This window comes from Podarcis muralis, chromosome 8 (genome assembly GCF_964188315.1).
Source record: "Podarcis muralis chromosome 8, rPodMur119.hap1.1, whole genome shotgun sequence".
Classification (NCBI taxonomy): Eukaryota; Metazoa; Chordata; class Lepidosauria; order Squamata; family Lacertidae; genus Podarcis; species Podarcis muralis.
The window spans coordinates 66,772,375-66,843,854 of NC_135662.1; the positions used below are offsets into that span (position 1 = coordinate 66,772,375).

General features: G+C 44.5%; 3 protein-coding genes across 3 annotated transcripts in view; all 3 read right to left on the bottom strand.

Moving 5' to 3' along the window:
• Positions 1-4,923: 4,923 nt before the first annotated feature.
• On the bottom strand, positions 4,924-23,728 carry LOC114601385 (serpin B3-like). The gene is made up of 8 exons (XM_077932631.1): positions 23,596-23,728; positions 14,707-14,885; positions 13,177-13,341; positions 12,326-12,472; positions 9,820-9,937; positions 7,906-8,054; positions 5,428-5,595; positions 4,924-5,346 (listed from the first exon to the last, which is right to left on the bottom strand). Exons 1-8 carry the CDS (start codon positions 23,726-23,728, stop codon positions 4,924-4,926), a joined length of 1,482 nt encoding a protein of 493 aa, XP_077788757.1.
• Positions 23,729-35,609: 11,881 nt separating this feature from the next.
• On the bottom strand, positions 35,610-58,831 carry LOC114600976 (leukocyte elastase inhibitor-like). The gene is made up of 8 exons (XM_028737867.2): positions 58,764-58,831; positions 51,106-51,296; positions 49,595-49,705; positions 48,338-48,457; positions 45,159-45,276; positions 42,704-42,846; positions 39,345-39,500; positions 35,610-36,862 (listed from the first exon to the last, which is right to left on the bottom strand). The coding sequence occupies exons 2-8, from the start codon at positions 51,289-51,291 to the stop codon at positions 36,458-36,460; spliced, it is 1,239 nt and encodes a 412-aa protein (XP_028593700.2). The 5' UTR covers positions 51,292-51,296; positions 58,764-58,831; the 3' UTR covers positions 35,610-36,457.
• Positions 58,832-63,232: 4,401 nt separating this feature from the next.
• SERPINB5 (serpin family B member 5) overlaps positions 63,233-71,480 on the bottom strand; it is a 19,351-nt gene continuing 11,103 nt past the window's right edge. Inside the window, exons 5-7 of the mRNA XM_028737868.2 lie at positions 68,974-69,116; positions 66,223-66,390; positions 63,233-64,235 (exon numbers count right to left, since the gene is read on the bottom strand). Of these exons, the coding sequence (XP_028593701.1) occupies positions 63,843-64,235; positions 66,223-66,390; positions 68,974-69,116 (704 nt within the window). The 3' untranslated portion in view covers positions 63,233-63,842. The remainder of the gene's footprint in view (positions 64,236-66,222; positions 66,391-68,973; positions 69,117-71,480) is intronic.

Here is a 71,480-nt window from a genome sequence, read left to right on the forward strand (position 1 = left end):
CAAAACTTGTTTACACTGTTGAATTTACCTTAATGCTGCCAGTGTTTTCAGAACAATTATTTCCCATATATTCAATAAATGTTTTCCAGTCTTCTCTGAATGTATGTTCTTCTTGTTCTCTTTTTCTATACAGTCATACCTCATGTTACGTCCGCTTCAGGTTATGTTCTTTCAGGTTACATCCCGCAGCGACCCGGAAGTACCAGAAAGGCTCGCGTATGCGCAGAAGTGCAAAATGATATCACGCGCATGTGAAGAAGCGGCAAATCGCAACCCACACATACACAGACGCGCCGCTGCAGGTTGCGCTCTTTTCATGTTGCGAACGGGCCTCTGGAACGGATCCCGTTCACAACCAGAGATACCACTGTATGTTAAGTCTGCGAGTTGTGCATATTCTGTCAACTTAAGTTGCCATTCTTCTTTGGTTGGGACCTCGCTCGTTTTTCATTTTTGAGCTAGCAAAACATGAGCTGCAGTAGTAGCATACATAAAAAATGACACCTCGGAATTTCAGTCTGAATTATCCCCAACAGAAAGAACTTGGCTTTTTGGGGAAAGCACTTTTAAACTTGTGAAGCTGGAGGTACCTTGTACATTGCCCTGAGCTCTTTGGAGAAAAAGCAGGATATAAATATTCTAACAAGCTCAGCCCAAAATCACGGAACATATGCTGGCTGACATCCATGCTGTCAGGGGCTGGCTAGATGAGGAGGAGTGTGGGAAGTCTGTTGACCAAGAGCCCCCCAGTGAAAGTGCAGCGGTAGAGGGCTTGGATCCTGGTGGTGGGAAACCAGCCACATCCCAGAAGAGGGGAAGAGGTGGGAAATACTGGAGACTGGGAGCTTGAAGGATGGTGAAGAGGAGGAAACAGGCAGGTGCCCCAGCACAGGGCAGGGACAGGAGTTAGACTTGGCAGTCCTCCCACAGAGCCACTTTGACATCTTCTCTGCACTGGCGGAGGAACAGGGTGTGGTGGGTGCGGCCTGCCCTGGGTGTCATCCCTGAGGGGGGTGACATCACTGCACTGCCCCCCTGGGACGATCGCCACGGGCACCGCTGCCCCTGTGTTCACCAAGCTACCCCCATGGGATACTTGCCATGCACAGCACCCTCCAGGTGCCAGAGCAGCTAGCTCTGCCTCTGCTTCTCTGCTGACAGCCTGCAAGCCCCCTCCTCACTCCCAGAATGAGGCATTTATTGCATGTTGCTGAGCAGAGAGCCAGGCAGACACAGAGAGGGTCCCTTGGAGCTCACCGTAGACAGAGCGAAGAGGACCTGACACAGAAAGCTAGGCAGTGAAGGGGGAACTACAAGCCAATCCAGGCAATTGCTTCACTAAGATAGGAGCAACCATTACAGGTCTCTGTGTGTTCTTTGTCCTGCTTTCCTTAATAAAAAAAACCCCTAACTGTAAGTTAACCAAGTGTTTCACTCTTGTTCTCTGAGAATGACCTGCTCTCCTTGTTGGCTGCCTTACACGCACCAAAGGCCAGTATTTATTTCAGAGCAAGGTGGGGACAACCAGTTCTTCAGCAATGCATCCTCAAGTGATTATTACACTTCAGTTTTTGTGTCTCTTTGGTGCCACCATGTTATGTCAGGCAAAGGAAAATAGATTTGCCATCGGAAGTTGGCGAATATTTCCAGACAGCTTGGCAGACATGCTGAACTTTTTCTCTTCCTTCTTCTGATGATGATGACCAGTGTGGCAGTGTTCGTTACACACAGAAAGTGGAAGCACCTACGCACAAACATGGGAGGGCTTTGAGATTTGAGGTGGGAGATCGGTGGAGAAATTTATGCAGGTCAGAGTTGAATTCTCATCAGCCCCAACCAACATGGTAATTTGTGAGGGATGATGGAAGTTATTGGCCAACAACTCGGAGAGCCGCAGGCTCCCTGTCCCTGGTTTGAAGAGACAAATGGTAGTGATGTGTGACTTACCAAAACATATTGTCTGTCTCTGTGGGTTTACATTGGCCTCACCCTCCAAAATTATTGTTATTTTTTCCTTGCCCTTTGAGGCTTACCAAATCCATGTTGCTCCAGAGCCTGCATTTATAGTGGATCTTTGATGTGACCTGGTTCCATGTCCTTATTGTCAAAGGGTTAGAGGCCGAAGCAAGCATTTTATTATTTTATTATTATTAATATTTATGACAAATATATCCTGCCCTTCCTCCCAAAGGAGTGGGTGAGGTTGCAAAAAGGTAAACCCTAGCAAGAACATTTAGAAAGGGAGGCACACACTGAAAATAAAGGAACAAAGATGTAGGGGTGGCCAACTTGAATAAAATATGGGGGGGCAGGTAAGTGCCACCTCACATAATCAATCATGGAACACTGTGCACACACATCATTTGAATGGCCAGGGCAAAGACCTGGCCAGGGTGGTCATCTTATATACCTGCTGGGATTGACAAGGCATCTGAACCTCACCTGAATCTCATAACTCTCCTGGCAGGTGATTTGATCTGCAGCCACAGTGTGGAAATAAAGGATTGCCCACCAGATACCAGGCACTCTACTATTCAAATTAGGCCCCAGTGTTTTTGTTACAATCCCATTCTCAATGAAGTAATCAATTTTAATCTAGAATTTAAATTCTCAAAACTTTCTTATATGTTAATTTGAGCAAGTAAACTACTGCTCTCACTTCATTACAAACAGTATTTCTATCTGCAACACACTTGAGCAAACCTGCTCCTCTTCCTTTCACAGATATTTTGTTGCCATTTGCAACTGTAGCTGCCTCTAATTAGTTATCAGTTAACTCTTTGGGGAAATAATTAGCATCACATGTCATGTGCATGGAAGTTGCCGAACCAATTAACCAACTAGAAGGATTACTGTTAATAGCACCAGTTTTCCTATAACTTGATATTGCTGGATAGTTCTGATGAACTGCAAAAACATTTTTAGTTTGCTTTCTGTTGCCCCCATGGAACTTTTCTTTATTAGTGCCATTTTGTTTTGTATGATTCCTTGCAAATGAAGGAAAACAACTTTTCTGCTTCTATATGTTGATAACATAATTTTGGTTACTGAGAACAAACAAGATTGGGCACAGGCCTGGCCAGGACATAGGTGTCCTGACTGTGACAAAGGTGACCTGTGTTCTTGCATGCTTGATTAACAGCTGTTGGGAACTTCAAGGTCCCTGCTCTCCCTTCTTATGGTCTTTGTACTGGACCTGGATACTCCAATAGAGAGCATTCCATGTCAAGAAGGAGGGCAAGTAGGCACTCTATCAAATGACAGGAGCTACACGGAGCAGGGCCTTTTCGCTGGTGGTGCCCATTGTATGCCTCGTTCTTCCCAGACCTCTTCTCTTTTGGCCTGTATTTTGGAGCTTTATAATTTAGGAAGACTTTGGAAGAATTGGTTGACAAGTCTTATCAGTCGCTGACGTATGAGCAGATTTTTTTCTTTGCTGCTATTCTGAGCTTCTGGTGCACCAGGGTTTACACCAGCGCAATAGGGTTGGCCAGGATGCCAGAAGGGATACAATTTACGAGCTTTCTCTATTATCTGCACAGCAGGGGGTGTTCAGTCAACAGTGCAAAAGCTGAGCTGAAGCGTTTCCTGCTGGTTACCTGCTTTCAGCAATAGGGGTCGCTGTTGGGTAGTACCCAATTTGTTAGCTGTCAGATTCTAGAGCTCCCTGTTGGTGGCTCTTAGGTAATTCACAAAATACAGAGTACATTCATAAAACACAGTGTTCATTTATAAAGCAGTAACATAAATCTCAATTGCTACATACTGGGTGTATATTTCAGCAGTTGATCGTACAGGTTTATGGCCATACTCTAGTGTAGTGCTTATGAGACTGTGGATAAAAGGTGGCTAGGCCATTGTCTTGGGGTTGGGGTGGGGGAAGAAGTGACAAAACTGATTTCCAATAAGTGCCCCCTCCCTTTATTTCCATAACAAGTCCTTGAGTCTGTACTCTGAATGGTGATACCAGGGACCTAGAAGGTGCAGGGCTTATCAGTCCAACCCCTGCACAGTCTCATCAGGGCTGACCTTAAGGCAATTGGAGCAATTTGGCCAAATTGGGACCCACGGGCCGCTCCTAAGGGGGCCTCCGCACCAGGGCAATCTAGATGGATTTTATTTATATCTATAAGATTTTGCAGACTTTGGCTGTGAACTGGGGCCCTACCAAAAAAATAATAATCAAGTTGCACCCCACTGCTTCAAATTGGCCCCACTGGATAACCCTGATAGTCTCATAGTTGCTGGGCCTGAGTTGTCCTGCCTTTGCATGAAGTCTGGGGTTTGCAATTTTGGGAGAGGGGAGACTGCAGCACTGGGGAGCCGGCAGGCTGGTGAGGCTCCCTAGATTTAGAGGCCCGAGTTTCCCTGCCCTCGCATGAAGTCTTGGGTTTACAATTTTGGGAGAGGGGGTATTGCCTGCTGGGGAACGGGCAGGCTGGCAAGGCCCCCTAGATTTAGAGGCCCTAGGCTTCAGCCTATTTAGCCTATACATAAATCTGGTATTGGTTGTTATGCTTGAGGACTACTTTTGAAAAGCTGTAGCATGGCCTTTCAGCCTGTCTTATTTGTTTTAATTGCTATGTAAATGTGGTTGGTGTAGACGCTCCTTCAGGGGCCAATGGCTTGATCCAACATTACTGCCACATTACTGCCATCTAGAAGGGCATATAGAGCAACAAAAGCAGGGAGCTGGTGGGAACCCAGAATATTTGTGGCATGAAAAGTTACAGGAATACAAGACATACACTGATGGGCAATTGACCAGTATGCCCATTATTAAACATCTGCAGACACAAACAGGTTTGAAAACAGGACCATGGGCAGCTGCCCCAATACCACCCTGAGCACAAGTCAGGGTGAAAGTTCATTCCAAAGGACATATGGAGTGGCCCTTACTCTGTTTCTCTTATCCGTGGCTTGTTAATGGCAAGCTGTGTTTTCTTCCGGTTCAGAAAATCTACCGAAGAACAGGATGCTGTTGGTAAATTTGTGCAGTATAAAGAAAAGAAAAGGATGGTCAGCCACAAACTGCACATCTGCCCGGCTCGCTGGGTGCCTATCTCTGGGGCAATGTGGTGCTTCCCTTCCACCATCTTCATCCATCTCTAAGGCAACTCCATGCACAATCTCACTCACAGCGACCATTTCGGTTGTCGTAATTCCAGACAAATCAGCTTTTTCCGGATTGGACACATTATTCAGGCCCAGAGCTTCCAAGAATTTGAGGGCTGGGATGCTCTTCTCAAGTCTGGTCTTGGGGATGGCCACGTCTACCTCTTCCACCTTCAGGCAGGTTTCAGAGGTCCACTCTAATAACTTCTCATAGGTAAGTTCCTCTTCCAGCTACAGGGCAAAGGTTAAGTCAGTGAGATTACAAAAGGATATTACAGTTCATGAATGAGCTAGCAGACACCAAAGCGTTACCTGTTGAAGAGAACTGGGGTTGTAATCTTTGGGCAGCAGTATGAACACACTCAGTTCATGATCTTTATAGGGGATCTCAAGCACTTGGAACTGGACCTGAGAGCTTTCAATTGTTCCCGTTTTATAGTGGCCTCTTCTATGCATCAGCTCCACAGTTTTGGTGTCTCTCTGTAAGAAATGGCAAGCCTCAGTTAATAATATAGTGAGACTTTCCTGGTTAGCCAGAGGCCATAGCAGTGTTAAATTAGCAAGGAAACTGATGTTTACAAAGGCAAATATTTATTATGAGTTATTTCTTGCATACAAGGTTTCTTTCAATGTTAATTTTGTCAGCTGAGGTCTTGCTCAGAACTGTCTCCACTTGAAATGAGGGAAGAGCCAGAGGGGGAATGTGCTACAATCTCAGGGCAAATATTATTAATATTATTATTATTATTATAAATGTTCCTCCGCATCTTAAGCTCAATGAGATAATGACATATCCTAGTAAAAATATTAAGGGTCTTCGGGTGGGGAGGGACTTGCTAAATGTGGAACATGGGAAGAAAATTATTGCCGTGTGTCAGGGAACTGCCATCAGTGCCGGAAGGAGAGAGCAAAAGCCAGAGGGATTCCAGAGAGCGTCCAGGGATCGGGAGAAGCAGCCCATCTTCTGGGGAAGAGAATCAGCGTGCACCAGTGGAGAAGGGGGGCAGATGGGGGAAGTGGCGAGGCGGTCACATGACTCCTTGCCTGGGACCAGCGGGGAGAGTAGGGGTCCTCCGCTGCCCACACCCTCCTTGCGCAGAAGGCTTTCGCGCAGAGAGAGTAGGAGGAGACTAGGCGTCAAAGAGCTTCTTTGCTGGAAGAAGTTTAAGAAACGCCCACTGACGGATTCTGCCAGCGACTGAGTCAGCCACGGGTGAGTGGCTGTCCAGACAGAAAAGGTTCACTTAGGCAACCCAGCCAGGTGTTTACACCCAGCCGGGGAGATAAGCACCGGCTTACTCACGAGCAACCCCTAGAACCATTACACCGTGCACTAAACTGAGTATGCCAGCTTTCAACATATTTAAAGCAAAGTAATTTTACAGTTGTCAAAAGAGATATTCCTTGTTTGGGGGCCTGGAGCCTTGCAGTAAATCATACAATCTAAATAAATAAATAGTAACATCTTTGTACACGGTGCTTTGCAAGGAGCAGGTTTGGCAAGTTGCTACAACCTAGAAATAAGGGCTTACAGTCTAAAAATATACATAGAAACTATTGATGAAATGGGGAATAACAAAGAAAGAATATGCAATTATTTTAATGACAAATACTCTAGCTTAGTAACAGTAGGTCAGCTTTCCCCAAGCTGATGCCCTCTAGATGTTGATAGACTCTCCAGGATACCAGGTATGGTTTTCTCCCAGCCCTACCTAGAGATGCCAGGAATTGAACTTGGAACCATAAGCAGATGCTCTACCTATAGACTGCAGCAGTAAAGTCACCAGTGTGTTTAGTGCCTATTATTTCTCCAGGCTGATTCCATACCCTCCGGCTTTCCTCGGATAAAAAATAGAAACATTCTATTCTACATCAGTGTATCCCCCTGTCCTGCACCTATATTCTCACACTGCCAATGGAATAGGGGAAAGGGAGGGGCTGGCTGAGCTGCCCCAATGGCTGCTACCAAGAGGAGCATGTAACAATAAAAGGTAAAGGTAAAGGGACCCCTGACCATTAGGTCCAGTCGTGACCGACTCTGGGGTTACGGCGCTCATCTTGCTTTATTGGCCGAGGGAGCCGGTGTACAGCTTGACTAAGCCGCTTCTGGCGAACCAGAGCAGCGCACGGAAACGCCATTTACCTTCCCGCCGGAGCGGTATCTATTTATCTACTTGCATTTTGACGTGCTTTCGAACTGCTAGGTTGGCAGGAGCAGGGACCGAGCAACGGGAGTTCACCCCGTCGCAGGGATTCGAACCGCCAACCTTCTGATTGGCAAGGCCTAGGCTCTGTGGTTTAACTCACAGCGCCACCTGCGTCCCTATGTAACAATACCGTACCGGCAAATGTCTTGGTAATATGCCTTAGATGATAAAACTGCAAGGCTTCCATCAGCCCACCTTGGACGTCGGAGGAGGCACCCTCGATGGATATTTACAAGGCGGCAGCAATGCAGTCTCTATGGTTGGCAGCTATTACCTCCGAAGGGCCTCTGTGTGCCTGTTGGCGCCCCTCTCCTCCCCTCCCCATGGATCCCTCAGTGCCACCACGAAGGGCAGGGCCTCTTCCTTTTCCTCCCCGTGTCCTGCCCTTTCCTGTCCCCTTTCCTGCTTGCAAAATTCAGGACTCTGGCGTGACCTAGTAAGAAACCCAGCACCCTTGGGGCAGTTGGAGGCTATGTATTCAAACGTCAATGCTCCCTTCCTCAGAATCTGCCCCATTATGCCGATTGCCTTTATCAGATAGCAGGAGGATAACACATAGTTGAAATACATGCATTGGAACTACCTCGTTCAAGTAAAAGGAGCTTTCTTTGGTGAGCTCCTTGTCAAACTGGACTTCCCATTGTCCTTTGAAGTAGAGGGCATTCACCAGAAGCAGATCAATCAGGCATGTTATCTCGTCATTGAACTCCGGCAGCAGGTCCTGGATTTTGCCTTAATAAGGAACAGGCGGAAACGGTTTGCTTTGCTTTACCATATTAACTTTTGCCTGCAATCTATCCATTGAGCATACAATAAGCCAGGCAAAGGCAAACTCCAGCCCTCCAGATGTTTGGGACTACAGTTCCCATCATCCCTAGCTAACAGGACCAGTGGTCAGGGATGATGGGAATTGTAGTCCCAAACATCTGGATGGCCGGAGTTTGCCTATGCCTGCCATAAGCTTTGTGTCTCAGGGCTCCACCCTGCACTACAGTAGTAAGGCCTCATCTGCACTGTTTAATGCAGTACCATAGCACTTTAAACAGCCATGGTTCCCCACAGCGGAGGAGGAGGAGGAGTTTGGATTTGATATCCCGCTTTATCACTACCCGAACGAGTCTCAAAGCAGCTAACATTCTCCTTTCCCTTCCTCCCCCACAACAAAAACTCTGTGAGGCGAGTGGGGCCGAGAGACTTCAAAGAAGTGTGACTAGCCCAAGGTCACCCAGCAGCTGCATGTGGAGGAGCAGAGATGCGAGCCCAGTTCCCCAGATTACGAGTCTACCGCTCTTAACCACTACACCACACTGGCTCTCACAGCGAACCTGTGCTAGTTTGTTTAGAGGCCCTTGTTACACACTAACATTCTGCTGATTAAAATTGGGACGCACTTCCTTTGATGCCATGCTCCTGTGCAAGATTAATAATAATAATAGTAGTAGTAGTAGTAGTAGTAGTAGTTTATTATTCATTATTTATACAATGCCCATCTGGCTGAGTTTCCCCAGCTACTCTGGGCATCTCCCAACAGACTATCAAAAACACGATAAAACATCAAACATTAAAAACTTCCCTAAACGGGGCTGCCTTCAGATGTCTTCTAAAAGTCAGGTAGTTGTTTATTTCCTTGACATCTGATGGGAGGGCATTCCACAGGGCGGGCTTCCTCACTTCTCACAGTGAGGAAACCACCAGAAGGCCCTCGGAGCTGGACCTCAGTGTCTGGGCCGGACGATGGGGGTGGAGACGCTCCTTCAGGTATACTAGACAAAGGCCGTTTAGGGCTTTAAAGGTCAGCACCAAAACTTTGAATTGTGCTTTGAAATGTACTGGGAGCCAGTGTAGGTCTTTCAAGACCGGTGTTATATTGTCTCACAAGAGCGCGGTGCTAAAACAGGGCATTGTGGCATCCAATCAGAAGCCAGGGTGGCTTCTGTGATTCCGGGATGTCCTGGGAAAATTGGGACGGTTGAGGGGGTATGCTATTACCCTCACAGAGCTACAATTCCCAGAGTGGCTTAGCAGTCAACCCCTCTGCCCAAGGGACTCTGTTATGATACTGCACAGATAGGGCCTCACAAAGCAAATAAGTTACTCGGATTTTCTCTTTCCACACTTCCAATGTGGTGCAGTGCTAAGAGCAGCCTCCTCCAACCTGGTGGTCTCTAGATGTTGTCGGACTACAACTCCCATCATCCCTGATCACTGGCCATGTTGATTAAGGCTGATGGATGTTTTGGTCCAACAGCATCTGGAGGGAACCACAATTTGTGGGAGAAAGTTTCAATTCCTAGGACACTATGACTGCATGCACACCTCACATTCAAAGCATATTTCCTTCCAAAGTCTCCTGGAAACTTTGATTCCCAACACCCTTAACAAATTACAGTTTCCAGAGTTCTTTGGCAGGTGTTTTTCTTGTATGGTGTGCACACAAACAATTTAAAAATAAAATAAAATAAAAGGTTCAAGTGACAGACAGATGACTTGCTCATACCATGTGTCCGGACTTCAACCCATAGGTTTATCAGCTTTCTGGCCTCTTCTGGAGCCTTGTGAAAGTCAACACTGTCTACCTCCGTCAGATACTGCTTCAATGCACAGAACAGGAATTGCTGTACAGGAGGGAAGAGGCTTTTGAAGGAATATATCAAAGTCAAAAACAAATAGAAAAGCTGACTTGACATAGCCAGGAGGTTTGCTTATAGACTGAGTTTCAAGATGGAGATTGCAGATTCTTCCCCAATGGGTTAGAGTTAAGCTTAGGGTTAGAGTTAGGGATAAGCATAAAGACATAAAAACACCAACAACCAGGAAATTACATCATAACATATATGGTAAAAAGGCAGGTACATGTAGAACTCAAGCAGACCAAAGTCTCAAAGACAACGTCAACAGAGCAATTCTATATGCATGTTTACCAACAAGTAGGTCGGTGCTGTGGGTCAAACCACAGAGCCTAGGACTTGCCGATCAGAAGGTCAGCAGTTTGAATCCCCGCGACGGGGTGAGCTCCCGTTGCTCGGTCCCTCTCCTGCCAACCTAGCAGTTCGAAAGCACACCAGTGCAAGTAGATAAATAGGTACCGCTCTGGCGGGAAGGTAAACGGCGTTTCCGTGCGCTGCTCTGGTTCGTCAGAAGCGGCTTAGTCATGCTGGCCACATGACCTGGAAGCTGTATGCTGGCTCTCTTGGCCAATAAAGCGAGATGAGTGCCGCAACCCCAGAGTCAGCCACGACTGGACCTAATGGTCAGGGGTCCCTATACCTTTACCTAGGTCGGCCTAGACTAGAAAGGGTTTACAGGGTGATTAAGCTGAATAACTGCAGGGAATTGTGACATATATAAGTTAAATTTGTGACATTCCCTTTCCACTGAGATGCATCTGGCACCTTCCTTATATGTTTTTGTCCTATGCTGAAGACACACCTCCTTACCTTCAGAAACATATTTTAGGACTCACCTTTCTCTCTCGATTGTAATCTGTTTAAGCTGCTTTGTATTTTTGTATTTGTAACCTGCCATGGAATCTCAAGGTGAACGACAAGTAAGAAATAATAACAAGAATAAGAATAAGAATGTGAGGCTCCGACATTTCCCTCTCAGCAGAGGCCTATCATGATACCATTTGACAATGGGTATTAATCAAGATAGCTCTATTTAATTGGAATAGCTGAATTCTTCCACTAATGGTGCTTTTCATGCTGGTATGGGAACAGCTGTAGCCACATCTTTTGGGACTACAACTCCCATCATCCCTAGCCAACAGGACCAGTGGTCAGGTATGGTGGGAATTGTAGTCCCAAAACATCTGGAGAGCTGAGTTTGGGGGTGCCTGGCTTAGAAAGACGGTATTACCTCATGCAAACTGGCCCAGGCTTAGATCTTCAGGGGAGGACCTTCTCTCGGTTCTGCCACCTTCCAAGGCACGCTTGGTGAGGACATAGGAGAAGGCCTTCTCAGTGGCTGCTCCCAGACTCTGTAACTCCCTCCCTGGAGAAGCTAGACTAGCTCCCTCATTGCTATCCTTCTTCAGGCTGGTGACAACTTTCTTGTTCCAACAGGCTTTTGGGAAAGGGCTGGTGTTGTGCTGTTTTCATTGTAATTACAGTGGTACCTTGGGTTACATATGCTTCAGGTTACATACGCTTCAGGTTACACACTCCGCTAACCTAGAAATAGTGCTTCAGGTTAAGAACTTTGTTTCAGGATAAGAACAGAAATCGGGCTCCGGCGGCGCAGCAGCAGCAGCAGGAGGCCCCATTAGTGGTGCTTCAGGTTAAGAACAGTTTCAGGTTAAGTATGGACCTCCGGAACGAATTAAGTACTTAACCCGAGGTACCACTGTATTTGTATATTTTAAACAGATTCTTATATATGTATATAGTTTTAATTTTATCAACGCTCTATCAAAAAGACAGATAATCCTGAAAGTCTGTCTTGCACCTTAGCATTCCTAAAGAGTGACTTGGTCAACTGAAGTTTGGAAAATGTCATAAAATTTGGGGAATTGTGAAAAGGTATCTGGGTTGGGTAGGGCCATCGGAGCTTATCATGCCACCGCCTTGAATGGCTATAAAAAATAATTTGACAAATTCATGGAGGATAAGGCGATAGGATGGTCATGTCTTATCTCCACTGCTAGTGGCAGCAAGCCTTTGAATGCCAGTGACTGGGAACCACAAGTGAAGAAAATGCTGTTGCACTCGGGTCCTGCTTATGGACTTCCCATATGCATACATTTGGCCACTGTGAGAACAAGATGCTGGACTAGAGAGAGCCTGGGAGAGCTCAGTTGGTTAGAGTGGGTGCTGATAATGCCAAGGTTGCAGGTTCGATCCCTGTATGGGACAGCTGCATTGCAGGGAGTTGGACTAGATGAGTCTCTTCCAACTCTACAATTCTATGGTTCTAGATGGGCCTTTGGTCTGATCCAGCAGAGCTTTCTCTGTGCACCATATACCACCAAGCAAGAAACAACAAGGTCTCAAAGAGAAACCTACCTGGACAAAAGCAATAGACTTGTCTCCGTAGAGTTGATTGGCAAAGCTCAGCTCGTAGTTTCTGCTCGGTTTGTCAAGCTGAGCAAGGATTTTGTGGAACTCCTTATGGCTGCCTTCGGGCATCTCACATTCATAATCAGAAGCATCCTAAAAACACAGCAAGAAACGGTGAAACACGTCTTATTCTGGTGCTTTAAAAAAATGTCCAAAATATTATCCCCTAAGAGTATCTGAACCAGGGAGAAACAGGTTAAAATCCCCACTCCACCACAGAGCTCACTGGGTGGCCTTCGGCCTGTCGCTGTCTCTCCACCTAACCTGCCTCACAGTGTTGGGGTGAGGATAAAATGGAGGAAAGACCATTTTCCTCATATAAGCCATAACGAATAAATAATGATGCCCAGCTTAGAAGGACAGTTGTGCCAGGTAGCAAGATTTATGGCCCATTCCAGTGCCTTCATTTTCTGCTCAGTTTCATTTAATTCCACATTAGCAATGTGCTTCCGCAAAGTCTTCAACAATAAAACCCTGCCTGCTTTCTGGATGCACGCTCATCTGTTTAACACATCCGTCCCTCAGCCACAAAGCAGTCCTGTCCAGTCGGTGTGGTGTTGTTACAGCCAGTGCTATTTTTCTAGAAAAAGAGGTGCCAGAGCTCACCATGAACTTCTCCCTTGTTCTCCTAGAATGGCAATGGTACCCACCTGAGAGGTGCCAGAGTTGAGCTCCTCTGAGCTTTGGATGGAAAAAAAGCTCTGGTTATAGGTTAACTTAAGCAGAAACCCTCAAACAACAAAATGGATTCCCCCCTCATTTCTCAAGCGCCTTTTGTGTTCGGAACAGAAGCATACCCTATGAGCGTGAGGTGCAGATTCAAGTTCAGGAGAAGGTGCTGCCAAGCCACAAGGGTGTGGAGCTGGGCCCTGTGTTTTCTGCCTACTGTCCACTGTCCCACAGCTTTTGGCACTTTCAGGGCATCCTCTTCCACATTCTTCCTCTTTTTCCAAATGAAGTATCTAATGAGGAATTTTGGTTTGCAGTCATAAATAATATTGTGGTAGATGGTACATTTCATTGTGCAACAGTGCTCAGCAACCTATGCACATTAAGATGGCTTCCCCTTTTACATGGTTTAGATGTACCTCGGGTTACATATGCTTCAGGTTACATACGCTTCAGGTTACAGACTCTGCTAACCCAGAAATATTACCTCAGGTTAAGAACTTTGCTTCAGGATGAGAACAGAAATCGTGCTCCAGCGGCACGGCAGCAGCAGGAGGCCCCATTAGCTAAAGTGGTGCTTCAGGTTAAGAACAGTTTCAGGCTAAGAACAGACATCTGGAATGAATTAAGTACTTAACCCGAGGTATCACTGTATATAAATATAAATTTTGCTTTCTTTTTCTAAATTTGCAATCTACGCTTTCTAAATCTGCAATCTACTTTTGTCTTCTCTGCCCAATTGAACAAATCTAAGAACAGACTGAAGAGGAAACCAAGGACAGGAAACATACCTCTTCCTCTTAGGCATAACTCATGCAGATTTTGGAGTTGTGCTGAAACTGGTTCCCACATTTTCCAATTCAAATGAGAATGAGTTGAATAGGTGCCACATACTGGGAGCATGATGCACATCCCAAAGTGACCCTGCCTTGCCATAAACATGAAGTGCAGATATGCCTTAGGAAGCAAGATGGGCACTTAGGCTATGCCAACTCTTCCCACCTTGGTGTCCTCCAGATGTTGTTGGACTACAGCTCCCATTATTCCTGATCATTGGTCATGTTGGCTGGGGCTGCTGGAAGTTGGAGTCCAACAAGAGGCTCAAATATTATCTTTAAGATGAAATTTTATGTTCCTGTTAATTTTGTTACTTTGAATGTGTTCTTTATATTTGACCGTCTTCTGTTATGCCTTGTTCTATTATGCCTTATTCTGGTTTGTCTTATTTAATGTGTTGCCAACCTTTTTGAGATTATTTCTTAGAAATATAATGCAGTCTAGAAATAAAATGAATTACTGACAATAATATTGTCTAGCCTGGTTAGCAGCAGCTCTCCAGAATTCCAGACGGAAGTCACTCCCAGACCTACCTTGAGGTGTCAGAGATTGAACCTGCAACCTTCTGCATGCAAAGCAGATGTCCTACCACTGATCTATGGCCCTTCCCTAATGGATATGACATTCATGTGTTTAAAGTTTCTCTGGATCAGAGCTAGAAGCGGAAAGAACGGTGCTTTATTTCCACTAAAGGCTTCTATCTGCAGCAAATGCCCACCATTTCTCAGCTTTGCAAACATCAGTGCCTTTGAATTGAAATTAAAGTTTGCCCTTTGAATTTGGCTTCAAAAGACTGGGATGATGTATTATACCATACCTACCTTTTGCAGTTCAGCAGCTGTGTGGCCCCTGGCCCCAGAAAGGAGGACTTTCAAGGCGACTGCCAAATTTACAGGGGAGAACATGATGCTTTCACAGTGTTCATCCTTGCTCAACTTCAGGAAAAAGTCAAGGGCAGCTTTTGCATTTGCTTCTGTGTGAGGAGAGGCCATTACAAAATCTAAAAGCAAAGACAGAGCACTGCAATTTTCAGAAATTATCAGGCAACTGGTTGGCCACAGTGAGAACAGCATGCTGGACTAGATAGGCTACTAGCCCATGGGTAGGCAAACTAAGGCTCGGGGACCGGATCCGGCTCAATCGCCAGGCTCTGACCTTGTGGAATGCTCTGTCCCATGAGACTAGGGCCCTGCAGAACTTGATCTCCTTCCACAAGGCCTGTAAGACAGAGCTATTCCACCTGGCCTTCAATTAGCCTGATCCTCTATTCCCTTTTCCCTTTCCTCTTCTATGAAGAAACCCTTTCTGCAACCCCACATTTAAATTCTTCCCTGGTCTCCTTGCTGGCCCTTGTAGGACCAACTTGGCCAGTTAGCCCTGGTGATCATTCGATGTCTATTGACTGGGGTTTTTTTCCCAAAAATGACCCCTGAATTTTTGAATTTTATTGATATTGATTCTGCATTTTATGTTGTATTCTATGCTGTTTTATGCTGTTTTTTAAGTCACATTTTTATCAATGTTTTATATTTGCTGTTAGCCGCCCTGAGCCCGGTTTTTAAACCGGGAAGGGTGGGGTATAAATAACAATTTATTTATTTATCATTATTATTATTATTATTATTATTATTATTATTATTATTATTAAATCCAGCCCGCAGACGCTCCAGGAGTCAGCGTGTTTTTACATGAGTAGAATGTGTCCTTTTATTTAAAATGCATCTCTGGGTTATTTGTGGGGCATAGGAATTCGTTCATTTCCCCCAAAAAAATATAGTCCAGCCCACCACAAGGTCTGAAGGACAGTGGACCGGACCCCTGCTGAAAAACTTTGCTGACCCCTGCACTAGCCTTACCCAGAAAACTCTTCTCTTGTCTAAGGCGACTCGTAGCTGCTCTTTATATAAAAAAACATGGCAAGTTATAAGCTTTTAAACATATTTTAATGTAACATATAGCCAAGGTGTGGATTTGAATCTAGGTGTGAGCACAACTCTCTGCAGTGCATTAGCTTTCAAGGGAGGATTTCACATGAGACTGTTTAGCATCATAGCATCACCTATAGGCAGCAAGTGGAAGAACTCCCCCTTTCAGCCATACAGGGGAACTTGCTTATATTCTTCTGCTCAATCGCCACTTTTAGCAATGTCTGCCTCTCCCCACCCCTGTTTCATGCCACCTCTGTCTGCAAACCAAAGCCCTGGGCACCTCCACCTTTGGAAGATAAGTGATTAGAGAGAAGGTCTTTGGAGCCCTGATTGTTAAATTCCCTTCTTAGACATATTGGGTTACATCCAAACGGAGACTGCAATCCTAACCCCACTTACCAGGGAGTAAATCCCATTAAATTCAATACGACTGACTTTTGAGTATACATGGTTAGGGCTGCATTCTATGTCATATCTAACTTGTTCCGTTGATTTCAGTGGGTTCTAAAGTGTGATCAACTTAGGCTAGCTCCAACATGTTATGCCTGGTACCATCATTGTTACTGATTAGATGTTTAGATGCTAGATTAATTTAGGCACTAGATATGATAGCCATCTTCAAATATCTCAAGAGCTGTCACATGGAAGAGGGAACAAGCTTGTTTTCTCCTGCTCTGGAGGGTAGGACTCAAACTAATGGCTTCAAGTTACAAGAAAGGAGATTCTGAATAAACATACGGAAAAACTTTCTGACAATAAGAGCTGTTCAATAGTGGAACAGCCTCCCTCAGGGGGTTGTGGACTCCCCTTCCTTGGAGGTTTTTAAGCAGAGGTTGGATGGCCATCTGTCATGGATGCTTTAGCTGAGATTCCTGCATTGGAGAGGACTGGACTAAATTCTCCATGGGGTCCCTTCCAACTATGTGATTCTGTGATTAACTCAATTAGCTTCTCTCAAATTTTTAATGACAACTGGGGACTTTTGTAGGGACGTGGGTGGCGCTGTGGGTTAAACCACAGAGCCTAGGACTTGCTGATCAGAAGGTCAGCGGTTCAAATCCCTGAGACGGGGTGAGCTCCCGTTGCTCGGTCCCAGCTCCTGCCCATGTAGCAGTTCGAAAGCACATCAAAGTGTAAATAGATAAATAGGTACCACTCCGGCGGGAAGGTAAACGGCGTTTCCGTGCGCTGCTCTGGTTCGCCAGAAGTGGTTTAGTCATGCTGGCCACATGACCCGGAAGCTGTACGCCGGCTCCCTCAGCCAATAAAGCGAGATGAGCGCCGCAACCCCAGAGTCGGTCACGACTGGACCTAATGGTCAGGGGTCTCTTTACCTTTACCTCTAGGGACTTTTTGGCTGAGATCATCGCATCTGTATGTCTGTGCTCTGTGTGTGCGCGTTTAGTTTCTTGCCAATTCTTGATTTGTATTATTGTTAGTGTTAGTATCTGAGATCTTTTCAGTTGAATAAGTTGCTTTGAGGGGGTTTTGTTATGGAAAGGTGGGGTGCAAATGTATAAACAAAACTGTCCGGTAAGTAAAATCACTCTAACTCCACAAAGGTTGCTTAAATTGGCTAAACTGGCAGATCTACTAACAAGCCTACAACGGAAACTAAATTATACAAATTTCCATCAACAAAAGCAAGGGTGAGTTCAGCTTTGAAAAATAAGACATTTCTTTACCTGGTCTTCCAGGGTGCATTTAAGAGCTGCTTGACAGAGAGTTGGTTGTTGCTCACTGGAGAATATATCTATATATAGGCTTTTTCCACTCCTACTTTATTTTGATTTGCATTTGTTAGGAACTGATGACTAAATATAATTTGCCTAATGAAGCCAGAAGTGGTTGCCTCAAACTGAGCATTTTTCTGTAATCAAGGAAAACCTTCACTTGGAATATCCTACGAACAACAGAATGGTACACTCTAATCCTAAACAGCCTGAACCTAAAAACATTTACAAAGAAGTGCCCTGTTCCATTTTGCAAACCACCCTCTTCATTATAAGATCAGCCAGGGCAGAGGGAGGGAATCTAGTATGAACCGGGAAGAGGCAGCATGGGCTTTGGGTACCATAGAATGACAATATGGTGCTCCAATCCCTGTTTCCACTTCAGGGGATTATCAGGAAACATAAGTTTTGTTTTGTTTTGTTTTGTTTTGTTTTGTTTTGTTTTACTTGTTGTTGTGGTACCTCAGGTTACATACGCTTCAGGTGACAGACTCCGCTAACCCAGAAATAGTACCTTGGATTAAGAACTTTGCTTCAGGATGAGAACAGAAATCGTGCTCCGGCGGCGCGACGGCAGCGGGAGGCACCATTAGCTAAAGTGGTGCTTCAGGTTAAGAACAGTTTCAGGTTAAGAACGGACCTCTGGAACGAATTAAGTACTTAACCCGAGGCACCACTGTAATTTTTAGTTTCTGTTTTACAATTTAAAATACTCATTTTACATCCATAAGGTATCAATTACTTCCCTTCTTCTCTTTCCATGGTTCATTTTACATATCATAAATCCCTGCATATAAAACTATACCATTCAGTATTCCATTACTACTGTACATCCATCAAAATGTGTTTACACTTTTGAATTTATCTTAAGGCTGGCAGTGTTTTCAGCTGTATACAATTCTTTCTCATACTGTATACGTATTCAGTGGCATAACGTGGGGGGTGCAGGGGGGCCGGGCACACCGGGCGCAACATCTGGGGGTTAGGGTTAGGGTGCGCAAATCCACGGGTTAGGGGCGCAAATCCACGGGTTAGGGGGTGCAAATTACTTGCCTTGCCCCGGGTGCTGACAACCCACGCTATGCCACTGTACGTATTCAGTAAATGTTTTCCAATCTTCTTTAAATGTATGTTCTTCTTGTTCTCGTATTCTATACGTTAAGTCTGCGAGTTGTGCATATTCTGTCAACATAAGTTGCCATTCTTCTTTAGTTGGGACCTCGCTCGTTTTCCGTTTTTGGGCTAACAAAACACAAACCGCAGTGATGGACTATCCAAAAATGGCAGTCAGCAGTCAAGCAGTCATACATAAATAACCTTTTTTTGACACCTGGGAATTTCAGTCTGAATTATCCCCAACAGAAAGGACTTGGGGGGGTTGGGGGGGAGTACTTTTAAACACTTTTTTCAATTCATTATGGGTCATTTCCCAATACTCTTACCCTTTTACAAGTCCACCACATATGAAAGAGGAAACATAAGTTTTAATATTGTGTCCTTCAAGGCATAGGTTTCAATCCAAAAATGTGACAATAAATTGAGCAACCCTCCTATACCAACCGCATCCCCAAATTTGCTTCTTCCTTGCAAAAAAGGAGGGGGCCAAGGATGAGAGTAAATGTATATTCTAAAGACCCCTTTCAGGGTCAGCTAATTCCACCAGAGATCGAAATTACGCATCATCCCCCCCCCCCCGCTTGCCCACTTGCTAAAAGAATACAAGGACTAGGTGACTGACTCATTTGTAAGAGTCATGGTTCAAAGTGAAGCATCACAGCAATCAACCTTAGAAGCCCTCAGGCATGGGTGTTCTACCTGTGTAATTAATAGGCTATTATTAAGGTTAACCATTATATCACAAGGAAATGTTGCAAGGAAAACATGGGATTCGCAAACCCATCTTTCCTTTGTGGCATTAATTTGGGAGTTTTCCAGGGCACTTGCAGTCTCGTGGCAGGTCAGTTTTCTCCTGCAATTTTTCACCAGATGATATTTAAGAAGATCCCCTCCCCTAGCAATGTCCCCCAAACAGAAAGGAGCCTAGCAGAAGAGAACTGGTAGGTACAAGCAGAGATGGGCATATCTGTCCATTTTTTGTTTCTCTTTTTTTGTAATAATTTTTAATTTAATTTTCAAAAGTTTAACATATTTACTTCAATACATAATAAATTTATATTTTCTCAACTTCCAGCCCCATTATCCATGCCGTTTTAATTTTCCCCCATCTGCTGCACAATACCTTTTATTTCTTATACCAACACAGCAATTGTATTCTCTCATTCCTGATGTTGCTCATATTTCAAATCCTGCTCGCGAGTTCATCAAACGATAATATTTCCTTAGATAGTCTGAAAGGGGTTCCCATTCTTCCACAAAACAGCCATCATTAGATTTTCTTGAAATCTTGACTGCTGACTGCCATTTTTGGATAGTCCATCACCTTACCTATCCATTTGTCTTTGGTGGGAACTTCTACAGTGGTGCCTCGCAAGACGAAATTAATTCGTTCCACAAGTTTTTTCTTCTTGCGAGTTTTTCGTCTTGCGATGCACGGTTTCCCATAGGAATGCATTGAAAATCAATTAATGTGTTCCTATGGAAACCAACTTCAGACCAGGTCCGGGGACAATCTGTCCCCCGACCTCTTCTGAAGGCTGGGGGGGGGCGAAAGTCTTTGCTCCCCCCCCCCCCCATGGCAGCATTTTAAAATCGCCCCGGACAGCGGAGGACTTCTCCGCTGTCCGGGGCGATTTTAAAGCCCCTGGGAAGGCAGGCAGGGGGGACAAAGACTTTTGCCCCCCGCCAGCCTTCAGAAGAGGTCCTGGACCTCTTCTGAAGGCTGGCGGGGGGCGAAAATCTTTGTCCCCCCCCTGCCTGCCTGCCTGCCTGCCTTTAAAAGCCCTCTCCTGGGCTTTTTTCTCACTTAAAAGCCTTTAAAAGCCGCTCTCCCGGGAGGGCTTTTAAAGGCAGGCAGGCAGGGGGGACAAAGACTTTTGCCCCCCGCCCGCCTTCAGAAGAGGTCCAGGACCTCTTCTGAAGGCGGGCGGGGGGCGAAAGTCTTTGCTCCCCCCCCCCCGCCTGCCTTCAAAAGCCGTCGGGGAGAGCGGAGCGTTCTCCGCTCTCCCGGGAAGGCAGGCAGGCGGGAGCAAAGTCTTTCGCCCCCCGCCCGCCTTCAGAAGAGGTCCAGGACCTCTTCTGAAGGCGGGCGGGGGGCGAAAGTCTTTGCTCCCCCCCCCCGCCTGCCTTCAAAAGCCGTCGGGGAGAGCTGAGCGTTCTCCGCTCTCCCGGGAAGGCAGGCAGGCGGGAGCAAAGTCTTTCGCCCCCTGCCCGCCTTCAGAAGAGGTCCAGGACCTCTTCTGAAGGCGGGCGGGGGGCGAAAGTCTTTGCTCCCCCCCCCCCGCCTGCCTTCAAAAGCCGTCGGGGAGAGCGGAGCGTTCTCCGCTCTCCCGGGAAGGCAGGCAGGCGGGAGCAAAGTCTTTCGCCCCCCCGCCTGCCTTCAGAAGAGGTCCAGGACCTCTTCTGAAGGCGGGCGGGGGGCGAAAGTCTTTGCTCCCCCCCCCCCCCCGCCTGCCTTCAAAAGCCGTCGGAGAGAGCGGAGCGTTCTCCGCTCTCCCGGGAAGGCAGGCAGGCCGGAGCAAAGTCTTTCGCCCCCCGCCCGCCTTTAGAAGAGGTCCAGGACCTCTTCTGAAGGCGGGCGGGGGGCGAAAGTCTTTGCTCTCCCCCCCCCCCCGCCTGCCTTCAAAAGCCGTCGGGGAGAGCGGAGCGTTCTCCGCTCTCCCGGGAAGGCAGGCAGGCGGGAGCAAAGTCTTTCGCCCCCCGCCCGCCTTCAGAAGAGGTCCAGGACCTCTTCTGAAGGCGGGCGAGGGGCGAAAGACTTTGCTCCCCCGGGACGGCAGCGTTTTAAAATCGTCCCGGACAGCGGAGAAGTCCCCCGCTGTCCCGGGGTTTTTTAAAAACCTCTCCGCCCCCCTGCCAGGCTTCGGAGCAGCCTTCCGAAGCCTGGCGGCGGGAGGAGGTCCGAGGACAGTGGGGAAGACGCGCTTCCCCGCTGTCCCGGAGATTTCCCTATGGGCTGTCGTCTTGCGAAGCAAGCCCATAGGGAATGGGCTGTCGTCTTGCGAAGCAAGCCCATAGGGAAATTCGTTTTGCGAAGCGCCTCCAAAACGGAAAACCCTTTCGTCTAGCGGGTTTTCCGTCTTGCGAGGCGTTCGTCTTGCGGGGTACCACTGTACTTCCTTCCATTTTTGTGCGTAGAGAATCCTGGAATTTTTGGTTTCTCTCTGTGTCTCCTTTTTTCAGTTTCCCACATTTCCACATCACCTTGGAAAAACATTTAGTCCTCATGGAAATTTATTGGCATTTTGGTGCAAATTTCTCCTACTGCTGTATACACATATACATTTTGCCCAATATATACATTTTTGCAAAAACCATTCTCTCTAACATAATGCATTTTATGCACACTTGGCACTATAAAATTAGGAGAAGTGCAGTTTCAGAAGGATGACTCTGTTTTGGTGCACCTTATTGTTTCAGAAACTGCTGTTTAGGTTGCTCCACCTTTAAATGTGAACTGAATTTCACATTTGAACTGGATTTACCCCGCATCTCTAGGTACAAGGGAGATTAAGCACCTCCTCCTCCTAGATGTCTTCCCCACATGAATTCCTTGTAATCGAAGCAAATGTGAGGTTGGAGCTACTTGTCTGCCAAGATAACATCTCCCTATACATAGTTTGAACTTTATTCCTCTACTGTTTTTGTGTGTATTCAATGTATACCTGAAGGAGTGTCTCCACTCCCATCATTCAGCCCAGACACTGAGCTCCAGCTCCGAGGGCCTTCTGGCAGTTCCCTCACTACAAGAATTGAGGTTACAGGGAACCAGGCAGAGGCCTTTTCGGTTGTGGCACCCGCCCTGTGGAAAGCCCTCCCATCAGATGTCAAAGAGATAGTAGGATTCCTTAAAGCTGGGAAGTCTTCGCTGTTGTGTGAAATTTCCAATGCAAAACCAGCAGAGGCTTCTTACCCATTCAGAACTTTAAAGTCACATGTAGTCACATGTAGGCAATGTCCACTTTGAAAGCTATAAGCTTGTAAGTTGCAGGTATGGTTTTCTAAGACTTCAGTTCCAGTGCTGAATATTTTTATTGAACTTCATGGTATTTCCTCCCGAAAGAGCAACAGCAAAATTGTACAACATGGAAACTTGGTCTGTATTTTTGTGTTTTTATATTGTAAGCCACCCTGTGATCTTCAGATGAAAGGTGGTCTAGAAATTTAATAAACCACAATAATAATACAGTTTAAAATAAGTACAACGGTGCCTCTAGTTGTGGACACAATCTATTCTGGGGTGCTGTTCGCAACCTGAAAAGTCTGCAACTAGAGCGGTGCTTCTGTGCAAGCGCAGAGTGCGATAGAGCACTTCTGCACATGTGCGAAGCTTGCAGAACACTTCTGCACGCACACACACACACACAGCGAAACCCGGAAGTATACACTTCCGGGTTTGCCGCGTTCGCAAGCTGAAAAGACACAAAAGGAACCTAATGCAACACAAGGTATGACTGTAGGTAGATGGCCATTTAGGATGGGCATCAGCAACTTGAGCCGTAGCAGATATGAAATAGGAATAATCATAGGTGAGATAAAGCTATAGCATGGCACAACACTGGATGGAGAGAGGCAGGATGTTACAAAGGGAAGGTCTGGGTTATCATATTTAAGGCATCTCAAAGACAACTGTATATGTACACAACTTAAGAAGAGCAGGCTAGATCAGGCCAAAGGCCCATCTAAGTCCAGCAACCTGTCACTGCAGTGGCCAACCAGAGGCCTATGGGATGTCCACAAACAGGGCATGAGCAGTGGCATCGCAACAGGGGGCGTGGGGGCAGTATGCCCCAGGTTCCATGCCTGCTGGGGTGACAGGCCCACGGCATCGCAAGCAGCCATCGCGCCGCCTTATCCGCCTTTGGAGGATCCTCCGTTCATGGCTGCAGCCGTAAGCAGAGGATCCCAGCACCGTAAGCAAACCGCTAAGTACAGTGCATGTGTGGCGTCGCACACATGCGCTCTATGTAGCGACGCCGCACATGCACCGTATAGCGGTTTGCTGCCAGTACTGCTCCAGTGCCATATGGACGGTGCCGGGATCCCTCCATCGCTGCTACAGCCATGTTCGCGCTACATGCACCCTATGCCGTGATGCCCGCCCCGGGTGTCACAACACCTTCCTTCGCCCCTGTGCATGAGTGCAACAGTGCTCTCTCCTCCTCCAGTTTCCAGCAGCTGGTATCCAGATGCATACTGCCACCAACCGAGGAGCTGGAACATAGCAATTGCGGCAAGTAGCAGCATTTTATAACAGAATTACAACTCACCAGTAGCTCAACCAGATGAACCTGTCCCACCTTGTTCAGTCAGAGTTGGCACAAGTTGCCTGAGGCAGAACATCCAAATGGCAACACCGGCTCATAAAAACATAATAATAAACTAAATCGTTGCCAATTTGCTATTCCTTGACGGTCCCCCGAAACCATAAATCACCTGAGGCATGCTGCCTCATTCTAACAAACAGCTGGCCTGGTGTCAAGTTTGGGAAACAAGCCTCTGTAGTTGCATTGGTTCAAACCACAGCAGCTCTGCCTAGTCATGGGATCAAAGTCTAAGAAGCGCTCATCAGTTGCTCCTCATGTCTTCCATTTGCATTTCACCTCAACCCAAAGAGCCTAATCCTTTTTGTGGCACAATCACCAGACGTCGGCTACTTAGCAATCTTAGCATGGAGATGGAGATTCTGAAGTCCCCACTTCAGAATCGGTGTTCTGGAATGCAAAGCAGAAAAGGGATAACCAAAGCGTAGTGCTGTGTTCTCTCCTTACCTCCTTCAAACTCAAGGTGATCATAAGAGGAAGATGGAGAAGGAAGAATCGGGGGAAGATCCACATCTGAGAGCTGTCCCTGGCAAATTGCCTTCTAGTGTGTTGCTTCCAACAACGCTCCCCAGGGGGTTACCAGCAGGAGAAGATAGCAGCAGTGCTCTGATTTGTCATGGGTAGCTATGACCACAACACCACCATTTTAATTGCCCACAACGTCCCAACATAACTTTGCTCCAAGGCAGTGGAGGGATGGGGAGAGGAGTCGAAAAGAGGTTGAAAAAGTACACCAATCTGCATAATGTTTGCATGTAGTAATTTATATGTACAGGTATAAAATTAGGAGACCATTGCTATAATTTATATTGTAATACACTGCATCGCACCATGGTGGGGATGACATCAGGTGACTTCCATGCTTGACCAATCTGCTGACCAGGTTCTGCTAAATGTTGGTGGGCAATTTCAAGGTTCCTGGTCTCCCTTTTAGGGCAGCACACAGACCACCACATGATTTGATCCAGGCTGAAATGGCTAACACCCAACCTAGATTCAGCCCAGAATGAGTTTGTGGAGATGGGTCTACAGTTCGATTTTAAATCCTAATTATAGATATAGTCAGCAGGGGGCAGAGGAAAGAGACGCAGGGTCTTCTTCACACACATCCCAATTGAGAGCAGGAGGATTCAGTCTTGCTGGGGTCTGCTTCACCTTGCCTTTAGGGATCTTGTTGGCAAAACGGATCCTTGCACTCTTTGCACCTAACACTCTGACCCCTGAATTCCCTGGATCTCGGCAGATCTGTGTGGTCCGACTCAGGGAAATACAGGGGTTGTTGTTGTTTAGTTGTTTAGTCGTGTCCGACTCTTCGTGACCCCATGGACCAGAGCACGCCAGGCACTCCTGTCTTCCACTGCCTCCCACAGTTTGGTCAAACTCATGTTGGTAGCTTTGAGAACACTGTCCAACCATCTCATCCTCTGTCGTCCCCTTCTCCTTGTGCCCTCCATCTTTCCCAACATCAGGGTCTTTTCCAGGGAGTCTTCTCTTCTCATGAGGTGGCAGAGTATTGGAGCCTCAGCTTCAGGATCTGTCCTTCCAGTGAGCACTCAGGGCTGATTTCCTTCAGAATGGATTGCTTTGATCTTCTTGTAGTCCATGGGACTCTCAAGAGTCTCCTCCAGCACCATAATTCAAAAGCATCAATTCTTCGGCGATCAGCCTTCTTTATGGTCCAGCTCTCACTTCCTTACATCACTACTGGGGAAACCATAGCTTTAACTACACGGACCTTTGTTGGCAAGGTGATGTCTCTGCTTTTTAAGACGCTGTCTTACAGGGGTACCTTCCCTGAATTCATCCCAAGCTTGAATCCCCCACAAACTGACTCAAACCATTTCAGGAGTTGGCCAAATCTGTTGCACAGTCCCACTTTTTATCCTTCCTTATTTTTCAACTAGATTCGGACTGGGCAGATCTCAAACAGATCTCAACCCTTTGACAACCTACATGGCTACCCTAATTTAAAACGATCACCTCTGGCACTAGGTAATCCCAAACTCAAGAATGGTGGTGACAGGGCAGGCTGGATCCAAGAATGGTGCAGATGTCAATGCTGGTAGGATAGTGCCAGCTGCAGCTGCCCGTGGGTTCCAGACACTTGACACTATGTCCAGAGAAAATGAACGACTCGTTTATTTCAAAACCCATCAGTTAGAAATGGGAGCAGAAAGTCTGAGAGAGGGTGGAGCTGAAACCATTTTTCCTGCTTCATTTTTATGTATGTGCATACATACATGGAAACAATGCGTGCTATGTATTCATAGACCTCAGCGTATGCATTTTGCATATTCATGTAACGAGTGTATGTGCAATAGGCATAAAATTCTTAAACTGTATTTCTTATGTGTGCCATTGACTCCTCTCACTTCCTGTGTCTCACTCACTGGGCAGTCTAGAATATGCAAGGTGAGAATCTGATTTCCTCATCTGATGTGGCGCTGCAGAGCAGCAGTGGGTCAAAGGTTGCTTTGAACAAAGCTTTTAGACCCAAGCTGGACAGTTTCTTGTACTAGCAATGATTCCCACCCCCCAACCCATGTGTAAATGCCTGGAGCTGGATTATTGACATGGGGACTGACTCTCATTGCTACTCCATTGGGCAGGTTGGACCAGGGTGGGGGACAGTGTAGCAATGTCACCCGGAAGAGTGCTGGCTTCTGGATAAATAGAGCCGATAAATGGCACCCAAAGAAACAGAACATGCCATCAGTGGGTACCTTTTGTGTAAGTGCAGGTGTCAGGCCTGAGGAATCTCTCCGTGGTGCAGTGGTTAAGAGTGGCGGACCTGTAACCTGGGTTCGATTCCCCACTCCTCCACATGCAGCTGCTGGGTGACCTTGGGCCAGTCACACTTCTCTGAAGTCTCTCAGCCTCACTCACCTCACAGAATGTTTGTTGTGGGGGAGGAAGGGAAAGGAGAATGTTAGCCGCTTTGAGACTCCTTAAGGGGAGTGAAAGGCTAGTCCACACTCCTCCCCCTCTTCCTCCACTTGACATCTTTCCGCAGGGCCTGCAAGACAGAGCTGTTCCGCCTGGCCTTTGGTTTGGACTCAGTCTGACCCTTATGTTTCCCTCCCCTTATGGTTTTGATCTATGGGCTACTATTAAAATGAGGCTGCATTTTAAATTGCATTTTAACCTGTATTTTATTTTATTTTTCTTATTATGTTTTTACTGTAATTTTACTGGTGTTAGCCGTCCTGAGCCCAGCTATAGCCGGGGAAGGAGGGGTATAAATAAAAAAATTATTATTATTATTATTATTAGCCAGGATGGCTACTCTCTGCCTTCACAGTTGCAGCCAATCCTGCTTCTGCACGCCACCTGCTGGAATCCACAGGAGGAGACAGTGCTCTTGGGCTCGTATCCTGTGAGAACAGGATGCTGGACTAGATGGCCCATTGGCCTGATCCAGCAAGCTCTTCTTATGTTCCTATATTCATTTCTTAGCAACTACACTCAAGTTTCACCTTCCATTTGGTCCACAGACTTTTTTTTTTACGAAGCTTATTTTTAAAAGTTATCCAATGCCCTTGACTGTACAAAAGGCAAAAAAACAACAACCCCACAACTTTGTAATATTAGCAAGAGAATGCAAATAAATGCAGTCAATGCACAGCTAGACTTTGAGCCCTGTCTTAGAACTATTTGAATCTCAAACTTCAAAATGCAATCGCATCCAGAAAATTACATGTGTGCAACTGGATGGCATATTTGCAGATTCACAAGGAGCACAAGTCTGTCTGCTTTGATCTTCCTGCAGCGTAAGAGGTTGCAACCCCACACTTTGCACAACATCAACATTCTTTCCCTCTTAGTTGCTTCCCCCTGAACCTCTGGTGACCAGGAGGGGAATTAAAGGACCAAAGAAAATCTGGCAGCACCCTGACCGCGGGACAGGGATCCATTCTGTCTCCATGGAACGTAAGCAACAGCAACCTTCTTCCCAGCTTTGTAGGTGGCTTACCCAGACAGAATTGCCATCTAATTCACAATGTAGACAAGACGAAAGACAACAAAATGAATTAGAAGGCTTGACCTAATGGTTACATAATACGACTGCCCATGTATGCGGCTGCTGATTCGCTTCATTTCATTAGGGGTGTTGGAAGAAAGATCAGCCGCCAACCCATCTTGTCATAGCTTCTCCACTGCACTCTTTTTCCAAGAGCATGTGTGTGTTTGCTTGACTACTGCAGATGAAAAGGTGGCAGTTGTCTCCCAAGCATCACACTTTTTTTTATTAGTCCCTTGAAGGGGAGGGGGAGGATAAGGACAAATTGTCCGTTTGCCCACAGTGGTGCATCATGCCCCAAAGTTCCCAGGCACTGTCATAGTATTGTTTTCAGCTCCAGCTAAGCTAAAAATCAAAGCAAAAATCGCATTACCCAGGCATGTGATTTCAGCATACAATTTTAACATGTGATTTTAGTTAATATACTTGTTTTAAAATTTGCTAAGTTTTACATTAAGTTTTTATGTACACATTTGTGTAGCTTGCTTTTAACGCTTACTTTTATCAGTATTTTAATGAAAGTTTCAGAATGCCTTTTGTAAAGCACTTGGGGGTCTTAAGTTGAATAAGCAGCAGTGTGGTGTAGTGGTTAAGAGCGGTGAACTCGTAATCTGGTGAACCTGGTTTGCGTCTCCGCTCCTCCACATGCAGCTGCTGGGTGACCTTGGGCTAGTCACACTTCCTTGAAGTCTCTCAGCCCCACTCACCTCACAGAGTGTTTGTTGTGGGGGAGGAAGGAAAAGGAGAATGTTAGCTGCTTTGAGACTCCTTCGGGTAGTGGTAAAGCGGGATATCAAATCCAAACTCTTCTTCATGTAATTGTGTGAAAATAACAGCAGCAGCAGCAAGTAAAAATAAGCCAGCAGTGCACTCTGGAAAAGTGTTAACATCCCAGGCTGTGCAAAAAGCCCAATCAATTCCACTTCTAGCTTAGAAGACAGAGCAATGATTCTGTAGCACTGGGTGTTCTACATCTGGAAAAGTTATCCATTGCCAGTATGAGATTGACACTTTGGGTGACTCCGAGTAACCCTGAAAGTTAATGAAAGCTAATTGCTTCATGATCCCTAAGCTATCATTAATGGAGATTAGCAGAGCATCCGTCTCTTCAGTGCCTGCCTTGTTGGCACGTATCACTAAAATGGAGCAAGAAGTGTGTTTATAGAAATGTCTTCCCTGTGGGGATTAAACCAGGCTGTGCTTTCGGGAGCTTTAAATCCAGTCACTACCCTCATCTGATTCTTCGCAACTCCTGAGTCATGTCTGCACATCACCTTGAAACGTCGATCTTGCTTTATTTCCCTCCCCAACCCCCCAAAAAAATCAACAAGAAAATTTCCAGATGACTAATTAAAAATAATCATAATACAACGTCATAAGGGGTCCTTTGGTGGAAGTTCCTCAAAGACTGAGAATGTAAAATATCAGAAGGCTTATGTCTAATTCCCTGAGATGACTCCACATAACTCCACAGAAACATCTGGCGGAATTGATTTGTGACACTATGAAACTCTTTAGTGAGGAGGAATTGTGGGAGGGAGGGGGATATATCTCTCCTAACAACCCCTGAAGGTCCCACCCCCATAACCCAATGGGTCTGCTCATTGGCTCCCCAGAGGCAGCACTGCAAACCATCTAACCACACCATACGCAGACAAGGGAGCCCGTTCCCCCCCCCTGCACTCATGATGGGGGCACCATTCTGGGTCCCCTGCTGAGATGGGGACCCTGTACTTGTGCACCCATGTGTAGCTTGGGAGTTAGTGCAGAAGTACTAAACAATGCAGAGGCTTATGGAGGCTTAACAAGGCCACAAACCTCTTGGTGCACCAAGCTTGGTGTGGCATAGTGTGAGGATCCAGCCATCAAGAATATTGACTCCTGGATAGTATCCTGGTCCCAGTCCACTTGCAAGAAGTTGACCTGGTAGCATAAGCCACCCTAGTGAATGGGTAGGCAAACTAAGGCCTTCTAAATCTGGCCAGTCCAGGAATCAGCGTGTTTTTACATGAGTAGAATGTGTCCTTTCATTTAAAATGCATCTCTGGGTTATTTGTGGGGCATAGGAATTCGTTCATCCCCCCCCCCCCAATATATATATATATATATATATATATATATATATATATATAGTCTAGCTCCCCACAAGGTCTGAGGGACAGTGGACCGCCCCCTGCTGAAAAAGTTTGCTGACCCCTGCTCTAGTAGGTGTCCTGGTCCCGGTTACAGGCAGTTTTAGTCCCGGCTTGGTACATCAGGACCGGAGTAGAGGTCGGGAAGCAGGAATCAGCAGTCCAGGGGTCAGGAAGCCAAGAGTCTATGGGTCAGGAAACCAGGAGTCAGGAAGCCAAGGATCTAAGATTCAGGATACCAGGAGTCAGGAAGCTGAAGGACAGCTAGGTGGGTAGCGTGTTGCTGTGGCAAAGAGCCAGAGGGAAATGCTGGTCTTATATACCCCTCCCAGCCCTGGCCACCAGGTGCTATGAGTCTTCTGTCAAGCCTCACCTATGCGGCCGTGCCTTGCCCTTCCAGGCCAAACTCAGGAAGACCCCAGTCCTGCGGGGCCCTGCCAGCCACAGGACCCTGACAGTGGGTCCCTGTAACTGAATGAGAGTTCAGGTTAGCTATTTTCTCTGCTGTTCCACTGATATTTGCAGCCTGTTGCCATGCACCTGGACTTAGAACCAAGCTCCACTGCGTTAAATGCAGCTGGGTGGATTTTGGCAGGACCACAGTATCTGTCACCTTAGAATGAATACCAGGCAGATGGAATAGCAGGGAACAAAAGTGGGCGAAAGGGTTAAAGCACACATTGATTTAAAAGTGATTTTTTTTACAAAATGATGTATCGTTGGTACCTAACTCCCGAGAAATTATTTAGAATGTGTAAAAATGTTCCAAATGTTTGTTGGAAGCATCAAGAACACAAAGGGACATTTTATCATGCTAGGTGGGCATGCAGAAAAGCTAAAACATGTTGGATACAAATACATACATTGATGCAGAAGATTTTGAAGGTCTTTGCTCAGCTGAAACCAGAGCTCTTCCTGCTGGAACATATGATATATAACTGGGGGGAAATTTGGAAGATTAGTGCAATATATGATCATAGCAGTAAGACTTTTATATGCACAAAGATGGAGGGACTTATTATTACCTACTGTGGAAGAATGGTTATTTAAATTAATGGATTTGGTTGAGATGGCAAAATTGACATGCTTAATTAGAGAAAGATCATTATTGACATTTATTAATGACTGGAAACCCCTTATGGACTATTTGCACAAAAAGGAAAATGAGCTTCTGATATCTGGCTTTGAAGACTGAACAAAAGGTTGGTTTAAGGAAAGTAGAAGATTTGGATGTTATTATGAAGTAAGAGTTTTGTATAAGTTTTTTTAAGCTGATAGTTGGAGAATTGGGAGTCTTTTCTTTCGTTTACTTGTCATGTAAAAATATGCTTGATATTTGATGTTGATTTCTGTATATATATTTTTCAAGCTTTAATAAAAAGAACTTAATAAAGCAAGGGAAATGAATGCTAGGAAAATGTCATTGCCCTGCAATCCTTTTTAAAAAATAAATGCATACTTCAGACATTTTCAGCTGGTAAAATAACCAGATAAGTCACCTCTCATTGAAAACAAGATCATTATAATAGGTAATAAAGACTGCATCTAAGAGTCAGTTTAGACATACGGTACTTAATGTTCAAGCAGTTGCAGACAGTATCAGGATCAAATTAGTCCATGATAATGATGCTTATGAATGTATGTTAAGTAACCCATGGCCACACGCAACTGATGGTGATGCTGCAATTCCTCCTTTGATTACACAGATTTCAAAGGAGCTCAGGTAGCGCAGCACATTTTCCAGCTGTATCTAATGCAGGAGAATGCAATAACTTCTCTTTTTAAAAATAGGTGAAGGGCAAATCTCCCTCTCACACATATCCCTGGATTGATTCAGAATTCAAAACAAAGCAGAAAATAGCTTAGTAATTCTGTATCCAGTACACCTTCATCTATTATACCTAAAAGAAAAGCTTATGTGCTTTTAACAAAAGAGTTTTAGAACATTTTTTTCCAATTCATTATATATCATCTCCCAGTAAGTCTTAACCTTTTTGCATGGCCACCATATGTGATAGAATGTACCTACTTTTTCTTTGTATTTCCAGCAGAAATCTGATTCAGATTTATACATTTTAGCTAATTTACTTGGTGTCAATTCTTTTCATGCAACCAATCTGCTCTCTCTCCTATAGAAAAGCAAGGACCCTTGAACCATACCTCCTTATGGGCCTGTCTCTCACCGTGCTTGATGATCAGGTCTAATGTTCTCATGCGATGCAAAAGAGCTATTCTGCTTTTCCTCCCTTGTAAGATGTGCAGTAGCAGACTTTTAGCACCAGTGATAAAGGGAATAATGGCAAATGAGGTGTATCAGCTTGTACTTGAATCAATGCACACATTCCCATTTCACCTCAGGCAGCAAAACGAGACCCCTGTGTTTCCTGATACTAAAAATTGTCCTTAATTTTAACGGGAACAATTATTTTCCAATACATGCTGTAAAAAAGAAGAAAGAATCACAGATCATCTTATGACCTTATCACTTCAGCGTGCTTTTATTTCCACCTTCAGCTAAAACAAGATGCTAATCCAGCCAGTTTCAAAATGCCTTAAAAATATGCATCTTATTCCAATTACCATTTGTGCTAACTTCGGTTTCCAGCCCTTATCTCACTGCAATGATGCTCTGTTTTCCGTGGGGGCGAGGCCTGAGCAAGCAAAAAGCTGCTCGTGTGGGAAATTAATTGAGGCCCTTGGTTGACTCAGCCAAACATCAGAACCTCTCAATGTGGCAAGGGGGGCAGATTCCAGATTCAGTCAGTCTACTCATGGGGACTCAGTTGTCCTCCTTTCTCCAGTGTGGGGGGAGCTTATTCAGGGAGGCAGGGTAAGACAGCATAAAATGTTCATTTGCAAGCACCCCTACTCAGTGGTGCTGTGGGTTAAACCACAGAGCCTAGGACTTGCCAATCAGAAGGTCGGCAGTTCAAATCCCCTCGATGGGGTGAGCTCCCGTTGCTCGGTCCCTGCTCCTGCCCACCTAGCAGTTTGAAAGCACGTCAAAGTGCAAGTAGATAAATAGGTACCGCTCCGGCGGGAAGGTAAATGGCGTTTCCGTGCGCTGCTCTAATTTGCCAGAAGCGGCTTAGTCATGCTGGCCACATGACCCAGAAGCTGTACGCCGGCTACCTCAGCCAATAAAGCGAGATGAGCGCCGCAACCCCAGAGTCGGTCACGACTGGACCTAATGGTCAGGGGTCCCTTTACCTTTACCATTACCTACTCAGTTACTTGTGATACACCAAATGCTAGTTTAAATGTCAGTAGAAGACTGGCCTTAAGCAGTGCTGTTTTTCTAGCAAAAGAGGTTCAGGAACTCACCACAAACGCCTCCCTTGTTCTCTTAGAATGGCAATGGCGCCCACCTGATAGGTGCCATTGGAAGTGAGTCCTGGTAAGTTCCTGATGGAAAAAAAGCCCTGCCACTAGCCCTAAATGATAGCTCAACAGGAAGCCCAACATGCCTCAGACTAGCGAGCCACGATACATGCTTGCCAAGCCTCATTTGAGGGGCTGAAAGGCAAATCGTGCATTGAAATTTCTAGCCGCCTGTTTGCTGAGGCCAAAGGTACGGCTCAGTTCTTTATGTTCTATGTGTAAAGTGCTCCCCCTGGTGATCATTGCTAATTTGCACTCTTTCGTGTTTGTTTGGGAGTGCTCCTAGGTAAAATGACCCCTGACCGTTAAGAAGAAGAAGAAGAAGAAGAAGAAGAAGAAGAAGAAGAAGAGGAAGAGGAGGAGTTTGGATTTGATATCCCGCTTTATCACTACCCTAAGGAGTCTCCAAGCGACTAACAATCTCCTTTCCCTTCCTCCCCCACAACAAACACTCCGTGAGGTGAGTGGGACTGAGAGACTTCAGAGAAGTGTGACTAGCCCAAGGTCACCCAGCAGCTGCATGTGGAGGAGCGGAGACGCGAACCCGGTTCTCTAGATTACGAGGCTACTGCTCTGAACCACTACACCACACTGGCTCCCAGTTGTGGACGACTCTGGAGTTGCGCGCTCATCTCGCTCTATAGGCCAAGGGAGCTGGCGTTTGTCCACAGACAGCTTCCAGGTCATGTGGCCAGCATGACAAAGTCGCTTCTGGTGAACCACAGCAGCGGACGGAAACACCGTTTACCTTCCCGCCGGAGTGGTACCTATTTATCTACTTGCACTCTGACATGCTTTCGAACTGCTAGGTTAGCAGGAGCTGGGACCCAGCAATGGGAGCTCACCCCATCACGGGGATTCGAACCGCCGACCTTCTGAGTGCTCCTACCTTCCCTTTATTTTTCCAGTATTAAGAGCATAAGAAGCTGCCTTCTTATTGGTGTATCTACCTCAGTATTGTCTACTCTGAGTGGAAGCGCCTCCCCAGGGTTTCAGACAGAAGACCTTCCCAGCCCTACTTGGACTGAACCAATCTAGGACCTGCTGGATGTGAGACAGATGAGCAAGACCCTCTCCTAGCCGCTTTTACTACTGAATGTGTTGTCTTTCAGTTTTAATGTAGCATCTTGCGCCTCTCCCCACCCTGCTTCCTAACTTGCTCTGCTGCTGCTTTCCATTACGGCAGAGAAATCTCTTGACATGGTTAGTGCTGGTAAAATAGTAGCTCAATGTTTCCCAAAAGTGTGTGATACCGCCCCTTTGGGGGTGTTGGAACGGTCCAGGGGGACTGTAGCCTCGGGTGCAATGGGAGGGGTGCATTGAATAAAAAGAAGGGGAGGTGGAAGCATAAAGAAAGAAGAGAAGAAAAATAGCAAAACCATTTGTACATGTTTCATCTGTTGGGAGCCTTTGCACTAAGCTGAAAACATGGCGGCCGACATCAACCTTGGGAGAAGACAGGTGTGGGGAGCATTTTTCAGGGCTGTGTCCCTTGCTAGGAAACTTTCAGGGGCCCACTTGACGGTGGTGGTTGGAGCCAGGCGGAAAGGCGGGTGGAGTGACAAATGTTTATTTAGGGAGGCATCCATCTGCCCAAGGCATGATGGACAACAACAACAACCAGGGGAAAGGAAGACGTATCTTACAAGGACAGGAAGAAACACCACAGACAGAATAATTGCCACACACAGGAAGAACAAGGATATACAGTGGTACCTCAGGTTAAGTACTTAATTCGTTCTGGAGGTCCGTACTTAACCTGAAACTGTTCTTAACCAGAAGCACCACTTTAGCTAATGGGGCCTCCTGCTGCTGCCACGCCGCCGGAGCCCGATTTCTGTTCTCATCCTGAAGCAAAGTTCTTAACCTGAAGCACTATTTCTGGGTTAGCGGAGTCTGTAACCTGAAGCGTATGTAACCTGAGGTACCACTGTAGTTTGAGTTCCTCACTTGTAGTTTTGTAAATCATTTAATGTGTCAACATGAATAGAAGTTATTAATATTGCAGTTGTTGTATAAGGGATTATTATTAAGACCGGAATGTAATGGAAATTAGTAAGATTTTTATTTTATTTTTGAAATTATTTTATTTGGTTTTTCAGATGTAAAATTTACAGCCACATATCCAACATACAACATAAAAACAAGAGTCCAATAAATCTCTTGACCTTCCCTTTTCCCCATTGTGGGTCCTACTGTTAATCATTTCCTCCTGCATCTTTTATCATAATCCAAATCTTTTATCTTTCCATTGTATCTAAAATTCACTGTTAAACTACATTTATTCTGATATTCTGAAATTAATAAGATTTTGGAATGCAGAAATAAAGGAAAGAATCAAACTATCAAATCCAGCACACAGGGGGCCACTTTATCTAAATTATGCAATTTGGTATTTGAACAATTGGTATTTATAATTGTTTTATAAATTGGTATTGTTATAATGAGGCTATTAAAGGTAAAGGGACCCCTGACTGTTAGGTCCAGTCGTGACCGACTCTGGGGTTGTGGTGCTCATCTCGCTTTATTGGCCAAGGGAGCCGGCGTACAGCTTCCGGGTCATGTGGCCAGCATGACTAAGCCGCTTCTGGCGAACCAGAGCAGTGCATGGAAATGCCGTTTACCTTCCCGCCGGAGCGGTACCTATTTATCTACTTGCACTGTGTGATTTCGAACTGCTAGGTTGGCAGGAAGTGAGGCTATTATTGCATTGTAATTCAAAACTAATAAAAATAAAATATTATCAAAAATAAAATAAAATAAAATAGAGAGGCATCAAGAGTCACATGCAACTCCCAGGCCGAAAGTTTCCCATCCCTGGTGTAAGTGGTCCCCTATTGCAAAAGAAATAAAAAACAGACCTTAATATTACATTGGACAAGGCACTTTGTTTTCAGCCCTTTTCAATATGCTGAAAGAAGGAATCTGACTTGTGCTTTAAGGGGAGCAGAGTTTGCCAAGAAAAAGGATGGCATCGCTAGGATTGTGCCGGATGCAGAAGAGGAACGGGTGATTAGCCTCAAATAGTTTATAGGATGGCAAGGATCTGTTGGAGACCACAGCGCCTGTGGCAGCGGCTGCTTTTGTCCCCACTTCGTCAACGTCCACAAAGGCTTTGTGAAGCACTTTGGATAAGTATAGTTGATTGGAGGCAGCCATCCCAGAAAGGTCAGCTCTGGATCTGTCAAACACATCAATCATCCCCAGGGCTTGCAAAGGCGAGTTGAGGTCGAAGGACTCTTCAAGCTTGAACTGGGGGAGATACACCTCGACATTCTCCTCTGTCAAGTTTTCTGAGGCAGTCCAGCGTGCTAAATTCTCACTGGTCATGGTGTTTTCAACCTGTATGGCAAAAAAAGAAGAAGAAAGAAACAACATGGCTAAAATAAACATCGCCAGGGCCGGATTTAGTTTTAATGAGGCCCTAAGCAACTGAAGGGACGTGGGTGGTGCTGTGGGTTAAATCACTGAGCCTAGGGCTTGCCGATCAGAGGGTCAACGGTTCGAATCCCTGTGACGGGGTGAGCTACTGTTGCTCGGTCCCTGTTCCTGCCAACCTAGCAGTTCGAAAGCACCTCAAAGTGCAAGTAGATAAATAGGTACCACTCTGGCGAGAAGGTAAACGGCGTTTCCGTGCGCTGCTCTGGTTCCCCAGAAGCGGCTTAGTCATGCTGGCCACATGACCCGGAAGCTGTACACCGGCTCCCTCGGCCAATAAAGCGAGATGAGCACCGTAACCCCAGAGTCGGTCACGACTGGACCTAACGGCCAGGGGTCCTGTTAAGTTGTGGGCGAACATATCAGACGACACAGCGATTCTTCAAACAGCTCTTCTTTATTCTGAGGCCAGAACTGAACTGAACTGAAGGGCTCAGTCAGCCTGCTTATATAGAGCTCCAGTACCTTGTTACTGTAACAACTTTCTAAAACTATCCAATCACTGAACGTCACTTTCGATCCTTCATATGCATAACTATCTACAGTATCCCCCTGCTGGCCCAGGGTGAGAACTTCAGTACATAACAGGTCCCTTTACCTTTTAAGCTACTGAAGGTAATGAGGCCCTTTATATGTCCAGCTGTCCTTTGTAATGAACAAATTCCTGCTGTTTTTTGTGTTGAATATATATGGTAATTTGAATATATATGGACCCAATAGGTATCTAAAGCCATTTGCACATGTTGCCATGCAACCAGTCCATGCAGAATGTAGGCACCCTATAAAGGTACCCCTGCCCGTACGGGCCAGTCTTGACAGACTCTAGGGTTGTGCGCCCATCTCACTCAAGAGGCCGGGGGCCAGCGCTGTCCGGAGACACTTCCGGGTCACGTGGCCAGCGTGACAAGCTGCATCTGGCGAGCCAGCGCAGCACACAGAACGCCGTTTACCTTCCCGCTAGTAAGCGGTCCCTATTTATCTACTTGTACCCGGGGGTGCTTTCGAACTGCTAGGTTGGCAGGCGCTGGGACCGAACAACGGGAGCGCACCCTGCCGCGGGGATTCGAACCGCCGACCTTTCGATCGGCAAGCCCTAGGCGCTGAGGCTTTTACCCACAGCGCCACCCACGTCCCTACCCTATATATAGAAATGAGCAAACCAGTGATATTTGAGGGAGCAGGCTAGCTACATCATATCATCATAGGATCATCATTACATCATAGGAGCCTACACAACACAAAACACTGTTGCTCTGTGTAGGTTCTATTTTATTTGTTTTTTATCTTATATTTTGGAAATTTACATCCAGTTTTCTTTCTTTCAATTTTTTTGGGGGCCCCCAAGAGAGTGGGGCCCTAAGCTATAGCTTGTTTAGCTTATACGTAAATCCGGCACTGAACATCACACACAGGAAATATATGGGATACAGAACTCCTCTTGCAGAAAAATGAAATTTATTAAATGCGCCAATATGATTGGAAGTAAAAAAAGCAACTCTGTAGCTGCTGATAAGGGATCAAGACTGAATGTAATAGGACTAATTAAGACTTCAGAAGCAGGACAAAATAAAATGATCTCACCTTGAAATCTAGCACGTGGGAGGCCACACAAAATTTATAATTAGCTTTATAATTGATATATATTTGAATCTGAATTGTAATTTGAGATTGATATAATGTGGTTTATATTGGATTTTAGTAAAAATTGTAAAATTATTTACAAAACGAAACATGATTCACTGGAAGTTATGGTGGCAAATCATACCAAGGTAGCTCAAAACAGTTGAGTTTGTTTTTTAAAAATGTAGGAATTTTTTGAAAGAGCGGGGCTTGAAAATGAGAGGTGCCCTACACTTGCAGAACACATTGAGACTCATTTTAAGGTGATCCAGATTCTTGCTTGGGTTGATCCTCACAGTGATCCTTCCTTGCCCCAGTCCCAGTAAACATAATCTCCTGAGTTTGGCCTTAATGGAAAACAAAGGTTAATTAGAGAGCCAGTGTGGTGTAGTGGTTAAGAGCGGTAGTCTCATAATCTGGGGAACCGGGTTCGATTCCCCGCTCCTCCACATGCAGCTGCTGGGTGACCTTGGGCTAGTCCCACTTCTCTGGAGTCTCTCAGCCCCACTCACCTCACAGAGTGTTTGTTGTGGTGGAGGAAGGGAAAGGAGATTGTTAGCCCCTGTGAGACTCCTTCGGGTAGTGATAAAGCGGGATATCAAATCCAAACTCTTCTTCTAAACTAGGAAGTCCAATCATGGTGTGCAAGGACAGAAAGAGGAAAAGGGAGGCATGAACAAGGTTCAGATAAATTAAGATATGTATGTCAAAACCATTCTGCAACTCTGATTTATGTTTCAAACATGGTGACTTATTTGTGACTTACCTGTTTCAAATTGCTGGTGCCGTCTGGCAATATAATGATCATGGACAACACTTTGCCGTGGTATGGGAGGCAAAGGATCTGTGCATCCCTCTCCGTCGTGTATCCCAGCTTAAATCGACCTTTCTGGTGCATCATCTGTACACGTTTACTTTCATTCTGTTTCGAAAGGCAATAGAGAAAGACATAGGTTTAGCAGAAACACACACACTCTGGTTGTCAATAAATATGGCAAGAAGACTTCACTTCTTTGGTCAGCCGAATGCACAAATGCTGAACAACTGTTTGATAGTGTTGTACAAGCCAATTCTTCAGACGGTCGTAGCTGGCAGGGGACAGGACTGGCTAAGAATGGGAGCTGTGAGGAAATATATGATTAAAATCTCAGTTCAGCCACAAATTTGCTAGGTGAGGCTACTATGCTTGTCTGCTTCACAGAGGGTGGATCAACACACAGGAAAAAAATGCTATAAGTAAGTCAGAAATTAAATTGTTATAACAAAAGGGAAAAAAGATGTAAAAATCACATATAAAAATTCTTTGCTTTCTGGTGCCATCTGGTGTTAAATATTTATACTGCATTCAAAGTGGGGGGTTTTTTTTTCCAAATATTGCTGCATCCAGAGTTGCTGTTGTGTTACTGAGCTAACGTATGTGATGTGCTTTGAATATTTGAAGTGAATTGAATGTATGCTCCATTTTTCTGTCCACCAGAGATGCCCTTATTTTCTGCTACCTTTCCTTGGTGAAAACACTGCCTTTCCCCACCCCCACCCCGGTGACATTTTTAGGAATGCCTTCTGACCATTTTTGTAGCATTTGTAGTAAATATTGCTGAATGTTCTGCAGTAACTTGCAGGTGTTCCATGTATTTCTTTAAAAACATAGCACTTAATATAATAAAAAATATCTAAATGGTTTAGTTGAAAACATTTAAATACAACAACTGTGTATAAAATTTCCTGAAAACAAGATAAAAATGTGACTGTGTATCATAAATAAAACTGGGCACTGTACAAAACAAAAAATTAAAAACAAAGAGTCAAAGTCCCAGTAAGTCAGGGGAAGCATATAAATCTTCAGCTAGTGGGTCAAGACCCCATAAAAAAATATATGGTAAAAAATATATGGTAAAAATAAAAAAGGATCCCCAAATGCATTTTTGCATTAAAAGCAGGTTCTGAGTCTGAAAGTGTTGGATATATAAATTTTCTGCAATAAGTACAGCAAAATGCATTGAGGTATTAAACATTCTACTACGTGTCCTTAAATTTTAAATCACTTTTGCAATATATTCCTGTAGCAACACACAGCCTGGTAGTGGAATGGCGGTCCTGGGCATGGAGCATACTTATTTGTTTAACCTATTTATTAAATGTATATGCTACCCTTCGCCTGAGGATCATAGGGCAGTTTACAATATAAAAACGCGAAAATACATAATATAATGACGAATTGCACATCTAAAAACATCTCCACATGAGCTAAGCTGATGGACTACGCCGAAATGGCAAAACTGACTGGAAAGCTCAGGAACCAAGAAGGCAAAAACTTTTTAAAAAAAAAAATGGGGGAAATTCATAATTTATTTAAGAGACCACTGCAAGCAGATGAAAACATTAGCAGGATTTTAACCTCACTTGTAATGTAGCAAACACTATGGAAAAGATGGATAGATATAAAATATGGAATATGGAATAATATGGCAGTTCTAAATGTTGACAATAGGACCCATAGATAGAATGGGGGGAAATCTCAAGTCTTCTCTATATATGGATATGTATTTGGATTGTTATTTCTTTTTATTTGTAAAATCAAATAAAAATTATTTCAAATATTTTTTTAAAAAAAATCTCCACATGTAATCGTCCTCTCTGTCGTTGTAGAGATTATTTAGTAATAGAGGAGCGCCCTCTTGTGAACCCTTGGAGTAAAATCATTTGCATTATACAGACTTTAGCTTAAGCTACACATATAGCAGGTGGCGCTGTGGGTTAAACCACAGAGCCTAGGACTTCCCGATCAGAAGGTCGGCGGTTCGAATCCCCACGATGGGGTGAGCTCCCGTTGCTCGGTCCCTGCTCCTGCCAACCTAGCAGTTCGAAAGCACGTCAAAGTGCAAGTAGATAAATAGGTACCGCTCCGGCGGGAAGGTAAACGGCGTTTCCATGCGCTGCTCTGGTTCGCCAGAAGCGGCTTAGTCATCCTGGCCACATGACCCGGAAGCTGCATGCCGGCTCCCTCGGCCAATAAAGCGAGATGAGCGCCGCAACCCCAGAGTCGGCCACGACTGCACCTAATGGTCAGGGGTCCCTTTACCTTTACCTTTACACATATAGCAGAATAAAGCTGTGAGCTGATAGAAGAGGATGTGCCACTTCACACTGCCCACCTGGGCTGCTAATTATTTAGTACTCCCTCCAGTGCTGGATTTATGTATAAGCTAAATAAACTATAGCTTAGGGCCACACTTGAATTTACAATAGCTTATAATAAGAAGAAGGGACGCGGGTGGTGCTGTGGGTAAAAGCCTCAGCGCCTAGGGCTTGCCGATCGAAAGGTCGGTGGTTCGAATCCCCGCGGCGGGGTGCGCTCCCGTTGCTCGGTCCCAGCGCCTGCCAACCTAGCAGTTCGAAAGCACCTCCGGGTGCAAGTAGATAAATAGGGACCGCTTACTAGCGGGAAGGTAAACGGCGTTTCCGTGTGCGGCTCTGGCTCGCCAGATGCAGCTTTGTCACGCTGGCCACGTGACCCGGAAGTGTCTCTGGACAGCGCTGGCCCCCGGCCTCTTGAGTGAGATGGGCGCACAACCCTAGAGTCTGTCAAGACTAGCCCGTACGGGCAGGGGTACCTTTACCTTTTTATAATAAGAAGAGATAACAGAACCATTTTAAACCAGCTGTACTCAGCTTCTCTGAAGGAATAACCCAAACATCAAGAACCTTCTGCTTGTTTCTTTCACACAGATAAGCTTCCAGAACCCTCTTGAATTAATTAGAATAGGAAAGATCTCTATACATCAGATCAATACTTTCTGCACTAAGAAATGCTAACTGACATATATATCTAGCTCAGCAGCATCTACACAGACTCGCAGGCATTCTCCAGAGCTTCTTTCCTAGACACACATGGAAATGTTGAGGACTGAAGCTTGGACCTTTTGCATGAGTTATGGCCTCTTGCCAAAGGAAGTGCAGGATCCATGGCTAGAGCCAACCAGCCAGCCAAGTCCTTGACCTGTTCTACTACTCAGCTGAGAAGGCTGGTAGAGTGCCATTGGGCCGCCATTTTGTAACATACTTGAATCAGCATTGAACAGTCACACGATTCTAAAACGATAAGATTCAGTTGTGCCACGATACCTCATTCAGCTTAAATGCTCGTTCTGTCGTAAGCTTTGGGTCAAACTGGTGTTCCCAAGTTGCTTTAAAGTAGACGGCATTTGCCAGCACCAACATAGTGTCTGACTGAATAGTTCCCGGAGGGAAAAGGTCATTGATGTTTCCTTAGAGAAAAGAAATTTGAATTAATGTGGATTTTTTTTTAAAGTATAACCTCACCACCTTCCATACATAGTAAAAGCGACTGAATTTTTTTTTATTCACAGAACCGAGGAATTGTGCTTATCACACTTCCCCCAAACTCTCAATTACTGTTTTATTTTTATTTATTTATAGACTACTCTCCATCACATTGAGGTTATCCCGGGGCAGTGTCCAGCATATAAAAATAAATACAACTGTCAATAAGAACCGAATGATTAGCACAGCAGCATAAAGCTCCAATAACAGTGGCAACTCTCATTATGAGCTCCTCTAGGTTGGAAGCGGGTGGCGCTGTGGGTTAAACCACAGAGCCTAGGACTTGCCGATCAGAAGGTTGGTGGTTCGAATCCCCACGACGGGGCAGTCGCTGCTCCTGACAACCTAGCAGTTTGAAAGCACACAGTGCAAGTAGATAAATAGGTACCGCTCCGGCGGTAAGGTAAACAGCATTTCCATGCGCTGCTCTGGTTCGCCAGAAGCGGCTTCGTCATGCTGGCCACATGACCCGAAAGCTGTACGCCGGCTCCCTCGGCCAATAAAGCGAGATGGGCGCCGCAACCCCAGAGTTGGCCACGACTGGACCTAATGGTCAGGGGTCCCTTTACCTTTACCTAGGTTGGGGCAGCGGGACATTGCAAGTGAATTCTGCAATATGTCATTGATGCAGTAATAATACATTAGTAGTGGATTACACATTGAGATGAATGAACTGAAAGGTGGGATTCACTTAATGAACCCTGTCGGCACAAGGGCTTCTACTTAAAGTGCTATGGGGCTTTCCCTCACCCTTACCCGGGAAAGCCCTGTAGAATCCCCAGAATATCATGCAAGGGAATGACAAACAGCAAAAAGACATATTGGTGCAGAAAGAGATTTGTAATAGCATGAGACTGAATTCCACCCTAAGTTTAGTAGTATTTAACAACTTCAGTGGCCCTTCCCTTAGGGCAGCGGTTCTCAACCTGTGGGTCCCCAGATGTTGCTGGACTACAACTCCCATCATCCCTGACCACTGGTCATGCTGGCTAGGAATGATGGGAGTTGTAGTCCAGCAACATCTGGGGACCCACAGGTTGAGAAACACTGCCTTAGGGGAAGGACTAGCGTTGAACACCACCCAGTATGGCTACCCCAAAATCTTTGCAGGTGCAAACAGTATTGAAAATTGGGGTTGTGTAAAACCAAATGTATTGACAGCTGCAAGAATTATGATAGATAGGAAGTGGAAGGGGGAAGCAGAATATAAAACGGAAGAGTGGTATAAAGAAATGTAGGATATAGCTATTAATGATAAATTAACAGGGAATATGCAGGAGAAATTATTTCAAGGAGATATGGAAGGTGTTTGTAGAATTTGTACTGTTAAAATGAAAAGGGGTCAAACCATCACAAGAAGTTTTGAAATTTTGGGAGGTTGGATAGTTACAATGGAATGGTCTCAGTGGAATGGTCTCAGTGGTGGGGTGTACATTTTTATTCTTATATATTTATGGTTATTACTTTGTCAAAATAGAAGAAGAAGGAGAGAAGGAGGAGGAGGGGGAGGAGGAGGAGGAGGAGGAGGAGAAGGAGGAGGAGGAGAAGGAGGAGGAGGAGAAATAATAATAATAAAGGGGTACTGCAAGAAACGGACCATAAAGAAGGCTGATCGCCAAAGAATTAATGCTTTTGAATTATGGTTCTGGAGGAGACTCTTGAGAGTCCCATGGACTGCAAGAAGATCAACCGCATCCATTCTTAAGGAAATCAGCCCTGAGTGCTCACTGGAAGGACAGATCCTGAAGCTGAGGCTCCAATACTTTGGCCACCTCATGAGAAGAGAAGACTCCCTGGAAAAGACCCTGATGTTGGGAAAGATTGAGGGCACAAGGAGAAGGGGACGACAGAGGACAAGATGGTTGGACAGTGTTCTCAAAGCTACCAACATGAGTTTGACCAAACTGCAGGAGGCAGTGGAAGACAGGAGGGCCTGGCGTCCTCTGGTCCATGGGGTCACGAAGAGTCGGACACGACTAAGCGACTAAACAACACACTGCAGGAAAAATAAGGTGGTGATCTTGGTTTTGTGCTACAAATCAATGATTCCTGCAACACTGAGTGCTTCCAGGCTGTTACTATTCCTGAGTGGGGTGATGGGTAAATTCATTGGGAAGTGTGGAATAATACTTGATGGTGTAACAAGGTCTAACATCCCCACAAACAAATCAGAATGGATGCTCAAGAGGAATGCTCAATAAACACGTCGTCGGGAAGTAACCTTCAGCTTCCTTACCCTTTGTCTGCCTGGCAACTTCAAGGTTAATCTCCTGCCTTGCTTTTTCGGTAGCATTTTGAAAGTCGACCGTTTGCAGCGTAGCTCCAAAGATTTCCTTCGTGCGTGTGAGATATTGCTGTGGAGTTTTTAAAAACGAAAGAGAAATATTGTGAATTCCCCAGGCAAGCCATTTTTGTTGATGACGGTATACAGGTACTGATCTTACCTAGTGCCTTGCTGGGTAATCTATGAGACCTTCTCACAGAAAGGGAACCCTCCACCCCACCAGAGCAACACTTGATATGCAGTGTGGACTGCAGCCTCCTCTTCTGGGGCATTTGGCCACAAAGGTGAGAGGCAGATAAACACTCAGCACTCATGCAAAGTCGGCCTTTTTTTAAAAAAAAATAAAAATCATATTTATTAAAATTTCCAAAATACAAAAAAAATAAAAATAAAACAAAAATGAAATACATTTGAAATCTTACTTTCATTACCCACTTTCTGGGACTCCCCCCTCCCCCTCCCTACTGTATTCCCCTTTCATAATGTTGGTTCTACAAGCTCTCACTCCCAATTTACAACTTAATTTGTTTAACCCCATATTCAAATTTAAATTATACAATCATCATCATTACCTTAAAAAAAAAAAATACAAATCCAAAAATTCTCTCCCCAAGGTCCACCCCAATTTCATTCCACGAATTCCCTTTTTCTTTTAATAAAAACACCCCAACAAAATATAAAAAAAAATTTCAAAGAAATAGTTACACAGCCTTTGGATTCTAATTCTCCCCCCCCCCCTTCCCCGGTTTGAATTCCCCATGTCCATCAGTCTGTCTGTCTGTTGTCTGCCTGGAAGTCTTAGATCCATACTCAAATCAGTTCCACCTTGCCAGTTTCTTTTTTTTTTTAATATTATTTTTATAATGTTTAACTTCATACATCCAATCCAAAAACGACCCCAAGGGGTTCCCCCCATTGTTCTGTTCCATGTTGTTGTCAAGTTTCTTGTCCTGTTCCGCTGCTAAAACGTTCTAATTCAGAAATTTGGTACCTCTACAGGGGTTATTGTTATTCAGGAACAAAAACTTACGTCCAGTCCCTTCCTTTCTTCAATAGAAAATTCTATTGTCTCCTTTAATGTAAACACCCCTGTAGACAAAATACTGTTTCAGTTTTGCAGCTTTCCCAGAAGATAACAAGTCCTGTACAGTTCCCAGAGTGTTTTTCCGCTTTTGGCCGTTCTTGTAATGTCCCGAAACCCCTCTAGGGAGATTGTAGTAACTTTGTTTCCTCTTATCCAAAAGTCCGGTTGTTGTTCCATTTTTCAACATTTTGTATCCAAATCATAACAAATTGTAACGAAATTAACTAGCAAAGTCCTCATAGCAAAGTCCTCTTTACACTTTCCGACTTTGACAGCCACTTTAACAGCTGTCAAAGTCTACGTCTCTTTTCCCCAGGCTCTCTCGCAGGTCGCCCCGGTTTCCAGGGGGGGGGTTACGTTTCCCTTTCACTCCACTCTTCTCCTCCAGCACAATTCTTGTAGTCTCCCATCGTGAAATTCTTGATTTTTGTCCAAAATACACTTCTCTCTAGACCTTGGTTACTCAGTCCTTGTTTTAAAATGTTTACAATAGGGAGGGGGGACTGACTTCCTTTTTGGATCCCCCCCACTCGTGCCAAATCCGAAAAAAAATTCCTTTTTTTCTCCTTTTAAACCCGGTTTCCAAATTACTCACGGGTTGTTGTTAAAAGTCCAAATTTTCAATGGAAGAAGCCAGCGCTCTCCGCCGGATGGCATGCGGCTTCGCTCGGCAGGGGAAGCAGAGGACTCAAAGCACCACGCCGCTCCCCGGCACCCGATCCGAAGCCTTTAAAAAGGCTTCTTCACGAGTCGGGAGGGCGCTAACGGTGCCAGCCGAGTCACCCATGTCCACGGTCTCCGTGCCCGTGGTTTTTGGGGGTCCCCGCGTCACCGGCGCGGTAGGACCCAGCCCTGCCGAGCAGACTCCCTCCGGAGCTCGGAGGGAGTCCGCCATTCGGCGATGGCGCCAACCCGGAAGTCCGAAAGTCGGCCTTTTAAAGTGCACAGAAAATTTAGCCAACCCTTAAAATATAGTCAAGGTATTTCTAGTTATACACCTGTCAGGATGTTGTCAGTGGCTTTCTGTATGATGCTTGACTCTCAACTCCCATCACCGTCAACTGGTATGGACAGTTGTTAGGGATGAAGGAAGCTGGAATCCAACAACATTTGGAAGGCTACAGGTTTCCCACCCTTGATTTAATGATGAATGTACCCTGGGTTCAGAAGACTATCATTTAAACCATTTAAAATTATTGGCAACAACTCCCCTCTCCTCCTCCTCCTCCTCCTTCATGTACAAGAGGACGGTGAAAATGTCCACTTTCATTTTCTTTTTTTACTAAGCCACAATTTCCCATTTATGCACACTCTGGGATCCAATCAGAAACCAGGATGACCTTAGCCCAGTGGGGGTATATATCTCCACCCCCACTATTCAGCCCAGACATTGAGGTCCAGCTCCAAGGGCCTTCTGGTGGTTCCCTCACTGCGAGAAGAGAAACTACAGGGAAACAGGCAGAGGGCCTTCTCAGTAGTGGAGTCTGCCATGTGGAATGCCCTCCCATCAGACGTCAAGGAAATAAACAACTACCCGACTTTTAGAAGACATCTGAAGGCAGCCCTGTTTAGGGAAGTTTTTAACGTTTGATATTTTATCATGTTTTTTAATATTCTGTTGGGAGCCACCCAGAGTGGCTTGGGAAACCCAGACAGATGGGCAGAGTATAAATAATATTTTATTATTACAGTGGTACCTCGGATTAAGTACTTAATTCATTCTGGAGGTCCGTTCTTAACCTGAAACTGTTCTTAACCTGAAGCACCACTTTAGCTAATAGGGCCTCCTGCTGTTGCTGCACCGCCGAAGCACGATTTCTGTTCTTATCCTGAGCAAAGTTCTTAACCCGAGGTAATATTTCTGGGTTAGCGGAGTCTGTAACCTGAAGCGTATGTAACCCGAGGTACCACTGTATTCTCATTATTATAATTCTGGGATGTCCTGCTCAAATCGGGACTGTTGACGGGTACAAGAGACCTTTTGCATGCATGTGGACAGCTCTGCAACTGAGCTACGGCTTTCCTTCCACAGTGAGAGATCACTTACCTTGAGAAATTCATATCCCTTCTGCATGAACAGATTGTTGGCCACGTTCAGCTCATAGTCGTTACTGAGATTATTCAGCTGAAACAGAAGTTTCTTGATCTCTGGAAAGATTCCTTCTTCCTAGTCATAGTATTAAGAAGATGATTTCAAATGGGGGGAGAAACAAGTAGATTAATGGATGCAGAAATGTTTGGCAGCAAGAGCTAATTGCTATCTATTATCTTTAAGGGCTTGCAATGGAAAATGACAGAGGCCAATCATCAACAACAATTTACCAATCAGGTACCCCGAAGCTTCTAAAATTGGGATTGCCCATGTTCAGTGAGCCACTGGAGGTTGCTGCAGTCAGTGTATGGCTCCCCTTGTTGCATGTATCAGCCCCTCCATTTGGATGCTTGGCCAAAGGGCCTCTTTCTCCCCCAGTGGATCTTCAACACTTGTCGCAGGATTGCTGTATATGCTTACACTCTAAAGACTTCCTGCCTAGGGAGCGATGTGGGTGCTTTGCTGTATATGCTGTCCCCCCATTCTGTTGTGTGTTGTGCTCCAAAACAGTGCTTGAAAGGAACATAAGGGAATCTGTTCAGAAGGATGCTCAAGGGTTCCACTTCACTACTGGCAGTGCCACTGGGGCTGATGGACTGGGGAAGCCATAGCAAAATCGCATGTGTGGTTCAAGGGATTTGTGTTGGGGAGGGTGTCATTGTGAATTACAGTCGTACCTTGACTCCCTTGGCTCCCAAACAAATCGGCTCCTGAAGGATCAAAACCCGGAAGTGAGTGTTCCAGTTTTCAAACGATTTTCGGAAGCCGAACGTCTGGTGCAGCTTCCACAGCTTCTGATTGGCTGCAGGAGCTTCCTGCAGCCAATCAGAAGCTGTGCTTTGGTTTCCAAACATTTTGGAAGTCCAAGGTACGACTGTAATTGACTCCCTCCAAAAGTGGGCGACATGCGGCTTATGGGAACGATTGTTGGCACTCTTCCTGATTGGTCCATTTCCCAGGGATGTTGTAGGCCTGCCTGCCATTTTTATGTCATCTCCTGTTTTCCTGTGTTGCTTGCTTTCCAGGCTGTGTGGATGTGGCCATTCTACCAGTGTGTTGATGGTATATCTACCCACCGCCAACTCAGTGCAATTGGTGTAGAGGGTCGCTTGACCTGGCTTCCTTGCCACATTTCTGGCTACAGGTCTTGATGGTACCCAAAAAATAACCCGCCACTTAGTCCTATGGCTTTAAGAATAGTTCTGGACATACCACCAAAAACTGAGCTGCAGTATCTCCCTCGGGTTCTGACACAAGAAGACCCATTTTCCCCTCAGAAGCAGCTGGTCTTGCGCTTCCCAGAGTCCTGTTGAAGTGTAACACCTATAGCAGAAACAAGTTGTAAGCAATGCAAAGCATCCAGGATAAGAAGGGGGCAAAAAAATCCCACTTACCTTGATTAAATAAACAAGAGACTACAACTGCTAAAAATATTGTTACTGCTGAAACAGCTGCATTGGTTTGTGGCGGTAGTTGTTTTAAAAGGAAAGCAAGAATTAAATATGAAAAATGAAGTACATAGCTTACAGGTTTGTACCAATGGCTTCTTTTAATCACTCTTACAGCTACTTTGAATATATAGTGTTTTGACACTCGTTTTCTTACAAATTTTCTGCTTTGCTAACACTAGTCAAATCTGAAGAAGTGTGCATGCACACGAAAGCTCATACCAAGAACTAACTTAGTTGGTCTTTAAGGTGCTACTGGAAGGAATTTTTTTTGTTTTGACTATGGCAGACCAACACGGCTACCTATCTGTAACTGGAACTAGTCAAACAAGTTCCTTTGTTAAGGCAATGAGAGTTGTCTTACACCATGGGTAGGTAAACTGAGGCCCAGGGGCCGGATCTGGCCCAATCGTCTTCTAAATCCAGCCTGCGGATGGTCCGGGAATCAGAGTGTTTTTACATGAGTAGAATGTGTCCTTTTATTTAAAATGCATCTCTGGGTTATTTGTGGGGCATAGGAATCCGTTCATTTTTCCCCCCAAAATATAGTCTGGCCCCCCACAAGGTCTGAGGGTCTGAGGGACAGTGGACTGACCCCCTGCTGAAATAGTTTGCTGACCCCTGTCTTACACTGTGCTGGGGCAAAAGCTGTGGCTCAGGGTTTCCCTGGAAACCTAGTGGGGAAGCAAGATCTGTGGGAGTGTTAATGCTGTCAGTTCCTCCATCCTATGCTCAGATTGTATAGCTGTGTAAAAAAAAGCCAGCCATATATCCTAGTGACACCTCAGTCCCACTGACCTTCATTCCAGAGAAACCAAGTCCTGGGTAAGTGGGGGGATGTTATTGGGTTGTTGTTGTTGTTAATAATAATAATAATAATATATTTCTACCCTGCCCATCTGGCTGAGTTTCCCCAGCCACTCTGGGCGGCTTTCAACAGAACATTAAAAACAGAATAAAACTTCAAACATTAAAAACTTCCCTAAAGAGGGCTGCCTTCAGATGTCTTCTAAAAGTCAGATAGTTGTTTATTTCCTTGACATCTGATGGGAGAGTATTGTTTTTATTCTGATTATATATGTAGTGATCTTTTCTGTGAACCACCCTGAGACCTCCTCCGGGTATAGGGCAGTATATAAATTCAATGAATAATAATAATAGAAGAAGAGGAAGAGGAAGAGGAAGAGGAAGAAGAAGAAGAAGAAGAAGAAGAAGAAGAAGAAGTAGTGCAGGAGCCGCTTAGAGATGCAACTGTATGTATTTGTTGATGCTCACCTCTTCCATCTGAGTTTTGCTGCTTCCCCTGGCACCAAGTAGTACCATGGCCAGGGCGGATGTGATACTTATTGGAGAGAAGAAGATGTTTTTGCAAGTGTCACTTCTGTTCAGCTTCTTGTAAAGATCGAGACCAAAAGCAATAATTGCTGTAGGAAGGGGGTCCTTGGTGAAATGCAGATCCATGATGACTAGCAGGTGAAGGGAGGGAGAGAAAATCAATAAATAGTTAGGTAAATGATTGATTGCTCAAGTTAGGAAAACTTGACTTCATGGAACTGTTTTAGTTCTGCTGCAGATATATGACTGGAAAGGCACACACCCAAGTGGAAAGTTTTTTCCCCCACAGACCATTTTTCCTCCCAGAGCATTTCGATATTGAAAAGATCTCTTGAGGAACACCTTTCCAAGCCAATTCCTCAATTGTTCACTTTCTATTCAAAGGGTACGTGCAACTGGAAGTTATTACTCAGCAACACAAAAAGCAGAATGCAAAAAGCTATAAGATTCATAAACTTTTGATGCTGTTGTAGAGGAAAGTAGGATTGGTACCAGGCAGGACATAATGTCGTTAGGACCACATTTGCATAGCAATTAAAACAAATAAGACAGGCTGAAAGGCCATGCTACAGCTTTTCAAAAGTAGTCCTCAAGCATAACAACAACCACCACAATAATAATAATAATTTATATACTGCCCTATACCCATAGATCGCAAGACAGTTCACAACTTGAAAAGTGTGTGTTGGCTTTAATCTTTTTATCCTGTCTATGCACTACAATGTCAAAACATACAAGACTTAAATATCATGTGAAATCTTGTAATCCGTGCTTGTTTTCAGTGTTTCAAAAGTTAGTACCTGAGAGTAGGGATTGTTGCCAGCTTCATTAACGTATGAACCCAGAATTCTAAATTCCCCCACACTGATGCCAAAGTTTGGTGCTAGTTTTGTGCTGTAAATTAGATGGGGTATCAGTTGCAGCACCAAGTTTCCTTCCCAATTTACATATCATGTTCAGGAGGTGCGGAGGCGGCGCGAAACGATAATGGCGGTCCTCTTCGTTCTCTGAAGAGGGGCTTCGCAGGAAAGGGTCGCACGCTGCGGCATAGCGGCGACCCACGAAGAAAAACCACAGGTAGAGTGAGCCCGTGGCCGTGGGACTCGGCGGGCACCAGGAGCTACCCCGAAAACGCGGAAGGAACCCCGTAAGGGGCTCCGGAGTGTAGGAGGGGGAGCGGTGCTGTGAGTTCATCGCTCTTTCTGCGGAAGCGAAGCCGCGCGGCTGTTATTGATGAGCGCCGACCTTTCTTCTTAGAAACATCAGACTCCAAACTACATACCCGTGAGTAAGGGTCTTTAAATTTTCGAACCCAAAATTTCTTAAATTTGGCTGAAACCGGGAGACGAGTAAAAGGAAGTCCGTCTTCCGGCTCTGCTAGCAAGATCAGAGCAAAGAACCTGAGAAGCGGAAAGCGCTGTAAAAAGGGAACTGTCAAAGTTGGGACTTTCGTGCGCTTATAGAATTAACGTTGAAAAGAGAAAGAATAGAATTCTTTTTAATTTAAAGAGACCTTTATCATTTGAGTCCTAAATTGAAGTTGTCCTCTTGTCTAAAGGCTGTAAAGTTTGAAGAGCCAAATTGCCAGGCTGCCAGCCAGGAGAGATTTGTGAAACTGCGGAAACTGTTAACTTTAACTGATACTTTTGAGCACAAATAGACTGGACTTGTTACTGTTGCAGACACCTTCCTGGAAACTTTGCTAATTTTAAAAGAGCTCTGGGAGAGCTTTCTTACTGTTGTGGGATTATTGTTTTTAAACTGAGAAAAAATAGGGACTTTAATGGCGGAAAAAGCTTCTTCTTGTCTTTGAATTTTGGTGGCACTCCCCCTAGAGGACTTTGGAATTATAAAGGCCTGGGAACTGCTTTGTATTTTGACTTTCTCTTTATGGATTGTTCTTAAACTGGAGCTGCCTTTCCCATGGGACAATAGACAATCTGACCTTGAACATTGACAGAGGTGTAAATGAGTGGAGCAGGGAAAACAAGAGCGGCTAAAGCTAAGGAAGCTAAGGAAAAAGAAAAGGAAAAAAAACCTGCTCAACTTGTACAAACAACCCTGACACAAGGGCGTAGATCATCGGTCCCAGCTGTGTTGGTAGCACAGCAGGTGGAAACTGAAAAATCTGAGAAGTCTGGAGTAGAAGATATGGCAACAGGAGGAGCTGAAGCAGTTTTGAAACAAATCTTGGAACAACTGTCAACTTTAAATCAAAAGGTGGACAACCAATCATTAAAAATTGACCAAGCTACATCATCGATCCAGAAATTGACTGACCAGGTCTCCCAGCATACACAAGCAATTGAAAATTTGCAAGGAGCCACAGCCGAAAATCGGAAATTAGCTGGGGAAGCGATTGAAAAAGCAGAATTAGTGAAGAAGGAGGTTGAAGAGATTAAAGGAGAAGTCAGGCCTCTGCACAAACAGGTAGGGGAACAACAAGCCTACCTGTCAATGGTGGAACTGAAAAACCGGGAGAATAATCTCAGACTTAGGGCCATCCCAGAACTTGAACAAGGAGACCTGATTGGTTATCTGACAACAGAATTTTCCAGGTTCTGGGGCATTAAGGAAGATACTGACTTTAAAATTGTATCGGCTTTCAGACTGGGAAGATTGGTCAGGAAGGACAGATCCAGAGACTGTTTGATAATTTTGAGATCAAGGGAAGAGAGAGACAAGATACTAGGCCTTCACTTCAAAAAATCGATTGAAATACAAGGCAAAAGGGTGGAAATTTACAGAGATATACCGAAACAATTACTGGACCTTAGATCCACCTATTCAGACCTAGCAAAGTTGTTGAGACACAACGCAATTCCTTACAGGTGGGAGTTTCCACAAGGACTATCTTTTACTTACAAAGAAAAGAAGGTTAAAATTAGAACAACAGAGGACCAGCAAAAGTTCCTGCACGACCACGGAGAAGATCTCCAAAAAGGAGCAGAAGCAGCTTGGCCATTACCATCAGCTAGAGCAACACCGCCTGGTGGCGGACCAACGCCCATACCCTCGGGATCAGAGGAAAAAGAAGACACCCCACTTTAGAACCAACAAACTAGAACAGGATGTCTCTGCAGCTATTCAGTTGGAACATAAATGGCGGAAATTCCCCGGAAAAAAGGAGGAGGATATTTCATATTTTAAAGAAAGAACAATTGGACATTATTTGCTTACAAGAAACACATGTGACTAGGCTCCACAGGAAAGTGTTAATTAATAAAAGACTAGGCCAAGAATTTATTTCTTCGGACAAGGTAAAGAAAAGAGGAGTGGTGATATATGCTAAGGAGAATTTGTCACCAAAATTTTTGTTCAAGGATGAACAAGGAAGAATATTGGCGATTGAAATTCAGACACAAGGAGAAAAATTTTTGATATTAGGAATTTATGCACCAAATGACGGGAAATCAGAATTTTTCAAGAAGCTGCATGAGACTATGCTGGACTATTTGGACTATTCTAACATCATTATGATGGGTGATATGAATGGGGTGGTTTCAACAAATATGGACAAATCCCAAAATCAAAACATAACAACAGACGGCAGACTGCCTAAAACCTTTTTCGAATTGACTGACAATATGGACCTGATTGATATATGGAGGACAAAGAACCCCTAGGTAAAGAAGGAAATTTCTTTTCTGAGGCCCACCTGTCATGGACACGAATCGACCAAATATGGACATCTAGAGGGCTGGCACCTAAGACTAGAAAGGTGGAAATCTGCCCAAAAACCTGCTCCGACCATAATGCTTTGAAAATGGAACTGAGACTTACTCAAACCGGATCCTTCAGATGGAGAATGAATGACACCTTACTAAGAGATCAAGAGATTGTGAAGAAGGCCCAAAAAACGTTAAAGGATTATTTTGAAATAAATTTGAACACTACGGTAGAAAAAAGAACGATCTGGGATGCCAGTAAAGCAGTTATGAGAGGGTTTCTGATACAACAAAATACAATTAAGAAGAAACTCTGGAATGGAAAAAAGGAGAAAATCTTGGAGAAAATAAGTGAAGGAGAGAAAAAATTGAGAACTAAACCAAAGTCAAAGGAGGTGCTGAGAGAAATCAAATTTCATCAAGCACAATACTCGAAATTGATAAATCAAGAGATTGAATGGAAAATTAAGCAAATGAAGCAAAGATCGTTTGAATCAGCAAATAAATGTGGAAAGCTGCTAGCATGGCAGCTGAAAAAGAGACAAAAATTAAATACGGTTACAAATCTAGAGATTGAAGGGAGAATTGTTCAGAAACCAGAAGAAATTAGGAAGTGCTTCCACAGATACTTTAAAGAACTTTATGCACAGGGGCCACAGAAAGAGTTCGAGATAGACCAATTTTTAAAAACTAATGGACTATCAAAAGTATCTCAGGATAAAAGATCAATCTTGAATTGTAAAATAACCCAACAGGAAATTGAAGGTGCCATCCAGAACATGCAACTAGGCAAATCTCCAGGCCCGGATGGACTTACCTCCAAATATTATAAGACTTTGAAGGATTACTTGACACAACCTTTGATGGAGGTTTGCAACCAGATTATGGAGGGGAAGAGGGCACCGGAAACGTGGAAAGAAGCATTCATCACATTGATACCTAAGCTGGAATCTGAAAAGACTCAACTTAAGAACTACCGTCCCATCTCACTCCTAAATGTGGATTACAAAATATTTGCAGACATTTTGGCAAGCAGACTTAAAAAGGTACTTAATGAAGTAATTCATAAAGACCAAGCAGGCTTTCTCCCTGGTAGACATATGTGTAATAACACCAGGAATATTATTGACATTTTGGAGCTTTTGCAAATTAAGAGGAATACAAGGGCGGTGTTAATTTTCATTGATGCAGAGAAAGCATTTGACAACATTTCCTGGATGTTTATGAAGAAAAATCTGGAAGGGATGGGAGTGGGACGGGGGTTTGAAAATGGAATAGAAGCAATTTACTCAGAGCAAAAAGCTAAACTGATAGTGAACAATGTGGTGACGGAGGAATTTAAAATTGAAAAAGGGACATGACAGGGGTGCCCTCTATCTCCTCTTTTATTTATTTCGGTCCTGGAGGTGTTGCTGAACATGATTAGGGAGGACCGGCAGGTACAAGGAGTAGAGGTCGGAGTGAAACAATACAAACTGAAAGCTTTTGCAGATGACCTAGTTTTAACATTACAGGAGCCAGAATCTAGTACAAAAAGAGTTTTAGAACTTATTTCTGAGTTTGGTCGGGTGGCGGGATTTAAGCTGAACAAGCAGAAAACTAAGGTTTTGGCTAAAAATTTGACACCTACAGAAACAGATGGGTACCAGAAAGAAACAGAATTAAGTGTGGTTAAAAAAGTGAAATACTTAGGGGTATATTTGTCTTCTAAAAATTTGAATTTATTTAAAGACAATTATGAAAAATGTTGGACGGAAATCAAAAAGGATTTGGAAATTTGGTCAAGATTGAAACTCACCTTGTCGGGCCGAATCGCAGCTATAAAGATGAATGTACTGCCGAAAATGTTATTTTTGTTCCAAACCCTACAGATCGTGGACAGAGTGGAATGTTTTGGAAAATGGCAGAAGGATATATCTAGGTTTGTCTGGCAGGGCAAAAAGCCCCGAATAAAATTTAAAATATTAACTGACTCGAAAGAAAGAGGGGGGTTTGCCCTGCCGGACTTGAGGTTGTACTATGAAGCTGCAGCCTTCTGCTGGTTGAAAGATTGGTTCCTGCTGGAAAACACTGATGTCCTGGATCTGGAAGGGTTTGACAATATCTTTGGTTGGCATGCATATTTGTGGTACGACAAGGTGAAAGCGCACAAATTGTTTAAAAACCATATTGTCAGAAAAGCAATTTTTGCCGTCTGGATGAAATACAAAGACCTATTAGAAGGTAAGACCCCGAGGTGGCTATCACCGATGGAGGCCAAGGCTCGAAAAAGACCCAATATGGAGGCCCATTGGCCAAAATATTGGGAAATAATTGAAAGAACTGGAGATAATTGGAAGTTGCAGAGCCAGGAAAAATTAAAAAGTAAGGTGCGAGATTGGTTACACTATGCTCAAATTCAAGAGGTTTTTAAAATGGATAAAAAAGTTGGTTTCCAGGTGGAAAAATCGAAATTGGAGACGGAACTGTTAGAACCAAAGACTAAGGTACTTTCGAGAATGTATAACTTGTTGCTTAAATGGAACACACAGGATGAGATAGTTAAATCTGCCATGATAAAATGGGCACAGGATGTTGGACATAACATTATGTCAGAAGACTGGGAAAGGTTATGGAACACCGGAATGAAGTTCATGGCATGTAGTGCCTTGAAACAAAACATTATGAAAATGGTATACCGGTGGTACATGACCCCAGTCAAGTTAGCTAAGATATATCACCTGTCTGATAATAAATGTTGGAAATGTCAAGAGGCAGAAGGGACATTCTTTCACCTCTGGTGGACCTGCCCAGAAGTGAAGGCCTTCTGGGAAATGATTTATAATGAACTTAAAAAGGTATTTAGATATACCTTTCCTAAGAAACCGGAGGCCTTCCTTCTGGGCATGGTGGACCGGAAGGTGTCAAAAAAGGATAGAACCTTGTTTATGTATGCAACTACAGCAGCAAGAATTCTCATCGCAAAGCACTGGAAGACACAAGATTTACCCACACTGGAGGAATGGCAGACGCAGCTGATGGACTATATGGAACTGGCTGAAATGACTGGCAGAATCCGAGATTTGGACGAGGAAATAATAGAGGAGGACTGGAAAAAAATTAAAGACTGTTTGCAAAAACATTATAAACTGTATGAATGTTAAGAATGTGCACGATTAGGAAATGTTATGCTTTCGCAATTTGATTAAGTAAATGGTAAAGTAAGTGATAACAAAGGGAAAAAAAGAGGAGACAAATGTGAAACAAATATATTATGTTTACTTTAAAGGTACAAAAACTGGGTCATAACACTCTGAACTTGGAAACATAATAATTGAAAGTTACAGTAAGTTGCGAAGTAAGGTAACAAATTGCTGACATTGTTATTGTATAGAACGCAAGGCCTGGAAGATGTGAGGAGGTCCAATTGACAGTGATAAATTATGGAAAGAGGATTTGACATATATCTATGCTTTTTTATTTTCTTATATCTTTATAATCTGTTTCTTGGTTTTTACTCTTGTATTTTTGAACTTGTGAACCCATGGAAAGAAACGCAATAAAAAATATTTATAAAAAAAAAAGGAGGTGCGGGGGGGGGCTTTTCATCTGGACCACATCAGGGGAGAAATAGTTAAACTTTCCCTCCCCACCCCCTGGGGTTCTACTGCTGCTCTGCCCATCCCTATGGCTGCTGTGTTTTTATATATTCACCCAATTAACATCAGGCCTAGTGGCTGTAGGCATGTGAACACCTTGATTTTAACAAATTAGCCTGAGTTTGTATTTGTATAATGAACTGAAGGTATAAGCTGACATTTCATTTGCAAACCCACAAATTACAAATTTGGGCTTCATTTACAACCCCTAATCTGTTGTAAACGAGATGCCTTGCGAAATCAACCTTTGAGCAGATTGTTATTTAAACAATAATTTTAAACATATATTTACCTCCTTGTCTTCAGGAGTCAAGAGATCAGTATATACTCAGTATTCTCTTCCTCTCTCTCCGGCTTTCTGGAGGAACTGGAATATGTAAGGCGTGGCCACGCCCACTAATAAATATTCCACATGACTTCATGTTCATTCCCGACTTCTGGTCTTCCCGCACTGATTATATTTTCTCAGATTTAGATTTGATTACACAGAAAGCTGTTTATTTTAGGAGAATTCTCTTTCTTCTCAGACTATCCAAATCTGCTGCAACAAATGTCTCAGCTTCCTTTTATCACATGGAATTAGCAAATTCATCTGAATGTACTCAAAGCAGAGAAGCAGGAGTCTGCCTATACAAATTATATCAAGTTATATGAATGAAAGGAATGAGCACGATTCGTTTTATATTCCATTGCCTAGAGCAGGGGTCTGCAACCCGCGGCTCCAGAGCCGCATGTGGCTCTTTTACACCTTTGCCGCGGCTCCGGGGCGGATACTAGCGAGGGGAGGAGGCACATTGTGTGCCCCGACACTCCCCACTGTGGTGGGCGCTGTACTGGCTGTGACGTCGCATAGGGGTGGTGCGTGCGTTAGTCACGCAATTCCCGACGTCACCTTCCCGCCCGCTGTCAGATCGGAGGGCAGCGGCGCGCATGCAGGTCTATATTTGTTTTAAATGTCGCAATGGTTTTGTGGCTCCCAGTTTTTTTCCCCTTCGGAAACGGGTCCAAGTGGCTCTTTTTGTCTTAAAGGTTGCAGACCCCTGGCCTAGAGTAATTCTCCCACTGGCTCATATGTGTATGTACATGTGTGTGTATGCATGTACACACACACACACACACACACACACACACAATCAGATGTCAAGATGATAAAGAACTACACAACTTTTAGAAGACAGCCCTGTATTGGAATATTTCAATGTTTTTTTATTGTTTTTATATGCTTTGGAAGCCGCCAAGAGTGGGATATAAATTTTATGTTTGTGTGCAAAATGAATACTAAACACAAGATAAAAAAATAAATAGAAAGTTGATAAAGAAAAGAGGGGATACAGCAGATTTGAAAAACACACTTTGACAGAGAATTAAAGTCAATACATTACAAGGCGACACATCATGTGCTCTTTCATTCCCATACTGAATAAAAAGAAATACATTTATTTTGATAATTATTATTTGATTCCAACCAAGCAGCTCTTGGTGCAAGCTCATATCCTCATAGCAGCTAAGAGTCTTATCTGAATGTCTGCTGCCTCCCCCCACCTTCTGCCTTTAGACTCTCACCAGATGCAGATTCATGGAGTTATCACCAGCCAAATTTTGTACCTTGTCACCATCCCCATAACATAATTATTATTATTATCTAGTCTGATGAAGAGTTCTGTAGAACTCCCATGATAGGCCTAATAAAAGTATTGTCGTAATATGGATGTTGGGGCTGTTTTCACTTGAAATGGAACTGTTTAATTCAGACGCGTAAATAAGCTTAGGAAAGTGAGTAGCCTGCAGAAAAATTACCAGACTGCTGGTAATTCTGTCCCTCCTTTGGCAGCCTGTTTGGTGACTATTCTGAGCTTCAAGAAGGGGTGTGGTACCCAATATCCTCCTCCACAAGTTTCCTCACTTGCTTCCCTCACTCATCTGCATGCAATTCCTTGTTGCCTGTGACTACCATCTTAGTTTTTAAATACAAGGCTGCTTTAATTGGTAATACCTCTTTGTATGTTGGGACGCGGGTGGCGCTGTGGGTTAAACCACAGAGCCTAGGACTTGCCAATCAGAAGGTTGGCGGTTCGAATCCCCATGACGGGGTGAGCTCCCGTTGCTCTGTCCCAGCTCCTGCCAACCTAGCAGTTCGAAAGCACGTCAAAGTACAAGTAGATAAATAGGTACCGCTCTGGTGGGAAGGTAAACAGCGTTTCCTTGCGCTGCTCTGGTTCACAAGAAGGGGCTTAGTCATGCTGGCCACATGACCTGGAAGCTGTACGCCGGCTCCCTCGGCCAATAAAGCGAGATGAGTGCCGCAACCCCAGAGTCAGCCACGACTGGACCTAATGGTCAGGGGTCCCTTTACCTTTACCTCTTTGTATAATACCCAAAATCAAAGTCAGAATGAACATTTTGGATATAAGATTTTTTTTAAAGAAAAGGAAACAGCTTAATGACAATAGACAAGTTAGCTAAAAAGGCATTTATTCTCACAGCTACAGTGGCCCCATAGTAAAATGGCACAACTTCACTGTTATAGTTATAGTTGCTGCCTTCTGTTTTGGTTTGCAGTTCAGATTTAGTGCTTGCTTCACTGTACGGGTGCACAATAATTCTCTGAGCAGAATTATTTCCTCCTCCTTCTTGTCATGTGGGCGTTGCTGTGCGATTTCCCCATAGAGATACTATCCAGGCTCAGACCTGCTGCAACTTGTGATATTTTCCTGAGATGAGGTGAGTTGCTGAGGACCTCAAAAGCCTCGCTATTGAAACTGGAAGGGTGTGGAAAACTATATGCTTGGAGTGCAACTTAGTATTTCACATGTACACGTAACGTTCCTTACAATTAAATGATTCACTGCTGACTCAACTGAAAGCGTTGAGTCTGCAGTAGTTTGGAGCCATAGGGAGGCTTATTCATGTATGTACCAGCCCCATGAACGGAGAGACCAGAAAACTTGTGTAGACTTCAGTTTCTAAAAGCAACCTTCTTCTCTCTCTAGGGTGTGGTTCACACATGTATGTACAGCACTTGATTTCTCATCACTTGAAGAATTAATGCATAAGTCGACTCCATTGCAAAGTTAACTGAGTTTGAAATTATATTCATTTATTTATTGCCTGCTTTTCACCCCAAAGTCCCAGGGTGAGTTACAACACTAAAACATATTAAAAACAGAGATAGATAGATGATAGATGATAGATAGATAGATAGATAGATAGATAGATAGATAGATAGATAGATGATAGATAGAGATAGATAGATAGATAGATAGATAGATAGATAGATAGATAGATAGATAGATAGATATAGATAGATAGATAGATAGATAGATATTCTAAAAATATACACTTCAAGTGTCAAAAGCCGGAGTAAAGAGGTGTATCTTCCACATTCTCTGGAAGCTGTATAATGAAGGTGCCAGACACACCTTGTGGAGAGGCAGTTCCATAGCTTAGGGCAGGGGTAGGCAACCTAAGGCCTGGGGGTTGGATCCGGCCCAATCGCCTTCTAAATCCGGCCCACGGACGGTCCAAGAATCAACATGTTTTTAACATGAGTAGAATGTGTCCTTTTATTTAAAATGCATCTCTGGGTTCTTTGTGGGGCATAGGAATTCGTTCATTTCCCCCCAAAAAATATAGGTCGGCCCCCCCACACAAGGTCTGAGGGACAGTGGACCAGCCCATGGCTGAAAAATGTTGCTGACCCCTGACCATTAGGTCCAGTCGTGACCGACTCTGGGGTTGCAGCGCTCATCTCGCTTTATTGGCTGAGGGAGCTGGCATACAGCTTCCGGGTCATTTGGCCAGCATGACTAAGCCACTTCTGGCGAACCAGAGCAGCGCACGGAAACGCCATTTACGTTCCCACCAGAGCGGTACCTATTTATCTACTTGGACTTTGAGGTGCTTTCGAACTGCTAGGTTGGCAGGAGCAGGGACCGAGCAATGGGAGCTCACCCCAGCGCGGGGATTCAAACCGCCAACCTTCTGATCGGCGAGACCTAGGCTCAGTGGTTTAACCCACAGTGCCACCCACGTCCCGACCCCTGGCTTAGGGGCTGCCAAAGAAAATGCCCTCTTCTGGGCTGCTGCCACCCCCAAGCCTCTGAGAGCAGAGGAACTACTAAGAGTACCCCTCTCTGTCACTCTCAACACCTAAGAGGGTCTGTGGGGAAAGAGGTGGTGTTTCAGATATTTGGGGCCTAACGTGGGTATCTGGATTAAGCCCAGAAATCAACTGGCAACCAGTGCAGCTGTCTTAAAACAGCAGCTGTATGTGATCTAATTGGATCCCTAGCCAGTACCTTGTTGTAAACCTCATGGAACACAGTGGGAATAACATACATTTAATTGCTCCATTAAAAACAAGATTTTGGACCTTACTTTTCATTTCCTATATAACAAATGGTGTTGCTGATTAAATCCCTTCTCTCCTGGTATCTGAAGCCAGATTTTATGAGGTAAAGGCAGGGCCAGCCAAAGAATTTTTGCTGCCTGAGGCAAAATACAAGATGGCCACTCCTCCCCATGCCATGTACAAAAGCTGACCGAGCTGGCAGCTGAATTGTATTTCAACACCCTTCACCGTTCCTGAGGGCAAAAGGTAAGAATAGGGTACAGCATAGACTGAATGGCACACACAACTCTGTCTACCCATCACTGCTGAGACACCTCCCTCCCTCTGCCTAATGGTAGGGCTGGGCCCTAGGTGAAGGTCAACACTTATTCCTACATAAACCATTTATCTTTGGCAATAAGAGAAGACACTCAGTTTCTGCAATGCTTTATTTGGAATGATTTAAGGTAATCTTGATGACCAGACACAGGCAGCAGGAAGGGAGTTAACAAAAGATAAAAACTTACATTTTTACTGTATTCAACTTGAATGTGGTTCAATCCCACAATAATAACTGGATTTCAATTTTAGAACAACTCTCTTTCCCCACAGGCAGAAAACAGCAGCAAATCAAAGGCCGTATAAACTTAAGATGTCAATGATTCCAGTAACATACTGGTATTTTACTTCCAAAGGGTGGTGTTTTTTTTACATCTGAGGAGATGCTACAAGTATTTCCCAAGGCCCAAAATTCCAGAGAAGTAATTAATTACTGTAGATGAGTAAGAAATGAACCACGTTATTTTGGAGACATAATACAAAGTTACATGCTAAGTTAATTGCTGCCTCTGGAAAGTGCATATTGTCAATTCTGCTTTGAGTAATAACTTCATGTAGAAAGTAAGTTGTACAGCCTACTCAAAATATGAAACAACTTAGATTACCTTTTCAATACTTCATACTCAGCTTTGAAAGGTTTGCAGAAAAATTGTTGTGATAGAAATATATAAATCAGGCTTCTGGTTAATTGCTTTTTTCCATTTAAGGAGAACAGAATCTGCCAGCAAAAACAATATTGCGAGTTTTGGTGTGCCGGAAGAAGAAGAAAAATGGATGATCAGCCTTAAATTCATCTTTGTGTTGCAGGATCCGGTACCCTGGTACGTCTAGGGACTCTGCCCCTTCTTCAATGACTTCCAGAGACACTTTGTGGATGACCTGAGACAAAACTACCCCTTTGGTCTCTGACATTTCAGAGAAATCTGACGCACTCTCATCAAACATGTTGGTCATGCCAAGACTTTCTAAAATTGGCTTGAAATCGTATTCCCCATCCACTTTGAATTTGGGAAGAAACACGTTGACTTTCGTGTTTGCCATCATACTTGGATTTGTCCATTGTATTAGCTTCTCTGGGGTGAGTTCCTTCTCAAGCTAAAGACATAAGACAAGACAGCAAATGAATTAGAGTATCAGTGGTCACAGTGCTCTGTTAGCCAGCCAGCCCATTAGTTGCCACAATAAACTGCAACAGAGCTGTCTAATGTCTTACAGATACATAGCTGAAACCATGTGCAACAATGCTACAGCAGTTTCTTATGCAAGAGTACAAACGTAAATCCATCTTGCAGTGCTGTCCACCCAGCACAACCCCCTTATGACACCATACAAGCAAGCAGTTAGGATATATTTAGAATAATAGAATCTTAAGAGTTGGAAGGGACCCAAAGGAATCTCATGCAGGAATCTCAGCTAAAGCATCCATGATATATACCACTGGCTCCCGGTGGAGTACAGGATCAGGTTTAAGGTGCTGGTTTTAACCTTTAAAGCCCTATACGGCCTAGGACCCTCGTACCTACGGGACCACCTCTCCTGATGGAGGACCTCCTCATGGAGGACCTTACGGTCTTCAAACAAAAACATCTTGGAGGTCTCGAGCCACAGGGAGGTTAGGCTGGCCTCAACCAGAGCCAGGGCTTTTTCAGCCGTGGCCCCGATCTGGTAGAACGCTCTGTCACAAGAGACTAGGGCCCTGCGGGACTTGACATCTTTCCACAGGGCCTGCAAGACAGAGCTGTTCCACCAGGCCTTTGGCCAAGGCACAGTCTTACCCCCTCCTTTGATAATCCTCACAGAACTCTAGCCCAATGGTTGCCATTAATTTGATTTTGAATTGATTTTAAAATGAATTGATTTTAGAATACTGTGTTACTTTTGTTGTTCTTAGCTGCTCTGAGCCTGGCTTCGGCTGGGGAGGGCGGGATATAAATAAAAATTTATTATTATTATTTATTCATGACAGATGGCCATCGAAGTCTATGGCAGACTTGTACAACTTGTGGCTTCCAAAGTTGGGTGCAGCCCATCAGCCATTTATGGGAGGTTTATGGCTGGCTGGTTGGGGCTGCAAAAAGAGCGGGGTTGTCAAACACCTGGGAAGCCACAATATACAGAAGAAGGGGTTCCTTTGGCTTGCTAAGCCACAACTTAAGCAGGTCTGAGCTATGCTGGCCACACACCCTTCTGTCCCTGTGAACAATCTCTATGTTACGATTTGAGATGGCGATTGTCACCTGTTGGATTTGTGCAACATTTTAGCATCACTAAAGGAATAACACTAGTTACCAGAGATGTGCACGGCCCCACTTCCCATGTGCTGGGCCAACCCAGGGACCACCCACCACAGGAGCCAACTCCTAGAGAGCCAGTGTGGTGTAGTGGTTCAGAGCGGTGGACTCGTAATCTGGTGAACCGGGTTCAATTCCCTGCTCCTCCACCTGCAGCTGCTGGGTGACCTTGGGCTAGTCACACTTCTCTGAAGTCTCTCAGCCCCACTCACCTCACAGAGTGTTTGTTGTGGGGGAGGAAGGGAAAGGAGAATGTTAGCCACTTTGAGACTCCTTAAAGGGAGTGAAAGGCGGGATATCAAATCCAAACTCTTCTTCTTCTTCACCCCCCCCCCAATAAAATATTTGAGGGGACTGCCCCCCAAGGTTGATGGGCAATGCCATTCAAATGGTATGCATGCACTGTATCATGTGATCGATTATGCAGGATGGGGATTATCTGCCCTCCCCAAAATATTTTATTCAAGTTGTCACCCCTGCTACCCCTGGATCAATTCAGGGGCAGGGCTAATGTTTAATTGGCGCTTTAAAAACCCTAATGAAGCATATGGTCAGGAACGAGCGGCTTCCCTGCAGGGAACACACTGGTGAAGCAGACCCCTGTAGCTTTCCTGCCCAATACCCCGAACCCTGACAGTTCTGGATGACTCTGGGCATCCTGACCCAGGGCAATGGAGACATATGCATTTGTTCCCTTCTCAATGGACCATTATGATGCATTTAAGGGTGAGTGTGACCAACGTGTAGACCTTACTTGAGCTATCAAAGAGGGCTTTCAATGGGTTTCCTACCTGTTCGAGTCCAGTGGTATCATCCTCAATATCTTTGGGCAGCAAGATAAGCATACTCATGTGCTTGTTATGACAAGGCAGCTCCAGAATCTTGACTTTTAAATCGTTTACATAACCGAGGCAAAACGTAGCTTCCAGATTCATCATCTGCACCGGCTTGGTTTCCGTCTATTAAGAATGAACAGAAAATTAAAACGAATTTGCTTGAACGCTCATTGTGGATGATCCCACAACGGGGATCCCCGTTGAACATGTTCACATTCGCCTTTCTGCATTAGAAATGTGCCTGGAGAATGAGTTCTTAGACAGTTTCCAGACAAGGTTTAAAGTAAAGGTAAAGGGACCCCTGACCATTAGGTCCAGCCGTGGCCGACTCTGGGGTTGCGGTGCTCATCTCGCTTTATTGGCTAAGGGAGCCGGCGTACAGCTTCTGGGTCATGTGGCCAGCATGACTAAGCCGCTTCTGGTGAACCAGAGCACACACGGAAACGCCGTTTACCTTCTCGCCGGAGCGGTACCGATTTATCTACTTGCACTTTGATGTGCTTTCAAACTGCTAGGTTGGCAGGAGCAGGGACCGAGCAATGGGAGCTCACCCCGTCGCAGGGATTCGAACAGCCAACCTTCTGATCTAGCACCACCCACATCCCTAAGGCAAGGTTTACTACTAGATAAAATGTATTACAGTGGTACCTCAGGTTACAGATGCTTCAGGTTACAGACTCCGCTAACCCAGAAATAGTACCTCGGGTTAAGAACTTTGCTTCAGGATGAGAACAGAAATCACGCAACAACGGCGCGGCGGCAGTGAGAGGCCCCACTAGCTAAAGTGCTGCTTCGGGTTAAGAACAGTTTCAGATTAAAAATGGACCTCCAGAACAAATTAAGTTCTTAACCTGTGGTACCACTGTACTGCTCAACTATGTGAATACATATGAGACAACCCTTTAATGGTGCAATCCTATGGTTGCCTAGGGGGCAGTCCTAAGATGGTGGGAATTATGAAGGCTGTCAAACTCTCTCACCCAATGCCCTACCAGTTTCTCACCAGCATGGCACAACTGAGTATGGAGGGACAGTCTGCATTCTTTCATCCATTTCCAGCCCGGGTGGAGGGGCATTATTTTTTTTAACCCTTTCCCTCTCACATTGGAAACAAGGGGAGAGAGGGAGAAATGTTCAATTCAAAATATAAATTGTATTCTGGGTTGGGGGCAGGTCAGGAGAGCATCTTGGGGACCATATCAGGTGGTTCTTTCTGATGCTGAAGAAGGAAGTCCAATATCAGTAAGGTCAAAAGGGAAGTGTGCTAGGATGCCCCCGACTTGGATAAAATTTAGATATGCTTTTCATATGTCTAAAACCCTTGTTCTCATTTCCCTCCCACTTCTTCCAACTGGGAGGGGGAAAGGGGGGGTAAAGTCATTGTCCCTTAAGATAAAAAAAAATGAGGGAGTTAGAACCACCTCGATAATTTATACCACCAACACTTTAGGATTACAGTGATACCTTGGTTTATAACCATAATCCGTTCCGGAGGTATGGCTGTAAACCAAAACTGGTTGTAACACAAGGTGCGCTTTTGCCAATGGGGCCTCCAAAAAAAAATTGGTTCTAATCCAAAAAAAAGGGACACACATTTCAGGGTTTGACGTGGTTGTAATCCAAAACGGTTGCAAACCAAGGTACCACTGTACAGCTTAAGTCAAGGTTTGGGGAAATGCTTTTAAAGAACACAGATCTCTCACTGGCTTTCTGGGATTTCTGACAGAACTTTAAGCAATGTGATGCTTTGTGAACAAAAAAAACTTGTCTTTCAAATCATAGACTTGGAAGGGACAATGTAGCCACTCCACTAGTACAGCATCTCTAATGCGGGGGGGGGGGGATCTGCCCTATATTTTAAAATTTCTAATGAAGGAGAGTCCACCCCCTTTTGAGCCCTTCTGAGCCTGTTCCACCGCTGAATGGCTCATTTTGCTAGCCTGTTCTTCCCAATGTCTGATCAGTTATTGTCATGCAAACAAGTATGTTAATTCCTATGTTTCCAGGAATCCAGGATCAGAAGGGAAGGGAGGAGAGGTGGTGGAGAATCATTAACCAACTGGATGATGGAAAAGCGGTTACAGTGGTACCTCGGGTTACATACGCTTCAGGTTACATATGCTTCAGGTTACACACTCCACTAACCCAGAAATAGTGCTTCAGGTTAAGAATTTTGCTTCAGGATAAGAACAGAAATCGGGCTCTGGTGGCGTGGCGGCAGCAGGAGGCCCCATTAGCTAAAGTGGTGCTTCAGGTTAAGAACAGTTTCAGGTTAAGAACGGACCTCCGGAATGAATTAAGTACTTAACCTGAGGTACCACTGTACTTAGTCATGGTATCTATGTAAATAAATTACGGCTCAATTGGCATGACCCCAAAACATCTCTCTGCTACACCATCAACTGCAACATGCTAAGTAGTCATCTTATGGTCAATCAGCTTTAACTGCATTATAAATATCTCTATGTCTTCTAATCATGTTGCCCATATGCTTAATACTGGTCTGTCTGTGAAACAGAGCCTAAGGGAACATTTTGCCATAGAGCACTGCTTGAATTAGGTGGTGTGAACAGAATCAAAGACTGCTTTAAAAGCTCAGAAGGAAGTCAGGGACTTCTGTGTAATACTTAATTTCTGTTTTGAATACGGGTTCTATCTGATAAATGAGCTACCATTATTTTAAGGGGGGAAGGCTTTCTTCCATACCTTGTTTATCCTAAAAGGACATTCCTTAGTTTGCGCCTCAGGAAATCTCTTCATCCAGTTGGTTACAAAATAGGCAGCATTTATCAAGAGGATCTTTGTCTGGTCATTGACTGTCCCCTCAATCAAAATGTTCTCCATTTTACCTGCAGATGCATTAGAAATAATACTTCATTAGAACAGTATTCACACACACCCCAAACGTCACAGGTACAGGTACATCCTGCCAAAGTTAACACTTTATTATAATTGCAGTTCAACAATTTCCAGAATAATTGATGAGGAACAACCAACGTGGTGGCTTCCAGATGTTGCTGGACTTCAGCTCCCATCATCCTTGACCATTGGCCATTCTAGCTGGGGCTGGTGGGAGTTGTAGTTCAACAACATCTGGAGGACACTATCTTGACTTTCCCTGGCCTAGATTCTTAAAGTGTCAACTTCATGTCATAAAACAGGCAAATTGACTGCTTGCAGAAAATGTTGCCTATGGAAGGTAAATCCACAATCAGATCTTCCATCTCTTTTTTAAAAAAGAATTGTGTGTGTGTGTGTGAGAGAGAGAGAGAGAGAGCGAGAGAGAGAGCGAGCAAACTTGATCAGGACTGCAGTGCTAGGGGAAGGAGAATTAGCCTGTTTCCAGACTGTTAATTGCCTTTTTAGGAAAAAATATGCATGCACTAATACTTTTGCCCTAACAGGACACCTGCTATTGGCACTTATAATTAAGAGCCCATTCATGGAATCGCTAATTGGATGAATGAAATCACATTTAGTTTAGTCTGCAATGTTTGCTTGCAAACAAGCACGCACATGGCCTCAGGGGTGAGGTACCTCATTTACCTCCACAAAAAGGATGTTTGAGTGTCATTTCTATGTTCTTGCCACATGGGGGCACTCAATACAAAAATATCATGCAGTGCTTAAGGCTTCAAGTGAACAGCCTTAGGGTTGCCTGTCGACAGCATAATTACTCTCTGCCAGTACAAGGTATGGCGAAAGCACACCTAATATCAAACATCTGCTACTCTTTTGGAATTAAAAGGAAGGTGTGCTTCCTTTTGTCTGTCCGGAACCTTCCAGTGATCGGCTTCATTGGGTGACCTGAGTTTTAGTATTGTGTGAAAGGGAGAACAACTTCTTTCTATCCACATTCTCCATAAAATGCATATTTTTATACAGTTGTGTCATGCCTCCCAATACTCACATTTTTTCCAAATTAACAAGCCCCAAGTGTTCATTTGATTTCTTTTTTAAAATCCTGAGGTGTAGCTAAGTTAGGGTGTCAACAATATTGCAAGAGAGATCCAAATGCATACTGTAAATTTGGGTATGCGCAATTAGTAGATTAGAGCATTTTGTTGCCAGAGTGCAACAAATTCACTTTTTAAAATAATCAGAATTTTTTTTTATGGTTTGGAAGGTGATGGGGGAAATGCATTGAAAAGTGCAGGATGGAGAAGTGATAGAAGGGAAGACAAGCTGAATGCAGAATTTAGGCTCATTGTCATATAACTGTCCTGCAAACAAATCAGAATAAAGAACAGATATCTAATCTCCATGTAAGCTTTGTGCGAGCAAATCAGGACAAGTGCTTAATAAATAGTCATCTGGAGGATCCCTGTGTCTGTTGCAGCAAGAACAACAGAGCCTTGAGGCACCTTAAGGATTTAACAAATATATTACGGCTTAAGAAACAATCATGAAGTAGAGATCACTTCATCAGCTGCATGAGGTGTTATAGATTAGCTGGGAGTTAAATGAACTGATGGCCACATGTACTAACAGCTCACACAACTTCACTGAAACTACTGGGGGATTTTACTTCAACTCTAATGGAGTCAGGATTGGATTTGCTGGCTTTTTTAAAAAAAAAGAAGTTGAAAACATTTCAATGCAATATGGTATCCTTGGCCTCTGCATTCACAGAATTTCATTTACATGCATCTGGGATGTACCCAATGGCCTTCCATCAACCAGACCTATTACTGTATTAGGTAAAGGGACCCCTGACCATTAGGTCCAGTCGTGACCGACTCTGGGGTTGCGGTGCTCATCTCGTTTTATTGGCCAAGGGAGCCAGTGTACAGCTTCCGGGTCATGTGGCCAGCATGACTAAGCCACTTCTGGCGAACCAGAGCAGCGCACGGAAACGTCATTTACCTTCCCGCTGGAGCGGTACCTATTTATCTACTTGCACTTTGACGTGCTTTCAAACTGCTAGGTTGGCAGGAGCAGGGACCGAGCAACGGGAGCTCACCCCGTTGTGGGGATTCAAACCAGCGACCTTCTGATCGGCAAGTCCTAGGCTCTGTGGTTTAACCCACAGCACCACCCGGGTCCCTGATTACTGTATTAGGGGACTTTAAACTGCAATTTTATCACAGCGACCCAGGAGGAGAGCTTTTCCTCTTTGTGGTCCTGCCAGGTTTTGGGTGCTTTTGCTGCTTAAAATGATCAAAGAGGGCAAAAGGACAAACCTGGCCCTCATATATTATGGAGAGGGAAGG

Bases quoted from the DNA above. Each gene is read 5' to 3' on its own strand.
- LOC114601385 (XM_077932631.1), bottom strand. From the start codon at position 23,728: ATGGCTGTAGCAGCGATGGAGGGATCCCGGCACCGTCCATATGGCACT. The intron at 8,055-9,819 runs GTATGAGCAAGT...TTCCTTATTAAG, and splicing joins GGTTGAAGTCCGGACACATG to GCAAAATCCAGGACCTGCTG. The intron at 5,596-7,905 runs GTAGTTCCAATG...CATTTCTTACAG, and splicing joins GCTCCTTTTACTTGAACGAG to AGAGACACCAAAACTGTGGA.
- LOC114600976 (XM_028737867.2), bottom strand. From the start codon at position 51,291: ATGGATCTGCATTTCACCAAGGACCCCCTTCCTACAGCAATTATTGCT. The intron at 39,501-42,703 runs GTATCGTGGCAC...CTTTCGAAACAG, and splicing joins GAGCATTTAAGCTGAATGAG to AATGAAAGTAAACGTGTACA. The intron at 36,863-39,344 runs GTAAGTCACAAA...TTTGCCATACAG, and splicing joins GCACCAGCAATTTGAAACAG to GTTGAAAACACCATGACCAG.